The sequence below is a fragment of the Grampus griseus genome (assembly GCF_964374135.1).
Source record: "Grampus griseus genome assembly, chromosome: 15".
NCBI classification, from domain to species: domain Eukaryota; kingdom Metazoa; phylum Chordata; class Mammalia; order Artiodactyla; family Delphinidae; genus Grampus; species Grampus griseus.
Genome location: NC_139009.1, coordinates 12,858,636 through 12,930,724, shown reverse-complemented (window position 1 = coordinate 12,930,724; position 72,089 = coordinate 12,858,636). Strand labels below are relative to the sequence as shown.

Here is a 72,089-nt window from a genome sequence, read left to right as displayed (position 1 = left end):
GGGAGACGTAAGAGGGAGGGGATAAAGGGATATATCTATATGTATAGCTGATTCACTTTTTTATAAAGCAGAAAGTAAGACACCATTGTAAAGCAATTATACACCAATAAAGATGTTAAAAAAAAAAAAGAATGTGTGATTCTACGATTGTGCTTGGCCTCAGTGCGGGTTAAAATGAAAGCACTCTCGGCCACTAAAAGGACACATCGATACACCCCAATCCAAGCTTCCAATTCTCCCTTTCCTAGTAAAGCTGTGAGGCCCTTGCTGGTCTGCAAATGATTTATCTGTCTCGAATCCTGACAAACTTTGGCCCAGCTCTATCCAGACCTTAGACTCTAAATGGCTGAAGAAATAACAGGAAAGGAGCAGAACTGAAAGGCCGCTGGGCAACTGTTTTCCTTTAGTTCTGTCTGAACTGAATAATCAGTCAACTGGGGTTCCGCCCAGCCAAGTCCACCCCACATTTTATTACTCAGTGAGACAACTCATGTGACCTAAACTCAGAGCAGTCGCTGGGGCTGGCAAAGTTCTCAAGAGCCTACGGCCCCACTGTATATGTTTCCTAGACCTACCAATAGCGCTGTTTATGTCTTGCTAAGCCACAAAGAACATTCCATTGTGCAAAGTCCGCTTATCGCAAGTTTGGGGGGTTTTTGGTTTTTTTTTTAAGGAAGGAAAGAAAAAGAAAGATGAAAACCTCAGTGATCTCTCATTTGCCTGATTCTGACAGAGATCTTTGTGACTTACCAAAGCCTATGTGCTTTCCTAAATTTCCAAAGCCCCTGCAGTCAGAGAAGGCCAGGTAACTAGTTCTGACCAATCAGCGTTGAGCAGAAGTGATGTGTGTCATTTCCAAGCTAAAGCAATGAAGAGATAGTACACAGCCTTCCAGCTCACTCGTCCTCCACCAGCTGACCTGGATGCCATGTTTTCCACATGGTACAGCTGCCAGATACAAAAAACTGAAGTCCTTAAGTTATGGTTTAAAAAGGAATTGTCCCAGAGAGCTACCAGATTCATGAGTGAGAAATGAACCTTTATGTATTGAACCACTGAGATCTGGGGGCTTGTCTGTTACTACACTAAAGCCTAGATTCGTCTAAGAGATAATGAGCAAGAAATCAAGGCAGAGACTGAGACCTTGGGTTGTTACAAATAACTTCAATGACTGAATCAAGGTAGAGTAAGAACCCAGCAGTAATCCAAGCCAGGTCAGAGCTGGACTCAAGCCAGCTTGCCTGAGACAGAGCCTCCAGTCTCTTCACCTTCCTGCCACCTTGGGGCTTGGCTACTCCCAGATCCTCAGACAAGTATGAGCTGGGGATGGGGCTAAGTAGGCTATAGGACAGGTAGCCTGGTGGAATTAGAACACAACAGATGGGGAAACCCACAAGAGAATCTTTTCTGTGTTGCTAGGAAGTTAAAACAGAAGCACTTTGTTCTTTACCATAGTTACACAGCCAACACTCCGTGTGCCACGTACCTTTTGAGGTCCTATGGTGGATGTAACAACAACTAAGCTAGAGGCCTGTTTAGCACTGAGCTTACATCCCAGACTCAGTGTGGCAGAAATTGCGCTGCACCAAAGGCTAGGATGTCTGGTGCTTTAGTCACAGCTCTACTCTAACTGTGACCTTGGGCAAGACCCCTCCCCTATCTGTGTTCCATTTCTTTGACTTTAAAATGGAATATTCAGACTTAATAATCTCTAAAACACTTTATTACATAGACTATCTCTGAAGGACTACTTGAGGGCATAAGAAGAAATTGCAAGCCTTCTGGACAGAGAGTGTTTGCACCAGAAAGAGTATATAGAAAATTCTGAATAGCTAAATCAGAAAGCTTCTGAAAACCTTGGCATGCCTCTTTGCCCAGTTTTCTAAAGCCCGATGACACCATTGGTTCTTTAAATGTGTCATATTCAAAATATTCTTCTCCTTTTTCTCTTTGGATAGATATAGAAATTCCCCTTGGTATACTAGCTAACTTTAAAAGCAATCATTCCTAAAACAGACTCAAAGAAAGACACCTTGAGAAGGCATGAGCTATTCTTTTATATCAGATAATTGGCTTCAGATAATACCTACCTGCACTGAATGAGAATCATGCCCTCAAGGGTTTCTATACCGATCAACTACTAAGCTTGTCTTCAGAGATTTTTAACTGAAAAATGCATTGCGTCTGTAAACTATTATGCTAGTATTGATTTTTTTTCTGTCTATATAAAAGTTCCCCAATTTCCCTGTCACTTGCTGATCAACCTGGTCTTTTTTATATACCTAACATCAGCTTAATGCAAAGCCCTTGCAGTGAATTTCGTTTATGTTCCTCAAAAGGAACATTCTGCCTTTTATTAGAGAATATTGTCTGTGAAAATATAGCAAGGATGGCTCTAATACACGATCTACTACCAAATTCAATTCACATTCGGCCTGGTGCCTCATCTCTCCTCACAATCATCGTACAGTGCAGGATAGTGAAAAGAACACAGGTTTTGTTGTCAGACAAACATAATTCTTAATTCTCAGTTCGGAAATTCATTGAGCGTATGAACCTCAGCGTGATCCTTAAGCTCTCTGAGCCTCAGGAGAAGTGGCATGCCAGCATCTCGCACAATTTTATCAAAATTATGTGACTACCGTATATTTGGTGTTCAAAATGGTATCTATTATTAAGAAGGTTAGAACTGAAAGCATCTCACTTAGTCTGACTTCTCCTCTTTCAGAGGTGGAAACAGGACTTGAGAGGAAAAGGAACTTGCCTAGATCTCTTGATGGTTTTAGAATCCCTTATAATTCTGCTACTGTGTCTGCTACTGGTGGGCACTGCTGTAGCCCAGATTTCACCAAAGACATCCTGATTCAGTTCCAGTGGAGACATTTGCATCGATATTTTACTGGTCCTCCCTGCTGCTCTTGTTGGCTCAGAACATCGAAAAACACTCTGCCCTCTGGGCTCCCAGCACCTCTCACTCCTCTGGAAGGTCCAGTCTGTCTCAGGAGATCTTTGTCTCCTTAATTTGGGTGTTCCCCAGGGTTTCATCCTGGGCCACTGACTTTCTCACTCTGTAGAGTTACACTCCCATTTTCCATACCTCCTATGATAATGACTTCCAAATTTGAACCTTCACCCCAGAGCTCTTCCCCCAAGCTCTAGACAATCGTCTCCAACTGGTCTTTCAACATATCTACCTGGGCGTTTCCTATCCACTTCACTTTCCACAGCACTGGATGTTAATGGACCCCACTAAGTCCATGTATGGACTCTTCTTCAGCTGATGGCTCTACTATCCACCCAGACACTTGATCAAAAAACTTAGGACTTTTTATGGCTGAGTAATATTCCATTGTATATATGTGCCACATCTTCTTTATCCTCTGTCAATGGACATTAGGTTGCTTCCATGTCCTGGCCATTGTAAATAGTGCTGCAATGAAAATTGTGGTACATGACTCTTTTTGAATTATGGTTTTCTCAGGGTATATGCCCAGTGGTGGGATTGCTGGGTCATATGGTAGTTCTATTTTTAGTTTTTTATTTGTAGTAAGATGGATGGACCTAGAGTCGGTCATACGGTGTGAAGTAAGTGAGAAAGAGAAAAACAATTACCATATGCTAACACATGTATATGGAATCTAAAAAAAGAAATAAAAAGGTTCTGGTGAACCTAGGGGCAGGACAGGAATAAAGACGCAGACGTAGAGAATGGACTTGAGGACACGGGGAGGGGGAAGGGTAAGCTGGGACGAAGTGAGAGAGTGGCGTGGACATATATACACTACCAAATGTAAAATAGATAGCTAGTAGGAAGCAGCCGCATGGCACAGGGAGATCAGCTCGGTGCTTTGTGACCACCTAGAGGGGTGGGATAGGGAGGGTGGGAGGGAGACACAAGAGGGAGGAGATATGGGGATATATGTATACATATAGCTGATTCAGTTTGTTATACAGCAGAAACTAACACGCCATTGTAAAACAATTATACTCCAATAAAGATGTAAAAAAAAAAAAAACTTGACTCATTTTTTAAAAATTCTTTTACAGTCATACCACACCCTGATCTTGCACTAAATATTTCTAAAATCCATTCTCTTTTGTCCATCAATACCTCCACTCCTCTAATTTAGGTCTTTGTCAATTTCCTCTGGAATTATTCCCCCATTCCCCCTAAGTGGTCACCCTGCCATGAGTATACACCCTTCACATCAGTTGTCCACAGCAAACAGAATAATTTGCCTAATACGGGGCCACTCCAAGTGTGTTCCTCAGACACGGGAACAGTTTTCTGGACATGACGAAATAAGAAGCTTGTGCCAAAATGATTATCAGTCACATCACTGATCTTGCTACTTAGTTCAGCTGACTTATTTTTTTTTCATAGCGAGACATTTTCCATGAAAGAAGCAGAGTGCTGATACACATGCTGCCACGGGCTTCTTATAACATCGCAGATCAGCACGTTGAATAGTACTGATCTCAGAAAGTCCAGGTGACCAGTGTGACAGGTAAGACCCTCTAAGTTCTGACATCTGCTTCTCTCTCCAGCCCCGTGTGTCACTACGCTCAGGCTCATCTTTTCTGCTCCTGCAACACCGACCTGCCTCTCATTCTCCCCTTCTCTCAGCCTACAGCCACCCTCCCCAACCATGCCTACACTTGCAAGAAATACACAATGATGGGTTTCCTTCAGAAAGTCTTTCTATCACCATCATCATCCCCATCTTTCTCCTCGTGCTACTTCCATTGTATGTTATGCATCTCATTTGCTACACTGATCACATTGTTTTAGAATAATTTATATGCTTCTCCCAACCAAAATGTTAACTCCTTGAAGACAAGATCTGTATCTTACTCATCTCTATTAGTCAGAGAGTATAATATATTATTGTATTATACTACTATATAATTATATTGTATTACTCCATTAACTGAACTCTGAAATCTCAGTAGCTTAACAACATTAATGTTCATTTCTTGATCACGCAAAGTCCGATGCAGGATATTTCTAGGCAGACAGTTATCCCAGGTTGCTGTCCTCCACGTGGTGATTCAGGTACCCAGACTTTGTGGTCTAGCAATGGAGCTGACTCCGTGGGCCTTGGGGTCCTTTCCTGGATCTTCTGCATTCAGCTAGAGATGATATAAGAGGGAGAGAGAATAATATCATGCAAGATAGTTTAGGAGCCAGGCCTGGAAGTTGCTTCCATTACTTTTGCTGAAATCCATTGAACAGAATCTAGTCACGTGGTCTCACATGACTGCAAGTGAACTGAAAAATACCTGTGGGCCCAGGAAGAAAAGGAAACTGGTCTATGGGCACCCAAGCCACATCATCCTTGAACTTCCAGCATTTATCACAGTGCTAGGCATAACATTGTGGTTCTCAAAAAAAAAAAAAAAAAGTTTCTTAGTAAGTAAATGATTGTGTTCTCTCTTTTAGGTGAGTTTTTTTTTTTTTTTTTGAGCAGAGAATGGTTTATTACAGGGCCAAGCAAGGAGAATGTGACTCACGCTCAAAGCCCCCAAACTCCCAGAAGGTTTTTGAGGAAGAGTTTTTAAAGGCAAAATTTGGGGTGAGGGCTGCGGGATGTGTGACTTTCTTCTATTTCTAGGCAAGTCTGTATTCCGTAATATACCAGCAAGAGGATGGAAGATGGAGATTGACAGATTGAACTAGTAGAGGCGTGCTGCCGACAGCTTGGAAGCATGGAAGCTACTAGAGGCAGTGGCAGGCACAAAAGCAGAGACGGCAAATGAACTATCTTAGGGATGGGTTCTGGAAGTCATGCTCGGGGTTCTCGGGCAGATGGGCCCGGTTGAGGCTTCTTCAAGAGGCATTGCTCTACTTCCCTTGCCATTTCAGGCAACAACTTGACTGCTTGATGAAGAACTTTCAAAATCCTTCCCTCATTTATATTTCTATTTACATTTTTCATTTCCAGAGGCTTAAAGAAGAAAAGTAGAGTCTTACATTCCATTTATAATGGCTCCACATTTTTTCCTATGTGTTTCAGTTCCCTGGGAAAATCTTAAAAGGTTACGTTTAGACTCAAGTAACTTTCTCATTTTTTAACTTAAACCATTCCCCCGAAATCTCTTAATCTTAACCTTAAATGGCACTCTTTAAACAAAACATAAATTCAGACCTCAAACAGCCTAACAAGTGTCCCTTTACAGGAATAGTATTTAATAGTAAGAGCTATTAAATAATCAATCCAAAGTTCAGAAAGTTATTAATAGAAGATGCTGTGAGATGGATCAAAAACACATCACATTCTTGGGCTAAGAAACAACCCATTTTAAACACTTCCATGGAAATACTGATGTCCTGTTCTTAGAATCTGGTTGCAAGTGTTCCACTCAGTCTGGTTCCTAGTTGAAGAAAATTATGACTTTATTTCTAACCTGACAATGTAACATAATGGAACATCCAATCAAAACACCTCCATTAGATAGTTTGAAGAAACACAGAAAGTTTGATTATAAGATCCAATTTTGTGGAAATGCAGACTTTTAAAACTATGGCGTAGAGAAGCTTTCTGTCAGATTTACAAAGGATATTTGATTTAAGTTAGTCCATCTACAAATCTCTAATCTACCCCATGCCTCTTCCATACACTGGTTTCGGGTTCAGAAGATAGACCCTCATCTTTAACTACATCCTGACTACCTTTTAAATTCAACAGAAGTTTATGAAACAAAAAAACCAAGTGGACCAAACTGTTTGCTTTCAGTTCTCTAGCTGATCCCACATGACAAGCTGGGAGTCAGTGTCCTATGACACCACTGGTCTGCCTGCTAGCTAGAAGCCAATATCTAAATAGTCATTTGTACACACTCTTCATTAATTCACTGGTTTCTTCAGTAGATTTTGAGTGCTGATTATGTGTAGGGTACTGGACTAGCATCCCTGAAGATTGCGATAAAGCAGAAAAGACACTTTAAGGAGCTTATAATCTGATAAGGAGAAGAAGACATAAATGCCAATAAGTACTGTAAAATTCAAACCTATTTCCTGGACACCTGTTAATGCCAAGTACTGTGTTAAACGCTGAGGAGTAAGGATAGATGAGATTAAGGCAGACTGACATCAACAATAATAAGCATGTGAATAAAATTGGTGTGAATAAAAGCACAAAGGAGGTATATACATGATGATAATGGTAGTAATAAATTACAATAAAGATAATTAAGAGGTTAAGTTATTATGTGATTCTAGGAAACTTCCTAAGAGCTTCATCCTCATTTTAATTTTATAAGGCATAGTATTATTATTGTTATTATCCCCATGATACAGTTGAGGAATTTGACGCACAGAGAGATTAAGTAACTTGTCCAAGGTCACACAGCATTAAGTGATGGAGGCATGAGCCAAACTTGGCATTCCCATGCCAGAACAACATCACAGATGAGGAAACAATTACTTCTGCTTGGGATGTGACTGGGAATGGAATCAGAGAGCTGTCCAGGGGAGATAATTTGCTAATTCTTGAAGATGAATATAGGAAGATGGAGAAAGAAGAAAACTGGGCTTTCCAGGGAGGAGAAACAGTACCTATAAAGGCACAGAGGCATGAAAGAGTATGTCACAGTCAGGGACTAGCTGCTTTGGGTGCCTGGAGCACAGAGATAGAATACATGCAACGGACAACGTAGAAAGATGGCGTGGAGGAGTTAGGCAGGGTTCCAAGCCTGTATCTGCCACATTTAGGAGCACGGGCTTATCTTGCAGGTGGTGGGAAACTATGCCCGTTATGTGGCCCAGGAAGGATCTCTATCAAAAGCTCCGGCCTCCCCTCCAAGCCAGGCCCTCCCTTTCTCATTTCTGTCCGACTGCTGATAACATTAGTTTTAGTATTTGACCCGTTCCCTCCTCTCTGTGCCATAAGATTCAGCGCTTATTCTTTAAGGCTTTGCTGGCAACAAGTCACAATAGCAAATATCTGCCCCTTTTAAGCAAGCTGAGAGTTTTTAATTTAAATCAAAATTCGTCCGGGTTTAGAGTAACTAAAACAGCGACACTTGAAAAAAACCCAATTTATAAAGCACCTTTAAAGTATAACAAATTCAGGAGCAAAACAATTCAACACAGTCCCCTTGAAAGGAATAGTATTTACTGGCTGTAAGTACTTAGAAAACAGTCTCCAGCTCAGAAAGTGAATGCAGATACGCCAGCCAAAGCTAATGTCCAAACTGCACCTGTGCAAACAGCCTCAGTGCTTCTTTCTCTGCCGTGATGTCTCGTCTTTCTGGGGCCACCACCCCATCTCCAAAGTCCAAGAGATGGAATTGCTCCACTGGTCTTACTCTGCATGAACCTATAGTGTCTGACCTTCAAATTGTGATTTCTGCAGTCCTGAGAGGCTGCCATTCCAATGGTCACCAGGCACTTCCGCATCAGTCAACTCAAGCCTGTGATGCACTCGCTCTTCGATCTATAGAAAAAGAAAAGGGGGGGGGGTGGTGCTGTCCTGTGGTGGAGAGGAAGTGGGGAGGGGGGCGGTTTGCCTTGGGGGAGCAGTCTGCAAAGGCAATCGGTGGGTGCTCTGTTGTAGAGAATTTCAAAACAATAATAAAACCAAGTACTATCCTATCCTGGAAATTTCAAACAATGGCAGTGATGAAACAGGGCTCTGGATCAGGGCAGACACTCCCACCGCACCCCTGCTCTGCGCTAGATCACTGGTGCTTCCAGTTGATGGCTGGATTTCATAAGGAACGTGGCTGCTGCCTTTGCTGTTTTGGCTGGCATCACTTGTGGGCTTGGGCGGAGATTATCAGGTCATCCAAGAGGGCATCCCTGCTCTCATCTCCTGCTGAGAAATCTCCCTCTTAACCCCTTGAGGGAGAATCTGTGTTGTTTACTGGGTTACAGAAGACCACCTACATGAGGAAGTTGGAAACACCATCCAGAGCAGTCACGTGGGCAAAAACCTCATGGATGGATGGATGTGCCTTGACTAACAGAGGACATCTTGTCCATCTCGTTAGGGAGGGTTTGAAACAAAGGATTGATATAATCACATTTGTGTTTCACAGAAATTATTCTGGTGGATGGTAGTGGAGGATAAACTAGGCGAGAGTCGATTGGGAGGTGATAAAAAAAGATGAGACTATTTGGTTGGATGGAGAAAAATCTTCACATGAAATATCTCACGGTGCTTTTCATCTGTAACCCTATTAAAGCTGTGAGCCACAGGGACAAGTCTGTAAAGAATGCCATGTGGAGGTCAACCTGCAAAAAGGATTCTTAAAGTAATTCCACTCTTTACTTGTCTTATAACTAGCATATTTCTTTCTCTTCTCCACAACATTTCTATAGTCACCTGTCTCAAGAACTTCTCATGTGTAAATACCCCTTGAAAAATCTTCCTCTCCATCCCCTTTTGCTCTCTTTCTCCTCTTCCTGCCTTCCCTCTCTGTTTTCTACAATAAATGTTTAGTGTGAAGAATAACTTTTCGGGAATGGACTAGGAGATACATGGTGCATGTGGCTGCCAATTACAAATTCTCTTTGGCAGGGGAAAAGTGTGAACTCTCTCACTGCCTTCAATCACATGTCCTGACTTGACTAAGTGCTCACTGAATAGCAGAAAAAGCAAGTACTGTAGGAATTCTGAAGAGAAGATATCGAAGATATCAATGTAACTTAAACTGCTTAAGACTTGTAGCCATGCTACTGTATGTAAGTAAAATAGATGACTAATAAGGACCTACTGAGAACTCTACCCAGTACTTTGTAACGACCTATATGGAAAAAGAATCTAAAAAAGGGTGGAGATATGTATATGTATAACTGATTCACTTCGCTGTACAGCAGAAAATAACACAACATTGTAAATCAACTATACTCCAATCCCACTACTGGGCATATACCCTGAGAAAACCATAACTCAAAAAGAGTCATGTACCACAATGTTCATTGCAGCTCTATTTACAATAGCACAGAGATGGAAACAACCTAAGTGTCCATCATTGGATGAATGGATAAAGAAGATGTGGCACATATATACAATGGAATATTACTCAGCCATAAAAAGAAACGAAATTGAGCTATTTGTAATGAGGTGGATAGACCTAGAGTCTGTCATACAGAGTGAAGTAAGTCAGAAAGAGAAAGACAAATACCGCATGCTAACACATATATATATGGAATTTAAGAAAAAAAAATGTCATGAAGAACCTAGCAGTAAGACAGGAATAAAGACACAGACCTACTAGAGAATGGACTTGAGGATATGGGGAGGGGGAAGGGCAAGCTGTGACAAAGTGAGAGAGGGGCATGGACATATATACACTACCAAACGAAAAATAGATAGCTAGGGGGAAGCACCGCATAGCACAGGGAGATCAGCTCGGCACTTTGTGACCACCTAGGGGGTGGGATAGGGAGGGTGGGAGGGAGACGCAAGAGGGAGGGGATATGGGGATATATGTATATGTATAGCTGATTCACTTTGTTATAAAGCAGAAACTAACACACCATTGTAAAGCAATTATACTCCAATAAAGATGTGAAAAAAAAAACTATACTCCAATACAAAATTTTTAAATAATAAAAAAATGTTTTAAAGACTTGTACTTATTTATCTTTTAATCAAAGCTCTTGCCCTCATTCCCACCCTCGCTGGCTAGAAACACTGTGTGTTCATGTTACATACCCAGAATATAGTCACTTTATTTCTGTTAGTGTTCCTCAAATATCAAATAATTCCTTATCTCTTAAACATAAAAATATAAACATAAAACATAAACATAAAAATATCAGATTGTCTTAATAACAGAGCAAAAAATTCTCTTCATTTATCACTTACATTATTAAGACTAAATGAAAATATATTTATATCAATTTTTGTCATGCATCATTTTACTTACTACTCACAAATGGTAACTAGAATCATTGCCATTTGCAGATAAAGGAATTGAGGTCCTGAGTTAAGGTCATTGGATTAGAAAAGTGACAGCATTGGGATAGAAACCTAGGTCTTCTTATGGCAGACTGTAAGCTCTGTGGACTCAGAGAACTTTATAATGTAGTTTCCTAGGTGCCATTCACCTAGCCTTGATCACACACTAGAAAAGCATTCATTAAGTTCCAACCATATGACATCAGCAACAGCAGAGGACTTTCAGTGGACGCTCTTCCCGTAAAGAGAGTAGGACCACCAATCAGGAAACTGGGCTTCTGACATTTATCCACTGTCATCCTTTTAAGCAAACTTTTGGCCTCTGTCACAATGGCACCAAGCACCTTTGCAAATGTAAGTTTTCCTATGAATAACAGGAAGAGGAGACTTTGCAGCCTTGTTCAAACTTTATAAAAGAATTCCTGGGAGAAATGGAAAAATGAGCAATGTTCCTACTGGCTACTCCTCAGAGGATTAACAGGTAACTAAGCCTACTTGTTCCAACAGCCAGATACAGCCCAGACCTACTACTGTCTATTCTTTTATTCAACACTTTAAAAAGCTTGGGTAGTTTTAACAGGGAACAAAATATGCTGCATTCAGAAGCTCACTTCAGGGCATGCTGAATAGAGAATAGACTGCTTTAAATATTTAGAGCTGAGCTGAGACACACAACTCGCAAGAAGTTTGTCAAATGCATCGTCATTTGTCTGTGGTTAGCAGCAGCCAGCTGAGAACAGGAAGTCATTTTTCAATTACCTGGTCACACAATACATGCCTGAAACTTCCCAGCATTAATCACTCAAATATAAATCTTTTTTGCCTAAAGGATCAGAGATACTTAGAGCCTACTTGGAACCAAAGTCACTGTATCTCAATGCAACCACATCTCCATGGGCGAAAGTGTCCCTGCAATCAATGGCCTCACCCACCTGGCCACTTACCTGGTGAGACCCGAGACCCATAAAATCTGGGCTCAGAAGAGCAAGGACTCCAGTAGCTCACTGACAGAAAAAGATGCTGGGGTGGAGAAAGGAGAAGTTAAGGGGCAGGGAGAGTTGGGGAAAGAGAATAAATACTTTGATTCTAAGGAAGTCTCATTCTTCAGGCAACAGTCAATAATGGATTAACAGAGGCAAAGGAGTGACACAGAGGTAGAGAGTTTATTTTGTAGCCAGAGGCTGAAAAAGAAGCAGATGTCTCTGCTGTTCAGAAAGACCCTGTAATGGATTTCCACTTCTTATGCACAGAAGGTTTCCTGTACATGAACCTGAAAGCAAGAGGATGGGCAGAAAAAGGGAGAGAGCTGCCTGCATTGTGGGTAAGGGAAAGGATTACAAATTATATCGCCTTCAGGAAAACTGTTCTCATCCTAAACCTGGAGTTAGTTTGAACTGCCTGCAAGCATTTACATGTGTCCTTGGGGGAGGTGTGAGTGCGCACCCAAATATGGATTTGTGTCCATGAGCTGTCCTCAGCTGGTTGGGAGGCCACGGGAAGAGCAAACCCACATCTTCATCTCACACTAATAGTGACCTCAAAGCAGACCTGGTTTGCCAAGACCTTTCCTTTCTCACACGGCCAAATCCAGGAAATGAACAGCTACAAATCATTTTGCCCCACGGGTGTCCTGCATAAGAGAAAGTTATGGACTGCATTTTGCAGCCTTCAAAAAATTATATGTTGAAGCCCTAAACCCCAGTGGTATTAGGAGGTGAGGGCTTGGGATCTAATTAAGTTTAGATGAGGTCATGAGGGTGGAACCCCCATGTTGGGATTAGTGTCCTTGCAAAAAGACCAGAGTTTGCATTCTTTGCCTTAGGAAGACACAACAAAAAGATGGCTGCCAGCAAACCAGGAAGAGGGCTCTAACCGGACACTGGATCTGCCGGCACCTTGATCTTGGACTTCTCAGCCTCCAGAACGATGAGAAATAAATGTTTGACGTTTAAGCCACCTAGTATAGTATTTTATTGTAGCAGCCTGAACTAAGCCAGAAGAGATCTATAAGATAGAGTCTTGGAGGAAGCCAACTTCTGTGAGCAGGGGACGGTGATTTACTTCAAACAGGAAGATAATTTTACTCTAAAGGGTTGAAGAAGTGCTTTCTCTCTGACAAGGAAAAAAACAACAGAAAAAGTGAGGCAAAACCTGTGGTATGTCATAAGGGGATCTCTACAAAGGAATCTACCTTTTTCTTTTCCTCTTAGGTGATGGAAACAGTGATATTTAACATCCAGCTTTATTTAATATTTCTTGTCTTGTTCTCATTATCTCAAATGTTTAGTAAAATCTACTACATTGAAGCTTTATATTGATGGTGTTGGGAGATATAAAAGGATGGGGTAATAAAGAGAAGAACATCTTACACGTTGGGACCAACATGCTGGTGATGGCAAGGTATGGAGGGAGAAAAGAGATCCAAGAGGTCCAAAGGGTGAAGCAGAAAGTGGCTGTAGAAGACAGTGACCACAAAGAAGCAGCTGAATGTGAACAAACTTGGAAATAGACATTATTCCCAAGTGTGCTGGAGAGAAGTGATTCAAGACTTTAGGTCACATGAGGAATCCTTACTCATTGGATAGACAGATCAGGGCCATAGCAGAGGTCTCATGGAGTGAAATGGGGACACAGTGGAGGGATACCTAATACATTCTGCGCAGTCAAAGGATGTTTAGGAAAATTTCCCTGCAGTTGTTGACAGCGAGCTGGGTTTTGAAGGATGAATAGGAGTTAACCAGAAGAAGGTGGAGCAGATCATTCTGTCATTATAGGCAGCAGAAACAGTATTTTTAGGTTGATCATTTCACCTCCATCATCAATCATACTTTATCTGGGTAACTCTAGAACATATATGCCCTGGAGGTCATAGGATGCAATTACCGCCTGGCACCATATAATAATTAAATTCTCCCACCATTTTTCTCTGTTTGAATAAGTGCCAAAACATTTACTAGATCTTTGTTTGCATATGCTGATAAACTCTAGCTCTCATGAACTTATCCCACTGTAGCCTCTGGATCGTCTTTTCTTCTTATGTCTCAATTTATACCCCATGCGATAGCCTTCCTCAGTACCGCTGGCAGGCTGGCCAGGACGGGGCTGCTGTTGCTGACTCCACGATCTAGCTCAGCTGCACATCTCCGTGGACTGAGATAACTCAGGGAGCAGCTGAAGCATTTTCAAATGCATATGCAGATGCATCCGTCTCCAAGTCCAATCTGAACTGGCCACCTAATTCTTTTGTTATCTTTCAGTTTGGAACATGCTGGAATGGCAATTATGAAATTTTTGAAAGATTCATTGGCACCATTAGAATGAAATTCATCTTCAGAACAAAGAATTTGACTTGCTTGCTTGTGCGTACAAATAAAACCTGCCCAAAAGCCTGGAATAACTCCCATTTTCCTCCTTGGCAGAGTTTCCGTCCTCTAGAAATAAAGTAATTCTGAGAGGCAGCATGCTTTGCAACTTTATTCCTCTTCGTTGGAAATAGACCAGGCACTGGGGAGGGAATATATGGGAGAAATGCTACATTGTGAATTTGTAGTGCTTGTCAAAATAATGAACATTTACTCAACGCCTGCAACGTAGTAGCTGCTTTCTCTCGTGTGTCCTTAAATTCGGACAGTAATTCTGTGAAAAGTATTGCTGTCCCTGCTTTATAGAAAAGAAGACAAATCTGGAGAGGTGAACTCATTTATCCAAGGAAACACAGTGGTGAGACAGTAGTCACACTCTGGTGTGACTGCAAGCCTATGCTCTTTTCGAAACACAGATGGAACCTTCCCTTGAAAAGAAAGGAAAGGGTCCTTGGCATCACCCACGCAGGTATGCCAGGGTCCTCAGGCTCTAGTGTCAGAAGGTGGTAAGGCTGGGTGTGCTCTGAGACCTCCTATGTAGGCCAATCTTAACTGGCAAATGAGGCTTCTTTCAAAATGACTTTGATGCTGGGAAAATATTATGAACCTTGAGTGGGTACAATGGACCGATGCTCCAACGTCTAGATGAGGTGCCTGGGCTGACAGAGGGCACCCCATTATTTTTCCCCATAAACATGGGCAGAGCCAGGCCTCGGGTAGGTGGTCGAATCAGCCACGTTGGTCTCCCTCTACTGGGTAGTGTGCTTACTAAAAAGAGCTCTTGGGGTCAGACAGATTCAAACCCCAGTTCCACTATGTGTTAGCCTTGTGACCTTTGGGAAAGCACTTAACCTCTCTGAGCCTTAACAGGGTTACTGGGGTGATTAAATGCTGTATAAGCCTCAGCATGGTACCTGGTTTAGGCAGGTGCTTAAGGTAGGGTGTCCCGTGGACGTGTACCCCACCCTGAAATTAAGGACTCACGACTGGGCTGGGCTTGCCCTGCCTCGGTATTGACCCCGGGAAGCTGGCAGCAGAGTAAACACGGATTTAGGGAAGCTGCATAGTTAAAACATTCCCCATACACCTATTAATTCACCTTATCTCCACAGGATTAAGGGTTTAATATTTTGGTGAAGTATCGCTGAAGTCCAAAGCCCAACTCTGGCAAAATAACTTAGAAGAGCAAATAAAAAGCAGCTAATCTCTATTTTACTATGAAGCATAAATTAGAAATAATAAAAAAATGTTAGGAGACACCCAAGTCATCTTAAGGACACTGATTCATATGTCAACTTTACCATCTTTTAAAAATAAGAGCACTGCATTTTTTTAAAAAAACTTTTTTTTTAATTTATTCATTTATTTTTGGCTGCGTGGGGTCTTTGTTGCTGCATGCAGGCTTTCTCTAGTTGTGGCGAGCAGGGCTACTCTTCGTTGTGGTGCGCGGGCTTCTCATTGCAGTGGCTTCTCTTGTTGCGGAGCATGTGCTCTAGGCGCACAGGGTTCAGTAGTTATGGCATGAGGGCTCAGTAGTTATGGCTTGTGGGCTCTAGAGCGCAGGCTCAGTAGCTGTGGCGCACGGGCTTAGTTGTTCTGCGGCATGTGGCCTGAACCTGTCTCCCCTGCATTGGCAGGTGGATTCTTAACCACTGCGCCACCAGGGAAGCCCGAGCACTGCATTTCTGAGCAAGTCATTCAGGAGAGAGAACTGATTCCCCATCTTAAGCAATTCATAGCTTTTCTCTTTGTAGGACTGAAAATGCCACATAAAGAGAGGGCTATGAATCATCTTAATAGTTCAAGGTATTTGAATATAGGGTACAAACAACCAGTGACTGGGAAAGGACAGTAAATCTCTCACACAGGTGAGATGAGACTTTAAAATAATGGAACTGTTTCCAAGGACATCCTTCAGAGACTTAATCTGAACATTAGATAGCAGCGGTCCGGGCAGGTATGCTGTCCTCTATTTTTCTCCCACCAGAGTGTGCTGACCCTCAGACTCTCAGCAAGGATATGGTTGATGGCCATCTGCACCCCTCCACTCTCTTCCTCATGACCTCCTGCCTGCAAGGTCAGCCCGACCCGCTTCTCCAGGATGTAATGGACCTGAGGATGAGGCAGTTGGGCAGCTCTGACCCTTCACCTCTGGTCCAGTCCTGACCTCATGCCCCACATAAAGTGATGAGAAATCTGCTTCCTTGTTGTAGTTTTAACCTTTTATTTTGCTGTAATTTTAGACTTGTAAAAGTACTACAGAAAAGTACCCTTCACCCAGCTTGCCCTAATGTTAACATCTTACATAACCAGAGCAAAATTATAGAATTATAAACCCAGGAAATTAACACTGGCGCAATGTTATTAACTAAACTACAGACCGATATTTAACAGTTGCAGACAAGGCTGCCATGAAGAAACTGGTGCATATGTATTTTCATATTGTTGAGATATGTCTTCAGGGCAGATTCGTAGAAACTGGAATGCTGTGTCAAAAGGTAAGCGCATTTATAGTTCTGTCAAGTCTTACCAAATTCCCCTCCAGATGATTTGTACCAGTCTGCATTCCCCCCAGCAACGTCTAATCGTAACTGTTGCCCCACAGATTTGCCAACCAGTTGATTAACCTTTTTAATCTCTGCAAACCTGATAGGTAAGAAATGGTGTCTTGAGATGTTTTATTTCTCTAATTATGAGTACGTTGGAACATTTCTCATATGTCTCAGGTCCATCTGCTTCGCTTCTGCTGCTATATCAAGGAAAGGTATGGAACTATGCACCCATTCAAGCTGGGTGTGGCCAGAGAGTAAAGGTCTCAGATTCTCTGGTCAAAAGTTGGACGTTAGCAGTCATTGCGCCTCTGCTGGCTCTGGTCTCAATGCCAGCAGAGGGACGGTGACATCCCCAGCCCTGGGGATGTCCTACTCTGCTAAAAGATACCAGGAGTTGCTCTTTTCCCAAGAAACTGAACCTACAGAAAGAGCATGGGCTTGGGGTCAGCTGAACCTTGTACTACTTTCAAGCTATGAGTTTTGGGGCAAATTACTTCACCTGCCTGAGTCTCAGTTTCCTTATTTTTAAAATGGGGATAGAGAGAATCTCTCTATTTCACGTGGCTGTCACAAAGATTAAATGAGTCAAGGGGTACAAAGCTTTTCCCCAAAGTTTAACAAGTAAGAGAACCTTGGTAAATGTTAGTTCTCCTGACTTAACTCTCCCCTCCCAACACGGGCCATGGAAGAGTTCTTCATTAACAGTAACACCCCTTGTGGCTGCCAAGGGGGAGGGGATATGGGAGAGGGATAGATTGGGAGGTTGGGATTAGCAGATGCAAACTATTATATGTAGAATTGATAAACAACAAGTTCCTACTGTATAGCACAGGGAACTATATTCAATATCCTGTGATAAAACACAATGGAAAAGAATATGAAAAAGAATGTGTATATATGTATAACTGAACCACTTTGCTGTACAGCAGAAATTAATACAAAATTGTAAACCAACTATATTTCCATAAAATTAATTTAAAAAAATAAATAGTAACAACCCTTGCCTTCAGATACCTGAGAGAGATGGGTGCCCATTGAAGAGGTTTGAACCCAAACATTGCTTCTTTGACTGTGGAGTAGAAAACCAAGATGGCTCTTGGATACTAGAATTTAGGTGCTGTATCATCAAATCAGGAAGATAACTGAAGTAGGGAACATATTCAGCAAATAAAAATACAGGATGCCCAGTTAAGTTTAAATTCTACGTTGTAGGTATGAATGATATTCATGTAGGATGCTCTCTTAAATTTAGAAACCTCGTAATATTATTTTAAGCACGTCCTTAAAGTATGGTTACTTGGTGAGACTAGTATTGCCAGGTAAAATACAGGATACTCAAATTTGAATTTCAGATAAGCAATGAAATTTTTGGCATAAGTGTGTCCCACGCATTGTATGCAACCTACTTATACTAAAATTATTTGGGTTTGGTCTGAAATTCAAGTGCCACGTGGGACATAATTACACTAGAAGAAGGATTAGTTATCTGAAATTCACATTTAACAGGGCATCCTCTATTTTATCTGGCAACCTTAGTAGGAGACCTTCCATCTCGCTGAAAACCACCTGCCTTCTGCCCTTCATGAAAAGTGGGTGTCCATCCATCGTCCACTCTGTGCAGATCACTGGACCAGCTGGTGCCCGAGGATGCCAGAGAAGTAAAAGAAATAAGCAATGAAACTTAATAAATAGGATGAAATGGCTGGCAGTTGCCTCACTTAGGATACTTTGTTTGCAAATGACAAAAACCCAGCTTAAGCTGGTGTACACACAAGATGGGCTGTAGCCCCAGGTAGGTGGAAGGGAGAGAGCTGACTGAGGTGTGTCAAAAGGAAGAGGATCGAGAATGTCGTCAAGAGCATCTCTGTCTTTCCATCCCTCAGCTTTGTGTTTCTGTTCTGACTTCTCATGCAATTTCCCCTTGTGGTAGCAATGATGGGAACCAACAGTTTCAGCTCACATCATCCTTATAAATAACGATCCTACGAAGGAGAGGAGCTCGCCCCCCTCCCATTTGTACCTGAAAGGCCTGGGGCATTGCCCACTCCTGTGGCTGCCAAGTGGAAACATTAGCCTCTTCAGAGAGCACGGGAATGGGTTCCCCCAGAAGAAAGACAATCTTTGCCACCAAAGGAATTGGAGAAAGAAATGTGCAAAAACTGTGCCGCTCAATATAAGTTTGTTAATCAGGAAAATCTCTAATACCAAGAGATTCTTGCATTTGCAGGAGGAAGGAATCAAAGCAGAGGTATGACAGGTGACTGACGAGTTGCCTACAATAGTCTAGAGAAACCAGTAGTACTAGTATGAGGCCAGGGAGAATAATGAAGTGATGAAAGTTTACCACCCTTTATCACTCTACCTGATATAGGGATGAAATCCACATGGGAAAAACCTCCATCAATTATTAGGCACTAATAGATCTCAGGGTTCCACCAAAGATACTAACTGGAACTGAAAATGTATTACTGTCCTACGAAAGGAGGGGATGACGTCAGATTTACACCACCAGGTGAGAAAGCATTCACATCCCTGCCTAAAATCCTCCACAGCACGGCCTCACGCCTGCAAACACGTAGCTTTATAGTCAACTTTTCTAAAGTTGCCTTCTCCTAATCTCATATTCGTGACCTAGAGAGATTTCTCTGAATGGAAGAATTCGATCATTCTTAAATGTCGTAAGCTTGAAATTACTTGCTTTAGTGGAAACAACATTTCTGGTGATCAGTCAGCCCTGAAATTAAACAAACAACTTAAAATGATGGTTAGAAATGGGGGCCAGGAAGCTAGTAAAGGGATTGTCTTAGATCTCAGAGGAAATATTAATTGGAATTCATGGTAGGATCCAGATAAGTGAATACTAAAGTGTGACCCACAGATACCTCTTTCAAGAGGGTAAGAAAAATGACTGTGACTCTTCTGATGGGAGCATCGCACAGAGAGAGGAAGCATGGTGCAGCGGGCAGCAGGCAAGGATGCAGCAAAAGGCAAGAACTCTCAGGTTCGTCCCTGGTCTGCATCCTAAATCCTTCCAAATCTTCCAAGGCATCTCTGCCAATTAAAACAGTTTTTCTCTAATGACATTTGATGCATGTGATCTCAAATACCAGGCCAAGAGTAAGGAAATATTCCTCAAGCCAACTGCTTATAAAAATATAACATAGGAAATACTATTTCCTATGATAAAATACTAATGATAAAATGATAAATGATAAAATAAATACTAATTTTATCATTTAAAAATATTAGTGTGCTTATTAAGTGTAATATAGGAAAAATTGGGTGAAATCGTATTTCCAGTGACCTCAGGAAAGCATTATTCAAGGAAACTTTTTCCCTTTCAAAGCTTGAATTCCTGTATAAAGAACACAATTGCCTTCCTCTTTTTTGTGTTTTTCGAAAGAACCTGTTTTACTTTTCCTGGGTCCTAGAGCAAGATGACAATTTAGGTATGAAATCATAAACTACCTTCTGTCTAAATCTAAGAGTAAAATGGGGGGGAAAAAGCACAGCAAAACACAAACTAAGGAAGTATTGACCGAAGACCAACATTTAAACTTGACTAAATCCTGGGGAGCCTCATGCAACCCAGTCTCTGCATGGAGTCACATGCAAAGGAAACATAAATCAGATCTTAAGAGCATTTTTTGAAAATGTAGTTCTTTAAAAGGGGGCACCAAGTCAGGGTTTTTTACACATCTCACCACCCAATTAGCTTCCCAGAAATCCCTGAAGGCATTGATTCCTCTCCCCCGTCTCATGCATGTGGGTCCCACACCACATGCTCCCCTCTCCTGTCCCTTCTTCCTTCACATCCAAGTGACATGTCATCCTGGCAGAACCCATGCTCGTTCCTGGGTCTGCAGGGCACAACAGTTTGTCAAGTTCTCCCCACGTGGTGGCAACAATGGGCACCAGGACTTCCAGCTCACGTCATCCTTGTACCTAATGATCCCGCCAAGGGAAGGATCTGCCTCTCCCCCATCTGTAGTGCACTCTCCTCTTGCTTAGACTGTTTTCCTTGGGAGACACCCTTAGGGAGTATCTTCCCCTCCCACACGGACACTCCTGTCCTGTCCCCTCAGAAGCAAACAACGGAAAAGAGATTGGGAGGCGAAACTTCCAAAAAAAAAATTTACAAAGATACTCCTTAAAAAATGTGGTGGTTGAGGGACAAGGGTTAAATAGCCCAACTGAAACAATATGGAATGTCCTTGGAGAACAGAAACTCCTTTGGGCCACCTGGATGGATAATGGCTCGGCAGAGAGCAGAAAAACCTGCCATGTCATTGCTCTCTAGACGGAAGAAACGCAAGGGGGGGCTCAGGAGATGGGACTTTACACAAAGAAGGATAAGCTTTGTACACCCATGTATTTAGCAGCAGTATTCTCAGAGCCAAAAGCAACCCAAGTGTCCACCAGCAGATGAAGGAATAAACAAAATGTGGTCTATACAAATAATGAAATATTATTCAGCCTTAAAAAGGAAGGAAATCCTGTTACACGCTACGACGTGAATGGACCTTGAAGATATGTTACATGAAATAAGCCAATCACAAAAGCAAAAATGCTGTAGGAATCCAGTTATATGAAGTCCGTAGAGTGGTCAGATTCATGGAAACCGAAAGTAGAATGATGGCAGCCGAGGGCTGGGGGAGGCGACAATGGAGAGGTATTGTTTAGGGGGTTTTGCAAGATGAAAAGAGTTCTGGAGATCGGTGCACCACTATGTGAAAGATACTGAATACTCCTGATGCTCATTTAGAAATGGGTAAGATGGTAAGTTTTACTTATGTGGTAAAACGCGTGTTTTACCACAATTAAACAACTTTTAATGTAATTAAAAATAAAATGACATGGTTGGAAAGACCGGGAGAATATGATGGTATAAAGAACATGCATTGGCTGAGCAGAAAGTGGAGGTAGACAGGCAAAGAATGAGGCTTATGTGAAAGTGCAGGGGCACAGCAGCCAAGGCACAGGCCCCAGGGGGCAGAGGAAGGGTGGCAGCCCTGTGCCGCCTCCCCGCACACCTGCCCAGCCGTGGAGAAGTCTCTGCTCTTCTAGGGGGCTGATATGGCCGCACACTGGGTCACATGCTGGCCCTGCTGACCCCAGAACCACAGCAGAAAATCAGCACAGCCCCTACCTGTGAACCATGGCCCTGCCTAGAGAGCCACGCAGCACGTGACTGTGACACAGTCACAGACAAGGGCCCACGTGCCGCAGCTCCTCAATTCTCTTGGGATTGAGCTCTAACCAGTCACGTGACCGGAGAGTAGTCCTTCCACATGGCCAATTCCCAAAGAAAAAGACTCGAATAAAAATATAAAAGAAAACCACTCTGAACAATAAGCTATGCCAGATCCCATGTCACCTCCACGGTTAACTGAGGGCCGCTTACCCGAGGGCAGGTGTATGCAGGGCCTCGCTCTAAGGCCACTGCAAGTCTGGGCTGTGAGTCAATCTAATAGATGAGACTTTGTCATAATGAGACCCCGCTGTACAGCTGAAAACTGTCAGCGTATTCTTTGTGTTCCTAATATCACTAGCCTATTGCAGAAATGTTGAGTAAGACTGTTGCATATCCCATTTCTAAGTCCTCACTTCCTGTTTTTCATGTCTTCTTACTGCCCTCGCTATCACTCAGCCCATCCTCCACAGGGCTGCCAAAGAAATCTTTCTAGAATACACACTTCCCAAGATTATTCCCTCCTTAATGCCACCTCAGAGAGGCCTCACGAGACACAGGATCAACTCTGAGCTCTTCAGCCCAGGTCATTTGTGACCTGGTTCTGCCCCCTTGCACTTGCCTCGGTGTCCACAATTCTTGTCTCCACCCAACACACTCCCTTTGCTCCAGGGTCACCTTTGACCCAAGTTTTCTCAGCCTAGAGCACTCTCCCATCTTTACCAATGCCCATCCAGCCAGCCTAGTTACCACACATCCATCCGTGCATTTAGCGTAAGTGCAGCCTCTACTGCCAAGCTGGGTTAGGTTCCTCCAGCTGCCCCCACACTTGCTAACACCTATCTTGCCCAAGCATTTATCCAAAGACTTGAACAGAAAGTGACAAAAATTATCTTCGTCATCAACAAAAGTTCTGATTATTTTGAACAAACAAGAATCAGTTGAGCAAGTTTGATCCTTTCAAGTGATTTCAGTTGAGATGGTTAAAGAAGAGGGGAAAAAAAACATTTGTAAAGAACCACATGATTATTCTGAGTCCAAAAACCCAGCAGCTGGAGTCAGTCGGTGAGGCCTCCAGGGAGGCGTCCTTGGTGACCCTGCAACCGCCCTGGTCCTGTCCTCCCATGGCTTGATGTTCTGTTCTTCCTACGGATCAATGAGTCTCCCTCGAGTTTTCTAATGAATCCCCCCTTATGCTTAAGTTATCTAGAGACTTTTTTTGTTGTTTGCAACCAAAAGAGTCTTCATGGACACAGGGAGTTTCTAATTCAAGTCCACTTTGACTACTAAGCCTGAGTATGTGAGAGAACTGGGGAAAAGAAGCAAGGAAGAAAGAAGCTCCTATCCCAGGAACGTTCCAGCTCTTGAGAAGTTACCTAATATCATGCAATATCCTTTTGTGAGCCTCTGTGCCCCCATCTGTACAATGCTAAACGATTTACAGTCTTCCAGTTGTAAATTCTGACAGCTTTGAGTTTTTGAGCTTTGAGCTTTGAAGTTTTGAGAGCCCAGGATGAGCCAATGTACATATTTGTTTAAAGTCCCCGTACTGACGGTTCCACCAATAGCCCGTGACACTGGTGAAGCTTAGTGCCAACACCAAGATCCTGCCAGAAACACAGCTGAGTGCAGTAGTCCAGACGTGCTCCTTTGTTTATTTGTAAACCAGAATGTCTGGGCTCCCTGGAGGTGTGCCTCTGCCTCTGGACCCATGAAATAAGACACAAATCTAACTGCAAAGACCTCGAAGAATAACATAGAACTTTAGTGAAGGCTTTTGAAGGAACTCAGAAGACTGTTGCTCCCATAAAACACACAGCAGAATTTCTTTAAAATCTTTCTTGAACATATTCCTCTTCCTGCAAATTTGATAATACAGGGCGGCTACCGCACCTCTTTCTGTCCACAGAGCGCCCTCATTACCAAGTGCATCCCCAGTGTCCCCCCTCCTGTGGGATGCCCCCCATCACCTATACACTCCAGTGGCCCCTCCAAATCCTGACTTGTTGTCCTGATGTCCTTGCAAAATGATGCTTCCTAAAACTTTGGCAGATAGATTGTAACTTCATTCAATAAACACCCATGTGACTGGGAGGAAGGTGTCCCTAAGGGAAAATTCAAGCTGCATTTCATACTCCGATGCCAGTTCCATCCCCTATTTCAGTTCTGAAGTTTCATGATAGGGCTTCCCTGGTGGCACAGTGGTTAAGAATCCACCTGCCAATGCAGGGGACGCGGGTTCGAGCCCTGGTCCGGGAAGATCCCACATGCCGCGGAGCAACTAAGCCCGTGCGCCACAACTACTGAGCCTGCGCTCTAGAGCCTGCAAGCCACAAGTACTGAAGCCCGTGCGCCTAGAGCCCATGCTCCTCAACAAGAGAAGCCACCGCAATGAGAAGTCCACGCACCACAAAGAGGAGTAGCCCCCGCTCGCCACAACTAGAGAAAGCCCGCGCACAGCAACGAAGGCCCAATGCAGCCAAAAATAAATAAAGTAAGTAATTTTTTAAAAAAATAAAGTTTAATGATAAAAAAATTAATTCATTGAAAAACCCTAGTCCAGCTGGCAGTTAAAAGCGGCCTCATTTAACCCAGGCTGCATGTGACGCCCCACTGGGCCACCGGTATCAAAGCCTCAGCACAAGGGGGCAGCTGCCTCACGCAGAGGCCACCCAAGGCCCAGGAGTGGGGAGGCCGCCGCCACTCCCCGAGGCACTGGTGCTGTCTGGGGGGCCTTCTGTGTCCACTGTGGGGTAGGCACTGCTGATCGCTCTGGACAGAGATCTGAGGACACTGCCGACAGGGTGACCTCAGCCTCCTGGCTCGCGTCCGACTGACGGGGCTTCAGCGCCCATGGAGGAATCGCTGGAAACTGGGCTCGTGTGGCAGCAAAGCAGCTTCTTCAGGAGGATTCAAGTTATTCAGAGAGGTGAACTGAGTTATTTCCAACCAAAAGTGACAGACTTTGTGTAAAGTGACCTACAGCTCTCTGTTTGGGGGGGGATACTAACAAGCTACCGTCATCTCACGCCTCTTAACCAGCACCTCCCTCCCATGCTCTCTCCTCTCTTCTCCATCCTCCACACTTGAAGACAAAATTTAAAAAGGATCACATCACCGCTCTGCTTTAACCCTTAAGCAACTTCTCACGTACTTGTAGGACGAAGACCGGAACCCCTCAGGTGACCCCACAGGCCCTGCATGGTCAGCCCTGCCCCCGCCCAGCCTCACTCATGCTCCCCTGTTCCCTGTGGCAGCCTCTCCGGACTTGTTTCTGTTCCTTCAGGGCCCTGGCTTCCTCTCACCAGGGCCTTTGCACATCCTATTCCCTCTGCTGAGAACCTGTCCTCCGCCCTTTAACTGGTTAGTATATATTCTCCCACCAATATCAACTGAAACCTCACTTCCTTTGGGGAAGCTTCTTGCTTTATGTTTCCAAACCAATATTTATCACAAACGCAGTGTTCCTTTTGTTTTTATAGTTCTTTGATTAAAATATAAGTTTTATTTTGATTAAAGTATAAGTTCATGAAAGTGGAGGCTGGGACTTTGTTTTATGCTTACTTTTGTTTTTCCGCTAACTAGCATTAAGACTTGAAGGAAGGAAGGAAGGAAAGGAGGAAGGGAGGAAGCGGGGGAGGGAGGAACTCACGTGGGCAGGTCCAGGGGGCGACCTCCAGGCCTCGGGCTGAGGTCACTGGGTGTATGGTGCTGCCATTCCCTGAAACAGACAGAAGGTCATCATCTCAGGAAGATGATGAGTTCAGCTGGGGACTTGGTGGGAGAACCCAGTGGTCATTTCTCTGTCAGTCTGAAGCTCAGGGGAATGAGTAAGTGCTAAAATGTAAAGGTCTGTCTTTGCCTTGTGAGTGGATGGGGTCACACGAGGAAGAACGCACATGAAAAGGAGAGCACTGGGCCAGAGGGAGCTTGCCCAGAACACATCTTTAAGTACTAGGCAGAGTGTGAGCAAGCCGTAAATGAGACAGAGAGAGACCATTCAGAAGATTACAAAAATCCAGAGAGTAGAGGGTCAAAGACGCAAGGACCGTTTCCAGGAGGGAGGGACCGAAGCTGTCCAGTGTGGCTGAGAGGCCCAGCACAGTGTGGACTCAGAGTATGCACTGGAATAACTTTGGCGGGGGCAGTGCCGGGAGCGTGATGGCGGAAGGACCCAGATTGTAGGAATTGTGGAGAAAGGAAGAGAAGGCTGGAACTGTAGGCAGTTTTTTAGAAGCTTGGCTCAGGAGAGGGAAACTAAAGTGACAAAAAGAAAGCGGCAGAAGAGGATAAAGATTTGGCCATTTTTATAGGCTGATGTAGAGGTCAGAATTTTGGTCAATATCCTAGTGAAAAATGGCAAGACCTTTGCTTTTCTACACCCACAATGGAGAGTAAAGAAAAATGAGTTGGATTTTCTTTGTATTGAGGAAAATTGGCGATATGGCCACAGGTTACTCAGATTCTTTGAATAATGGTTAATCCCTGTTGTCTTTACCAGCAACACACAGGCACAAGATCTCCCTTCTCCAGGAAGTTTTCTTTAATCACCCGAATCCACCCCCTGACTTGTCTCTCTCTGATCATGTCACTATTGTTCTCAATCCCTCAGTCGTACTCACTGTCCGAGGGTGAAGTTCTGACTCCATAGTTCTGGCCTTAACAAAAACAGCCATAACAAGATAAGGAACACACATTTCCAGCATTCACTCGGCCTTTTGAGATAGTCAAAATCTCATCAATCTGGGCTGCCCTGGTGGCGCAGTGGTTGAGAGTCCGCCTGCCGATGCAGGGGACACGGGTTCGTGCCTCGGTCCGGGAAGATCCCACATGCCGCGGAGCGGCTGGGCCCGTGAGCCATGGCCGCTGAGCCTGTGCGTCCGGAGCCTGTGCTCCGCAACGGGAGAGGCCATAGCAGTGAGAGGCCCACGTGCTGGGGGAAAAAAAAAACCAACACAGAAAACCTCAACAATCGAATTTCTAAATAACATGTAGTCATGTGACTTAAATTAGTATTGAGCCAGTATATTGTAGTGGTTGAGAGCATGAATTCTGAGGTCAAACCAGCTGCCTTGTTTCAAATTCTAGCTTCCGAATTACCAGCTGGGTGACTTTGGGCAGGTTTTATAACCCCATTTTTCTTAGTGGTAAAATGAGGGTAACAGCAGTACCTTAATTCATGGAGTCCTTGTAAGGATTAAATGAGTGAATTTATATCAAGCACTTAAACAAATGCCAAGTGTGCATGTCACATTATTACTGTACAGCTGCCATTTCAAATGCAGCAACACATTCTAATGGCACCAAAATCACTTTAAAAACACCAGCTTTATTAGATCTGCTGACTGCAGACGATTTCCTGACGTGGACTGAAACATTTAACCATCAGAAATGAAGGATGCCTGTCCCAGGACTGACCTATGCAGTTCCATTGCAGAAGTCTGGTACTCAGGGAAGGATGGAAACCTTTGCCAAAATTTTTGTGGACCATGGTGATGATTATCATCCCTCAAATACCACATTCATGAGGCAGTTATTTTGGGCCCGTGTTGCTTTTAGAATCCCTCATTGACCAGGCAATACTGGATCCACAAATGTCAGCAAGTCCGTAACCGCTCAAGGAAGCGCCCACAGTTCAGGAGTCTCCTGACTCAGGAGGCATACGACCATCAGGGGAAGAGGAAAAGGTCGGTACCAGCAATCAGACAGCGGTGGAAGAGGCTGCTCTTGACCTCAGAGCAACAGGGCATATAATATCATTCTAATGAACCAACGCAAGTCTATCAGGCAAAGGGTGAGCTGAAGAGCAAGGACACGCGGTAAGTCTGAATCATCTGCCCACTGTCCTCACTATTCAGATTCGCTAAACACATGTCAAGGCTTCAATTCCTCTTATATAATGAAAGCTTAGCCAAGAGTGCAATATTGGTTAATGGAAAGAAGAGGAAAGTAATGTTTATTGAGCACCTACTATGTGTCTTTAATGTGCATTATCTCAACTTTGTGAAATAGGCTGAATTAGCCCCCTTTGACTAGTTGAGAAAACAGAGGCTTCAGAGAGGTTAAATAACCTGACCACGATCACAGAGAAGTAAGTGATGAAGCCCGTCCCTGAACAAGGTCTGTACTCCCAAGTCTTGTGCTCTCTTCCTGCTCTGCCTCGGACACCTCAGCCCCAGATGCCCATTCCACCACACCATGAGCTTCCTGTAAGCAGGAGCTGTGTCCTTTGCACCAGTATATCAGAATATATATATACATATATATGTATATATATATATTAAATATAATATTAGATATAAATATATATATTTATTAGTAGAGCCCTTAATAAACTTTTATTGAAAAAATGAAATTGGACATCTGGCAAAATCATAATAAATAATCTGGGTTCTTGAAGGCAATCAGCCAGAATAAGGGCTCTAGGGTCCTCTTCTATCAACTTGGGAAGCTGCCGCAAATAACGACTCAACTCTGCAATGCCTCTTGGCCACCAGGAGCAGCTGGGGCAGGCTGGTTAGGAGAGGGGACAGTTATACTGGAGGTCCCAGGAATGTGCAAGGGAAGGATGGCCCATTTAAAATCCTATTATACATCATGCATTATCTTAGATTTGACCCTGATGTTAGTGGATAACTCTTGCTATGAAGCCCGGAGTGAAGTCTGATCAGGCCTACGTCAGTCAGCTGAGCTCATGGATTCCAACAGCCGGAAATGTCCAGGTTTCTCCCTGCAGGGCTTTCAGCAGGTTGGGCTGATCCCTGGCTGACCGGGGCTTGGGGTTTTCCTGAGAGGCCGGCTGGGGTAGGTTCACATTGAAAATGGTCTGAAATGAGGAGACAAATAGACTGAGGGGATGAGGGCAGACTGAAGTGAGGAACAGAGAAATCGTTTGCCATGATCCAAGGGCAGATGATGAACAAAAGCTGAGAGTCAGGAGCCAGATCACACCCAGAGCCATAGGAAGCTAGAAGGGACCAGTGAAGAGGGCTTGAATCTATTGCTGTGAACAAGAGCGCCTGGGTCGATGGCCGTGAACTGGCAGCTCACATCCATGGGCTAGGCAGTCAGGTTAGCCTGGCGGCAAAAGGTACAGCAAATGTGGACCACTCTTGCCCCCATCCTAACATAGCCAACCCCCTTGAGAACCTGGAAAGGATTCAAATGTCCTGGCCTTTGCAGGTCCCACCCCCCAGCATGGCAGTGAATTCTATCTGAGATGGCTCTGAAAAGCTTTCTCTTGCTGGGCAATGGGAAGGATGAAGATGAGGATTGTGAGTGTGCTGACCTCCCCCGATCCATCAGGGACTGTGACATCAAGGGCTGTACACCACGACTCTTCCCTTACATCTGGAATCTGTTGGGATTGACCCAGGGAAGAATGGGCCGAGTGTCTGACCCGGGGCCTTGCACTCAATTCAGTCCACAATCAGAACTGCACGTGCTGGAGTCATCACCATCCGTGGAGAGAATCCCTTGCAGGAATAGCTTTGTTGACAGAATTTATGAATCCATCAATAGCTCTTCAGAAACAATGAGCCTATTTCTTGCCAGCACTCAGGCTTGAATGTATGTGCTGTGCGTGCTGACAAACATCTTTTACCGTTTATAAATACCAGAGCACGTGCTCCCTACTCCAACGGGAATAGATCCGGTTCGCCTGCTGCAGACAAGGCGCAATTTCATCAGATAATTGCTACTGGAAAACGAGCTCGTCGTGTGTTTCATACATCTGGCCTTGCAGCACCATGGTACTTCTCAGTAGAATGTATACTCATGTTGGTAGCCGGCAGGATTCATTTGGAAAGAAAGCCTCGTTCCAGCTGCACAGAGCTTCAGGAACCATGTTCATTGATTTTTTTTTTTAGTGATGCAGTAAAGTCCATCACTGATACCCATGTAGTTGCTTCTCTATATTTCTTATAAAAGGGCCTCATGATAGCTTCTTACTGTGCAGTGTTTGTAGAACAGGCATGAAGCATTTTTACATCCTCACAACCATGATCTTGTTGTTCCCTTTTCATACGTTAAGACACTGAGGCTTAGAGAGGTGAAGCGGCTTCTCCAAGCCCATTCAGAAAGAAATAGGCAGATCTGGAGGCAAACAAAAGGTATTCTGGCTCCAGGTCCGATGCCGTCTTCCATCTTCAAAGCCGTTGCATCTCGGTGACATTTTCTGTTTTCCAAAACCCTTACGATCCGCTTAAAAGTTGACCCAACATTAAATGTGATTCTTCTATCTTAGATTTATATTTCTTAATTTTAAATTAGCTTTGGTGTCTTTTCACACCATAATACTTTTTAATTTTTCTACTGACACCTGTGAATGTCTTACAGTCAAATTGTGTTTGATTTCATTAATGTACTGCAATCAGACAGAAAATACCAGGTCCTGCCTGGGTACCACTTGAGATAAATCAAAAGAAGTCTTGCACTAAAATAACATGGAAGACCATTTACGGAGTGCATATTATATGCCAGGCACTGTACCAGATCGTTTATATTGACTAGCCAGTTTAATCCTTACACTATCTCTATGAGAAGGTTGGTGTCAACCCCATGCACAGATCAGAAGACCAAGACTCAGAGAGGTTGAAGAGCTTGTCTATGATTACAGACCAAGCTAGGATTAGAACTCAAGTTTGTCTGGCACCAAAACCCATGTTCTTATCCAACGTTCCTTTCTCCCAACTAATAAGATGCATTATATTCACATACCATTAAAATTAAGGTTTCTTAGTAACAGTGTAACTTTGGTGTAGTTGGCTGAATATTGGCCCCCAAAGATATCCAGGATATCCAGCTTCTCATTCCTGGAACCTGGAACTGTTACCTTACAGGGCAAGGGTACTTCACAGCTGTGATTAAATTGAAGATCTTGACATGGGGAGATTACCCTGAGTTATCTGAGTGCATCCTAAATGGAATCACAAGTGTCCTTATAAGAGGGAGGCAGGGAGAAATGCGACACAGAAAAGAAGGCGATGTGACCGCATTGGCAGAGACTGGAGTGATGCATCCACAAGCTAAGGCAGGCAGGCAGCCATCAGAAGCTGGGAGATGCACAGAACGGAACCATGCCGGGAACCTCCAGAAGGAACCAGCCCTGCCAACAGTTTTAGCCCCTCAGACCCAGTTCAGACTTGTGGCCTCCAGAACTGGGAGAATGAACTTCCGTTATTTTAAGCCACCAAGTTTGCGGCAAGTTATCACAACGGCCACAGGAAGCTGTTACTCTTGGGAAAGTTGTTTAAGCGCTACTAAAATATCTACGTTTATTTGGATGTTGGTTAAATTGAGTAACACCTAATAAATATTTTATCTTCTTCTCTTATCTTCCTGGAAAAAAAAACTGAGTAAAGTTTTCAAAACGGGGATTCTTTATAACAGGAGAAGAGAGCTCAGAACAGAGACTGAACAGCTCGAAGGACACAAACGTTCCTTATTCAAGGACAGTCGTAGTTGGGTCCACCCTCAGGGAGTGTGAAACAAGGACAAATGAATTTTAAACTGCTGTTGACAACATTTAGGTTAAATGTCAGCTGTAAGGTGTGTTCTCTGAGCCTCTAGAGATTTTTAAATCTGGAGCAAACAGTTATGTGTCTCAGGTAATTTGAAGGTCTAAGCAGAAATCATTTCAATTACTTCTTGAGGTTCCCTGCTTTCCTGCGACTCTTTAACTCATGATTTGTAGAAATTCTTACCTGAACCAGGTGTATAGAGATGCCAGGTAACTGGAAAGTCATGGCTCTGCCATACCTTCTAAGACTGGATCGTTGATAGAATTGAGAAATTACTGTTAACTTTTAGTTTTACTAATGGCTTTGCAATTGTGTTTAGAAAAAGTTTATTCTTTTAAAGATACTGAAATACTTATGGATTCAATGATATGACTGACAGTTGCTTCCAAATAACGTGGGGAGGAGAGGAAGTGAGTCGAGGAAGAGATAAAATAAGTTTCTTATGAAATGATAACTGTGGACCCTGAAGAGTAGGCACACGTCGGTCACAGAGTAGGAACAAGGAGTTTGAAAGAATTAAAAGACAAAACTCTGCGAAGTGGCCTGTTCCCACTGGAACGAATGCACCCCGGCGCCTGGGACTGATCAACTCACGTAGAGGCAGTGCCCAGTAGGTCAGGTTGCCTGGCTTCCTCTGCCCTCTGCGCCCACTCCACTGCCAGCATCCCTGTGCAGCAGGTGTTCAGCCACTGACTCAGCGCCCCTCACAAGAAGGACCCCGCCATCTCACCACGTGGGAATGACCAAGAGGTGACCTGCGTGCAGCGCGGGAAAGCTGAGAGGCATAGACACAGAAGGCACTGCAGCTCTATTGCTACAGAGGCCTAATGGTGTGGCATGAGTTTTGACTGAAGAGCATGACAGGGACTGAGGTGAGGCCCTGGGGGAAGGAGTTCCAGCTGGCCAAGCCCAGAGGGGAGCCACCAGCTCCACTCACTCTGCAGGCGCTCAGGCGGTCTGGCGAGCTACCTCCACGAATTAACACGCAGTACCGGTGGAAACACAAGTCCCGTACAGCTGCGACCTTGCAAGAGCTCAGAGTATACAAGCATCCAGGTTTGGAAGCTCTTCTTAAGGACCCACAAGCTGAGAGACATTCCTGGATTCTTGTAGAACCACAGGTTTCCCGCTGCTTCTACCACTCGGGGGCAGGGAAGGGCCCTCAGAGCCTGTTCCAGCTCTAGAAAACTCTGCCCTGTCAACAAATGTGTCTGCTTTGTGAGTCAGGAGAGGGACGGTACATAAGTCAGCATTTCCCCTTTCCACTCACTTCCTGGAAAAATCAACGTCGGACGGAGTTTATTGCTTTTTCTCTCTTCAGATGAACGTGGCCCTGACGCATCCTTAAATCCACTCCTGAACCCAGGAGAGCAGGAGGCAGTGCCGTGTTCAAGGCAAAGGCTCTAGAGTCCGGCTCCTGGGGCTCTAAGCCCAACTCTTACTCCCTGTGTGAACTTAAGCCATTTTCCTGTGACCTTGTGTCCTCATTTTTTTCTTTTAATTTATTTATTTAATTTATTTATTTTTGGCTGCGTTGGGTCTTCGTTGCTGCGCGCGGGCTTTCTCTAGTTGCAGCGAGCAGGGGCTACTCTTCGTTGCGGTGCACAGGCTTCTCATTGTGGTGGCCTCTCTCGTTGCGGAGCACAGGCTCTAAGCGCGCGGGCTTCAGTAGTTATGGCATGTGGGCTCAGTAGTTGTGGCTCACCGGCTCTAGAGCGCAGGCTCAGTAGTTGTGGCGCACACGGCAGGCTTAGTTGCTCCACGGCATGTGGAATCTTCCCGGACCAGGGCTCGAACCCGTGTCCCCTGCATTGGCAGGCAGATTCTTAACCACTGCGCTACCAGGGAAGTCCTGTGTCCTCATTTTTAAATGGAGACAGTAATAAAGCCTTGCGGCTAGGGATGTTGTAAGGAATAAATGAGATTATATAGGTAAAGCCCTTACATAGTAGCTTACTATTATTATTGCTGTTGCTGTTATTACCACTACTATTGTTATTACTATTGCTATTACTATTACTATATAAGCAGTCTTCAATTACTTTATGACTATTTGGGAAATCTTAAATAAAACTGGGTTCCAAGTTCTACTGCCATGCTTCAAAACTGTATTTATGCCAACATCAAGGCACTTGGGGAAAAAGAAACATTTTTTTCAATGGGCAGGGGATGATACACATGCACGTAATAAACCTCCAGATTGAAAAATAACTATAAACCGTGTTCAGTGGTATCCAACTCAGAAGTCAAGAAAACATTAGAAGGAGTGATGAGTCAAAAGGTTACCTTCATCAGATAACCTACAGAGAATGTCCTTCTTTCAACAAAACCCATCTGCAAACATAAAAAGTTGGATCGTAAATCCACGTGGCTCTTCCATTCAGAAGATCTCATGGAAAGAACCCAGTCTGACAGCATGAGTTAGAGTCGCCATACAACTCCAAAATTAAGATTTTAGCTAAATTCTCTCCACCTGGGATAGAATTGCTGTCACTGCTCTGGATATGAGTACGTGTGTCTTTCGTTATGAGGGGTAGAAACATAAGAGGCGGACATGACTGCCTCTCAGGCTATTTTTAAATGTTGGCTCATTTCACAGCTGCTGGCATAGCTTCGTTCAGTGATTTAAGTCTCGCTCCTCTGGCCATAGTGAATCACATCTGTGTTTGTACAGCATTTCTCCTTTCTTCCATTCACTGAATGTATCTCTGCCTGTGAGCGTGTAAGTTTACTCTGCTCTGCGTAATTTTCAGGTGATGAGGTTTGATCTGAGCAGTAGAAATTAGAAAATATATACTGGAAACATATCTGTAAGGGCACATGTTTCATGCACCTATGCCAATTTGAGTATGTCCTAAACATGTACACGCATAATCGGGTTACACTGGACAGTGTGGTTTAATCATGAACGTGATCCTCCCACTCGCCAACCACTACCAAGTCTACTGAACAAAAGAACTAGCCCACCGTTGATGTATATCCAAAATTCAGAAACACACAGAAAGGGCTCTTAATGTGTGCCAAAAAGAGCTTTTCCCTCCCAAGCCAATTGTGAATATACTGAAATAGACTGACTTGACATAAAAACATACGACCAAGACATTCTCCATACTGAAGTAGGCAGTTTATTAGGCTCCTAATGTCCATGTTTAGAACGTGAACATGGATGGACATGCATTGTCTCATTTTGCGGATCTTACATGCTTGTAATCTTCAGTCAGCTGGGCCTTTGATTCTACTTGTCAGTAATTGACAGTTAGCTCAATGTGAGTAAATGATAAACACAGAACGATACGTAAGCCGTAGCAAGAGATCCCACCCAATACCATCTACCTTTTGTTTTTCAAAAACCATATCACAACTCTCTCTTATAAAGAATAAATTTCAGAGCAAGGCATTTAATCCGCCTCTCTGAAAAAAATAAAGACGTTTCTATCATTTCAGAGCAGTGAAATGTCCAACTATGGCTGAAAAGTACACCCTGAGAATTAAATGATTTTAACAAACCCACTGAGGTTTATAAAGCTGTGCTAACCTAACGTCGGTAAAAGGGACACGAGGCACAGGCACGAACGCCCCTGCTCATTTCGCCGTGCAATTCTCCAAGGAGGCCGTGTTATAAACATCCTCGTTCTCGTCAATGCTCGAGGCGTCTGTGGCTTCGGGGTCACTCACCACGATGCCCACAGAAGAGAGACTGGTGAGGAAGGCATGCATCCGCTGCGCATAAATGTCCCTAATGTTAAAGTAAGGGAGCTCGTGACACTTCTCTGGTGGGTCCTCACTACACTGGTCCACTTCAATGTCCTTTTGCTTCTGGTAGTACTTGGAAAACTTGTTGAAGATAATGGTGATGGGAAGGGCCACCACCAAGATGCCACAGATGATGCACGTGCTGGCGATAAGCTTCCCAGCCAAGGTGACTGGGTGGGTGTCTCCGTAGCCCACGGTCGTCATGCTGATGGTGGCCCACCACCAGCAGACAGGGATGCTGGTGAGGCTGGACGTGTGGTCATCTTTCTCCACAGAGTAGATAAGCACGGAAAAGATGGAAATGCCCACCGATAGGAAGAGAAGTAGCAGCCCAACTTCGTGGTAGCTATGCCTCAGTGTGGCACCGAGAGACCGGAGTCCTACCGAGTGCCGGGCCAGCTTGAGGATGCGGAAAATCCTCATGAGCCTGAGGATCTGGACCACCTTGCCCATGTTTTCAATGTCCTCACTCTCTTCCTTCTTGGTGTCTACAGCCAACGTGGCATAAAAGGGAATAATGGAGATGAAGTCGATTATGTTCAGGGGGTTTTTCCAGAATTTCTTTTGACAGGGAGCAGCAACCAGCCGGACGGCCAGCTCGACGGTGAACCACGCGATGCACGCGATCTCGACGCCTTCCAGCACGGGGTCGTCCACCTCCCCGTCCTCGTTCTGGAACTCCGACATGCTGTGGACGCACATGGCCACGATGGAGGCCAGCACCACGCTCAGGGAGGAGATGGCGATGAGCTTGGCCGACAGGCAGTAGGCTGGGTTTTCCGTGCGAATCCAGATCTTCTTCCGGAGCTGACCGAATCGCAGCTTGTCAAACTTCTCCAGCTCCTTCTCGAACAGAGACGACTCTTCGAACGAGGAGTCAGTACTCACATCGTTGCTTTTCTGGTCCCAGTCCTTCTCGTGGTTTTCCTCCTTGAGCTCGTGGTAGCGATTACTGCAGCAGGAATCGAGGAAGAGCTCGTTGATGCCCCAGTACTCGATCTCCTGGCAGAACGAGAACACGCACAGCTCCTCCATGACGTGCAGCTTCCCCGTGTAATAAAAGTTCAAAACGTATCTGAACAGGGAGGGGTTCCGATCAAAATAGTACTCTTTATCGGCCACGCTGTAGTCATCACACAGTTCCAGGATGGCCTCTTCCGAGTGACAGCTGAGCAGCTTCCCGAGTCTGGTGTGAGGAAAGCGCAGGAGGGTGCTCTGGTCGATGGACTGTTTAAAGCCCCCCACGTTCAAGTTGACAAGTTCCTTGTCTTGTCCAGGGCGATGGAAAATCTCACCAAACACCATGGTGGATACAGGCGGCGGAGAGCTGACTGGGAAGGGAGATGGAGTTCACGCTGGACCTGGAAGGAACATAAGACGGCATTTAGCCCTGTCCCATGCAGCCAGCCGTGCCAAGCTTATTTTTAAACTGCCCTTTCCAGGATGATGGGCTACATTAAAAGCAAAACAGGAAACAGGAAAAAAAAAAAAGAATACGCTATCCCCTTTTTGATTAGAAGAGAATCGACACAAAACAGGTTTTTGGTTTTCGTTTTTTAAAAAAATGGGTTTATATATCCATTTTTTGGAAAAAGACTGCCATATAAATTTTATGAACCCCAATTCCTATTTCTCTACTTTTTAGTCATCCAACATTACCTCCCACTGCCCAAAAAGCAATGCATTTGGGATCACTTACACAATACAGCATCTCCAGTCTCAACCACGAGGCTTCCTCATTTGGAAATGCTCAATTCAGACGTGACAGGCTACTTGCTGCCCGGCTTGTAGCTCATCTCTCCTGGCCCCTAGGGCTTGGTCGTGCACCCTCGGGAACAGCTCTGTCCTCTGCTCTGCACCTCGTCCACAACCCACACATCCCTGGGGGCTCAGCTCAGCTCTTACAAAAGATGTAGGTTTCCTCTTACGCTCCAGGGTTTCACTCTGTTTAGAAAAAGCCCTATTCCCCACGTTTCGATGTGGACAATCAAAAGGATATAATTATCTCCCTGTCCCTAAGTATCTTAAAAGATATAGTTACACTTCATGGGATGGGATTTCAGGTACATCCACAAGGGAAGAAACTGACTTAGGGAACCTTTTCAAGTTAACTGCACTATCAGTTTCCTGACACGAACAGGCTCCTCTGCCACCTCCTCCCTCCCTTCACAGTTTCCCACACGCTCCCAATCTATGACACCCAAGTCTATACCGGCCCAGCACGCACAGGCTATTTTATTCTTGACGCTAACCAAGATGTACCAGAACCATTTCTCAGAGAGAAAAATAATAGATTTTGACCATCATCCAATAGAATGACGCTTCCTCAGAGCCAATGATGCAAATAAAAGAAAGGTAGGAAACTGTCATATACTAAGTTCCAACAGAGTACTAGTAGATGTTTTGTTTTTATTACGTCTTTTAATCCTTCCAGTACTATAAGGTAGGTGTATAGGAAAACAGATACTCAGAGAAGTTGAGTAGAGCCATGATTTAAACCCAAGTTGGATTAACCCCCAAGCCCATGCTATTTCCACTACACACATCCCCCCCATCCCTTCCTATTTTTTTCCTTATTATAATCTAATAACCCAATGTGGGAAGTGTTATAACAGAAATGAGTCAAGCATCTTTGGCTTTATTGAGAGAAGAACAATGACCTCTGTCTGGAGAAGCTTCATGGCAGAGGTTCTATTCAGGCCAAATGTTAAAGGTTTAAGCAGAGCTGAGCAAAGAGGGAAAAGGACATTCCCAACCGAGGGTATCAAAAGGTGGGCACAAGCCAGACTGTAAAAAGACTTGTGTATCAACCTAAAGAGTCTGGAGTTGATCCTGTAGGTAAGACCACTAAATCATCTTAATCAATAAGTGGGCGTGGCTATATTTGTGGCTGTAACTTGGAAAGACCCCACGGACAGCAGGAGGGAAGACTGCTGGTGGGAATGGCTGGAGTCAAGGAGGTAGGGCTTCAATAGAATAGGTGAGAGGACCCAAACTCATACAGCAGTGGTGTATATAAAGTGACAAATTCAAAAGTTTATGAAGTGGAATTGACAGGACTTGGTGGTTGACTGGAAGGAAAAGATAAGGAAGTGGAAAGTCAAAAGGAGGATGTGTTTTCTACTCTGCATTAGTGGGTGACATCATTAGAGGAAACACAAAGGTCAAGTAGGAATTTCTTGCCCTTATGTTTATGGAAAGCCCAATCTGTCGGCGAGACGAGAGATTCCTCCTCTGAAAAGGACACCCCAGAGGACACAGCCTGAAAACACAGCCCTCTGCCATCCACCCTAGGAGGAAGCCTAGTGTCATAAGGAATACATGGCCGTTTGCTCTGGACTCACCAGCACTGAATGTGTTCCCATGAACCCAGAGACCTCAGCCTGGCACGGCAAGAAGCTTCATAGATTCGCTGACCTCTTTAAAAGACTTGATTTTTTTCTGCCTCTGCTTTCTATTTTTAGTTAGAGATCTTCTCTGAAGGGCTTAAATCAGAGCTTACGGCTTGGTCCAAATATTTATGGAACCTCTGAAAGCAGGCTTATGCTCGTGGCAAGTAGGGTAGTAAAATGTTCCAAGGAACTAGTTTTAGCTAAGCTAGTGTTAAGGCTTGAATGGACATTATCTCCTGGTGGATTATTTTTTATCTCCTTGGCTCTCCTGGAAACCCACCACGGTAGAAAGCCACTGTCTGCCCTCATGATACTACCTGCTCAAGTCAGTCTCAATCAGAGACTGTGCCGTCCACTTCCTAACCGTTTCACAGTCACTTCTCCAAAGAACAATGTTATCAACCATAATATCCGTCTTCTTGCTCTGTCCTCCTTGCTTTGTATTGACTCCATGCCAGTAAAAGAGAGCCCGTTCTGAGGTCCACTCATTCCTCAAAGTCTACTCACAGAAGCAACACACATCATAAAACCAGGGATCTCTTGTTGTGGGTCTTTCAGAAGAAAGAAAAAGGAAAGCATCTCTGGATCAGATCAAATGCTTCAGCTCAGAGGGCAAGATGAGATTCTCTGCGTCACGGCGGCCAGAGTACAGTGTTGATTTCTTTGGCTGTGTCTGGCCCATAGCAGCCTATGGAGGGCAGGCAAAAAGAAGACGCCCACCTTTACAGACTGTAGCAAGGTTCCCTTACATACAGCTAGTCCCTGGCCAATTACAAATAATCCTTATATCCTTTGCTCCTCACTATTACTTTGGGATTTTGCAGATGAGGAAGCAGGATCAGAAGAGATGAATGGGCATCATGCAGCTATTAAGGGTTAGAGCAAAACCCAAGCCGGGGCTCCTTAGGCCAACCCCTCTGCTCTACAGCGTGCTGGCTCACACATCCAAAGTGGCATAAGAAAAGCAGATACTGAACATCACTATTTACAAGATTCCTATATTCAGGCCAGCATTTATTTAACAGCCATCATTTACTCCCATTCAGAAAATAGTTGCTGCATCAAAGGTATATCTATATATATTCAATATATATTTATATATAGTACATATTTTATATATGAAGTTATATGTAAATGTACATATAAAGGGATGTATATTATATACACATACACCCACACTTAGTGTGAACCATATATATATATATATATTTATATTTAACTGTGCACACACTAAATAAAAACATGGGTCAATTCCTCTATAAGTGAGACAAATGTCTCTAATTGTGACTAAAAATATAGAAAAAAAAACCAAAAAATTTTTGATTACATAAAAGTAAAATTTTTGGTATGGAAAAACATGCCATAAGTAATGTTAAAAAAGAGAATACGGAAAAAAAAAAAAAAGAGAATACGGGAAAATTATTTGCCACTTACATCACAGACAAGTGGTTAATATACCTAGCATGTAAAAAGCTGTAGACAGAGAAGAAAAAAGAGAACAACAATATAGAAAAACGGACCAGGTATGAACAGACAGTTCACAGAAAAAAATGCAATTGGGTCTTAAAACAGGAAAAAAAAAATGTTCTACCTTGCTCATAGTAAGATAAATGCACATTAAACTTACGGTGCAGTATCATATCCAATACCAAAATGGAAAAAAAAAATCCAAAAATTGGACTACATACTCTATTATCAAGTATATGGGGAAGCAAACACTTTCACAGACTGGGAATACAAATGAAAGGGAATCTTATGAAGGGGAATTTGGACATATCTAGCAAAACTGCCCACAAAATAGGAGAAAATATTTGCAAATCATATATCTGATAGGGGTCTAGTATCCAGAATAGGATTTAAAAAAAAAACCTCTTACAACTCAACAGTAAAAAGACAAATGGGCAAAGGATTTTCTAGACATTTCTCCAAAGATATATAAATGACCAAAAAGTACATGAAAAGATGGGCTTCCCTGGTGGCGCAGTGGTTGAGAGTCCGCCTGCCGATGCAGGGGACACGGGTTCGTGCCCTGGTCGGGGAAGATCCCACATGCCGCGGAGCGGCTGGGCCCGTGGGCCGTGGCTGCTGGGTCTGCGCGTCCAGAGCCTGTGCTCCGCAGCGGGTGAGGCCGCAACAGTGAGAGGCCCGCGTACCGCAAAAAAAAAAATGTACATGAAAAGATGCTCAATATCATTAGTCATTAGGAAAATACAAATCAAAATCACAATGAAATACCACTTCACACTACTAGGATGGTTATAATCAAAAAGTAGTAATAATACAATATTGTATTGTGTTATAATACAATAACTGTTCGTGAGGATGTGGAGAAATTGGAACCCTCAAGCATTCTGGGTAGCCGTTTTGGAAAACAGTGAAAGAATGATAGAATTAAAATCTCACCATTTTGCAACTCATAATGAAATAACAGATCTGGGCAATGATCATAAATGGCTGCTAAAACCCAGATAAAAAGCTGATGGGGAGCTTCATAGCTGGTAGATCAGAGGACCAATACCTGAACCCGTTGATCAAGGCCTGGTGTAACAATAAGAGACAACAAGATAGGATGTGCCTCCTGATGGAAATATATACACAATTCTGAACTATACCAGCCCCCAAAACGTCAGACCTGAATTTGATCTAACCTCTAGATCTAACAGTTGAAGTAAAATAGAGACTTCAGAGCAACATGTTCAAAGACACTATAGGGATGCAATCAGCAAAAACCAGACTGTGGGAAATTATACAGGACAAATGACATGGATCAAACACATGACATATCAAATAATCCAGCATGTGGCTCTGTATGGATACTGACTTGAGCTAGCCAAATGCTTTTAAAAATACATATGAAGGGCTTCCCTGGTGGCGCAGTGGTTGGGAGTCCGCCTGCCGATGCAGGGGACACGGGTTCGTGCCCCGGTCCGGGAAGATCCCACATGCCGCGGAGCGGCTGGGCCCGTGAGCCATGGCCGCGGAGCCTGCGCGTCTGGAGCCTGTGCTCCGCAACGGGAAAGGCCGCGGCAGTAAGAGGCCCGCGTACCGGAAAAAAAAAAAAAATACATATGAAAATCAGGGACATTTGAATGCTAAACTAGACACTTGGTGACATAAAATAATAACTGTCAGTTTTTCAATGCGCTAATTGTATTGTAATTATGCTCTCAAAAAGAATCTTTATCTTTTGGAAATATACACTAAGATCTATGGATAAAATTATACTACATTTAGGATTCATTTCAAAATAATCCATTGATGTGGGGTTGCGGGGGACAGGGTGGAGGCACTGTCATACAAGATGGCCGTGAATTAATAATTACGACAATCGTTGCAGCTGAGTGATGGGTACAGAGGAGGTTAATGCATTATTCTATTTTTGTACATATTAAAATTCACCATCAACAATGTTTTAAGAAAAATTTACTAAGCACCTTTTTGAGCCATGCGCTGTGGTAAATGCTTTCATATACACTATTGTGCACCTTTTAACTACCAGAATCTCAAGCAGTACCTCAGTGTAAGTATCCCTGAATGACTGAATCATTTCATTTAATTCTCCCACAGTCCTAAGGGGTAGATCCTATACCCCATGTTGCAAACAGGGAAATCTGAGGCTCATAGTTTAGCCAACATTATACAGCTTTTACAGGGCAAACTCTTTCCAGTATGCCTCAAATATGAGTATTTAATTTTTTTTAAGTGGGAGGAAGGAGGGACTGGTTGATCTTCAATTTTACATATTTTATCAGTCATCCTCATTAATGAATGCTAGATTCTTTGGTAGGAGATTTGGTACTAGCATGCCAAGTACACATGTGGTCTCAAATGAGGCACATCTGTGGGTCCCAAAGGCATCTGGCCACAAGGTAGAAAAATCAAATGCTATTTTCGGTTCATTGTATCAATCCTCCTGCCTACTATCAACCCAAATCACTCATGGTGAGAACACCATATACGGTATGTGGCCACCTTGTTCCTCTTGGTATTTGTAAGACTGAAAAGAAAGAACAGATGTCAAAAATCCAAGATATTCTCTGGCAGCTTAAAAGAAAACCCACATTGATCCACTTCTCTCCAAGTGGCACCCATAAAGCCTTTCCAAAGCCATTAACCTCTTACCGCTCTCTTTGCCCCATGCTTTCAAAATCACTTTAAAAATACTCTCAAAACTGTGTCTTTTCAAGGGTGAGACATATACATGCACACATGTGCGTGAGTGGCTTTGATAATGCACTTGATTTGCTCAGAAAAGTAACAAAAGCAAAACAAATACAAGCCACTTGTACTTGCTTTATTGGGCAGAACCACTTTTTAAAATCAATTCCATAAAAGTAAACAGAAAACCTTGATTCTTTTTTCCTTCCCACTTGTCCAAAATCTACATTAGTCCTATCATGAAATCCAAAAAAAAGGGCGGGGGGCATTTTTCTGCATTAATGCTGCCATCTTTTTGGAACATTCTTCTGAAAGAGCTGTATTTCATTCTATTAAATTTAAAAGAAAAATAATTTATGTTTTTAAAAAGGGTAGGTCATACTAAATTGTATTTCTGGCCATGCCATATGAGAATATTCCAAGTAAAACTAAACAAATGTAAACAGACTTGAAAATCTAAATTCAATCCACACCCAAGTATTGAGCATCCTCTCACCAGGAACCTTCCCTGGTGATGATTTTCTCCTACAGCAAGCTCCCCGTGCACTGGGGTGGGTAACGTGTAAGGAAAAGAAAATCAGAAGTCAATGTGGGGCCACAGAGGAGCAGAGAGTATAATGAAATGTCAGTGGCATTGCACGGTCCACCCTGACTGTGAATTTGGAAATGGAAATGCTAGTGGTCCTTGATTCAGGCCTTTGTGAATCAGAGCGTTTTTACAGCAGCTAAAATAGCACAATCCTGAGAAAGAAACAGCTGTTTATGAGACATTTAGGAGGACATGTCCAGAGCCAGAGTACAGGACACACAAAACTTCAAAGAGCTTGCTGGATTTAAGTCTTTGTTTCCAGGGATCAGCATTTCCTGGGCCTCCTGAGCCTTCTACATGGAGCCAATCCCCCCAGTAGCCTTCCAAACGGTTCTTCCCAGCCCAGTGAGGAAGCCTGGATATAAAGTGTGATTCCCACTGGCCGAATAAACGGCAAGGAAACGCCCTCCTGGTCTATTCCACATCTGACATGTTCCAACAGCATTAAGTGCAGCTGACAACACACCAGTGGCATAGGTCCCAGGTCGCCCTAATTCAGAACATTCATCACCTAAACCCAACTTTTAAATGTTGAATTGAAAGAAATGAACCCACCAGGTCCCCTTATCTGTGCTGAACTATAGAAGCAACGAAAGAATAGAGAAAAACGTCAAGACTCTGAAAACTTGTGCTTGAACTGCCACTCCCCAGCTACATGACCTTGGGTGGGAGATTCCTGATCGACAAAAGATGATGTACACACCTTGATGATACAATAACAAATGCAAACGTCTTTTGAAAACACAAAGCGTAAGATACATGTAAAACCTTATTCCAAAAATAAGACATTAAGGTAACAGTATCCCTACCTCCCCTTTCCTGCCCCTACTTACTCCCTTCCCTCTCTTGCCCCCTCCACCTGGACCAGTCATATTAGAGTGGTACTTATTCCCTCTGGACTCTATTTAGTGTGGCCAATCCCCTCTGGAAAATCCAGGGAGCCCTGTGATCCACGCAGCCCATCTCCAAGCAGGAAGGCTGCTCGGAGGGCTGATTCAGTGAGACAAAAAGCCAGAAATCTCTCCTATCTGTAAAAAGCAAAGAACCCCAGGTGAAAGATTTTCAACCAGAAACAGGAAAAATGTGGACTTTGCCCCAAGAGGGGAGCCTTAACTCTGCAGTAGCTCCATCTGAGTCACAGCTCCACCTGAGTCATGTGACATGGAGGGATGCACATACAAACGGCTGTCAGAGTGACATTCTGGTGTCCAGAAGAGGGAGTACTGGAGCATTTGAACGCACCTACGCCAAATTAATAGTTCACCCCTGCCCCTGCTTGCCGGCTCTGCTCACCTTTTCCCACAGCCCTGCAGGTGCATTTTTATTTGAGCCCCTACCACAAGGAATTATAGTGTTTTTACAGTTCTCTATCCTCCACAAGTCTGACCACGGTTGTCACTAGACTCCAAGCTCTTCTGCAGAGGGGACCAGGTCTCGTCATCTCCACAGCCCCTTATGCTAATTGCTGTCCACCGTCTAGCGAAAGACACTTTTATCTGGAAGAATTAGCAAAAACTATCACTGTTTTTGTGAAAGAGCCAGCAGAAGGGTCTAGATCAGGCATGGCGAAATGAAATGCTTCCAGTGGCCAAACAAGTTACACAAGTGAAGTGGTCAGGCTGGGGACTGTGGTGAACCACCCATGCTTGTCTAAGTGGCAAAGGCTACTCAGCACCAGAGTCCCTTGTGGGAACAGAGGGCCAGTCTAGGTGTATCTTACAGTGTTCCCGGAAAACCCAGAAACCCTGCTTTTTACGTGGTATATCTCAACTGTAATTAGAATTGATCCAAAAAGTTTTTAACATTATGTGGCTCAAACAAAAATGTACCCCCGGGCCAGGCACTGCCAATAAGTCCTCAATCTGTGACCTGAGTGAGATTCTTACCAACCCCAGGTCTACGCACCGATTTCAAGCCAGACTGACTCAAATGGACACAAATAGAACCTTGTCACAATAACAGTAGTGTCATTCCCTCAAGTCTGAACTACAAACAACAAAAGGGGGTGAGCCACAAAGACGACAGAATCTTCCATAGTTGACCTGCCATGTCCCCCAGGACAACTGCAGCCCCATCCTTCCAGGCTGGCACTCTCCCTTCCTCCCTCAGTCATCTGCCCCAACTGCCCAGTGGATTTTACAGTCGGAAGAGTCTCCCTGATGTCTGACTTTCATTTCTGTCACTGCACTGTAAGGTTTGTTCTCCCCTTCCTCTGATAAGTAATGGTGTCAGAGAAAACGTCAGAGAGGCAGCGCTTACCCTTGTGGTGTTGATGTCACACACTCTGCCCTCATCCTGCCCGGTGGAATGTCCATCGTCATCCAAGAAGCTCCGCCCTTCCTCCTTCACTGGAAAGTGTGGTGCACAGAGGCATTTAGTGGCCAAAAAGAAGAGAAGAATCCTGTTCTCTGGTTCTACTGGCCAAGGCAGTCGCTGGGAAATCACTCTCACCTGCAGAAGAAAGCATGCATCAAGTTGTAACTCCAAGGGGAAAACACATACAAGAAGTTTTATCTCAGACTCATTGTTCTGGGTGTTTTACTGATTAGACCCATATCTTAGAGCCCCATCTAACTCTCAGGGACCCGTCACTCCCACTGGACACGTGGCTACAGAGACATCAGGAAAGGATTCACAACCACTTTCAGGCCCCAGGACTCTCAGATCTTGACTGGAGTGGACACGTGGGACATCTCCACTGACCCCAAGGCCGAGAAAATATCCAAGGATAAAACGAGGCACTAGAATTAGGACTGCAGTCACCTCCCACGCAGCTTCTTCTAGGAGCATTATTTTAGCTAATTCATAATATTAGCTAATTCATCAAGGATATACTTATAAACCTCTAAATGAGTACCTTTAATCCACATTAGAGACCAAGTTCTGAGTGTAACTGTGCTGACAGAATGAATACTGCCGCTCTAATTTGAAATCAATAGGTTTCGAAGGCTGGCCAAATTCCATTTTGCTTCATTTGGCCATTGTCATATTTCACAGACCAGAAATGACTACAGGTGTTAGATCAAAGTTTTCTAGTTGTGTGTGTGTGTGTGTGTGTGTGTGTGTGTGATGTATGGGGGAGAATTAAGTTTGTATCAAAACAAATATAAGGACAAATTTCAATTTTTCGCTCTGAAAAAAGTTAAAGAAAGTAAAAAAAAACCCTTCAATTCCCAACAAGGTAAGCCTTGCCTCATGGTGGCGCATTCCCATAGATTTATACTAGTATCCAAGCATCTATCCATTGATTTTCACGTTTTCCAATCAATGCTAGGTTCAAAGGGGAGGAGGAGAAGATAAAGAAGAAAAGATTGATTCTGAGCTGCAGAAAGAACTGAAGGCAGTGCCTCCAGCTATGTCAGTTATTACAAACTTTCATTATACTTGAAGCTCTGCCCAGTCTTATCCAGGGCACTGGGATCACAAGACGCAGTGCCTGCCCTCAACCCTACCCCGGGAGCCCACAGACCCCAAACCAAACAACAAACAAGTGGAGGTGGCCTACCGACACCCAGGGGGCCTTGAGAGGGAGCAAAGCAGGAACGGTTTCCAAGCCGGTCCCAACAGTGGCCAGAGCAACCCTTCAGTGAATTTCCAGCTCTAATAGAGATGATAATGAGGAAGGATCCGGAGAAAACTGCAGCATTACCCAAACTGAACTTCTGAGATGGGACACGTGGCAAAAGAGGGAGAGAAATCTCAACAGGGATAAATAAGATCAATTCAGGAGCTAACACCCTCCTCCCCCTTCCTCTTCTTTCTCCTCCACAGACTCCCAGCAGCACCTCAAAGGGTTAGCCCCAGACGTTTGTGTTTCACTTGAAATGCAGAAATGTTGTGCCTTTTTTAAAGGATACAGCACATATATATAGGCTTCCTTTCCCTAGCAGACGTCTTTCCAAATGTAGCACATTTTAAAGAAAGGTAAGATTAATCTGGCTAGGAGATAATTAATTAACTGCAAGCAGCTTTGATATGACTATATTAATTACTGAAGACAAAAATTAACAAAGTCCTTAGGCTATTCAGCACTTCTAAGAAACCCCAGCACTGCTGGGCACTGGCTCATTACCCAGAAGGACGGGGCTGGCCCAGGGACAGACTGTGAGGTTAGCCAAATATATCTTTTTTAAAAAAACTGATGCCCAGTGGGCATGAATGTCTGATGCACGAATAACATCCCAGGCTGTCTTTTTCTCTCTCCTTCCCCCAAAACTCAGACTTCTTGTGCCTTCCCTCATTTCCCGTCACCATGATTTCTGTCCAAAAAACTGGATTTTTGGAAAACATGTAAAATTAGTCAGTACCTCTCTACGTGAATTTATGTCAGTTTACTCCCTGCTTAGGGCATTCACATACTAGGTGTGACCTCGCCACGTAAAATGGTAACTAGCATTTTCCGAGTCCCTACAACACACCAGGAACCTTCCCGAGTGTTTCACACACATCACCTCCCTCCTCAACCACCGTAAGGGGTAAGTGCTGACATTCCCATTTTATAGATGGGACATTGAGGCTCAGAGAAGCTGTCTGCCCAAAGTTCCACACCTCATGAGTGCCAGAGACAGGAGTCAAGTTCAGGTAGGTCTGCCTGATTTCAATTACTGTAGAAAATCAAGGTCCTCTTTTAGTTGTTGGGGAAAGTTAAGAAAGGATTGGTAGAGGTGGCAGAACGTGGCCCAAACCAGCAGGTCTGGGGGGAAGAAAAATGTGTACATCCAACACGTTCTCTCCTTCCTGCTTGACAATCCCACCAAATGGTTCTGTTTCTCTGTGCTCCTATCGTCCGTATCAGTGTGCAACTGTCTGTGATTTAGCACTTAAGCAGGTTTCTGACTGTGCTCAATGATTCAGCAGGATCCTGGCCAAACACATCATGCTCACTCGAGTACTGCTAGCCTCTGCATAATTCCTCCCGTCATAGGACAAAGGGAGACCCTCTGCGGCATCCTTGGACTCCCCTCTAGCCTGGCTGTATTTCTTGGTGGGTTGACTACAGCCTTCAAAAATGAACAAGATGACTGCCTCCAATACTGAGAGGGGAAAGGTGAAGATTAAGTGGCATATCGGACCCTTTCATCATCCTGAGGCCTGACATCCAATCTTGGAACAGAACGAGGAAAAGCAAACCAACAAGCAGACAGTACACAGGAGTGATAATAATGTCCTCAGTCCCTCTCCCAGAGCTCACAATCACAGGGATAAGGTCGCTCTCCCAAAATTAAACTCTAAAATCAGTGCCGGAGAGCTCAAAGCAGACACTCCAAGGGACACTGCAGCCTAGGTCTGTGTCCTCTGTACTTGCAGAGAATCCTGAGAGCACCTGTCATGGCCCTGCTCACATTCTTCTGAAATGTCGTCACCCCAGTGCCACCCAGTAGACTGAGAAGCCTCCATTTAGGGATAGAGTCCTAATATCAGTCTTCAAATGATGTTACCCAATGATGCTTGACACGTTTTTATTGAACCAATTCCTCTCCCCCAAGCCAACAAGACTAAAAAGTAAATTAATTAAAAGAATCAATATGGATAATGAAAGGCAGTGGGTCAGCAATGGAAACAGAGGAGGAAAAGTGTCAAAGATCAAGATGGGTTGCCAAGACCCATTCCAGCACTTCCTAAAGGAGAAGAGTCTTATCCTGAAGACTCAGCATCTCCAACACTGATGTGATACATCTTGAGTGGAGGTTTAAGACCTCAGAGTTTCAGGTATCACTAGATACCCCCAAATCTCCCCTTGTTCTGATTCCAGGCTCCCTGAGGCACCTGCTAGCAATTTCCTTTCCCAGGCTCCTTGCCAACGGACAGCATATAAGCTATGCAGCCAACACAAGCGTCCACTCTGTCCACCAGTTCTATTTATTAGTGGAATTTAATAAGGCAAAAAGAAGGTTATTTACTCACCTTCCTGGGGGTTTCTATTCAAGTCAGCCTCCTAGAGTTTAATCAGCTCTGAGACATCTGAAAGTGAGTTTCTGAAGTTGCAAGTCTGAGAGAGAGCTGACCCCAATCCGTGATAAGGTTACCAGGTAAATGACACCATGACGCACCCTCCTGGCAACCAGCTGGCTCCTCTGGAGACATCCTGACCTTGCAAACTTCTACAGCAGGGATCCCCGGCCTCAGCGCTATAGATATTTTGAGGCCAGATAATTATTTTTCCTGGGGGCCGTCCTATGCACTGTTGAGCAGCATCTCTGGCCTCTACTCTACCCACTAGATGACAGCAGTACACCTCCTCTCACCCCCCCATGGTGTGACAACCAAAATGTCTCTAGATATTGCCAAATGTCCCCTCGAGAACAAAATCATCCCCAGTGGTGAACCACTGCTAGGTTCACCGGCGGTTCACCACCACTGCTAGAACCACTGCTAGGTTCTCACTCAACGGGCAGAGTGAAAAAACCTCAGACACCTATCTGGGATCTGGAAGTTCAGAAAGGTCAGAATGACAGATAGTACTAATACTTCAGCGGCTGAGAAGGGCTGGGGAAATTTCTCCCAAACACTTATTCTTTTAGAATTCAGTCCTGGCATGTCTGGTGTCAGACAAGCAAAACTTTGCAAATGAGGAAAGATAAAAGCGAGGTTAACCTTTTGTTGAAACTCAAAGCATGCTTCACACAACGTGAGTCGGGAGTAAAGGTTAGTGATTTTCTCTGAGAGCCTGTCTCATGTTTGCTAATGTTTTTGGTACCAGAAAAACACACAGGGCCCGTGCACTAATATAGTTTCAAAGATGTGTGGGGCACATGTACAGAGATGTGTAGGGCACATGCTCTACTTCCTGTGGGGCATGGTGCTCCGGCTGGCCACACCCACTCCTAACCAAATCTGTCAATCTTGCGGAAACTCATTGACATTCCAGGAAAAGATACAAATATCTATCAGTTTTGTAGTCTCGCCCCTATTCATCATCCACAGACCAATTTTCAACACAATCAAAGAGTAATGAGATAATACAAATAATAAGAAAAGGTGAAATTTGACCTCACCTCTACCTTGCTGCACTAGTGAGAAGTGTGGTCCAGGGTTTTGCTTAAATAAAATTAAAATATTGCCATCGGGCCACCATAATGGAATTTAATGTGCCAGTAAATTATGTATATATTTAAATCCTATAATCCAAAGCAATCAGAATAACACAACACTGTCTAGTTGATTCAGAAAGTAGATTACTAAGAATATCTCCAAACGACTTAGTTTTTCCAAACTATCAAATTTCAAGAAGTCCCTTAAGTTAATATGAAAAATCCTTGAATTAACAAAGATGTTTTTTCCCTTTATTTTGCTCTGTCCCAAGAAGAAAATGATAACTTCCCAGGGTCTAACATATTCAGGAATTAAAAATAAATTGATAGGGGTTCTGGTCTTCGGAGAGCAAACAAGTAAGTGCTTTCTAAAGCAAGGCCTCTAAATGACATTTGAAAGGTTAATCTAAATTCTATTTCTCTTGGCCATCCAGAATGAGTGAATGCAACACGATCCCCAGAAATCCCAAGGGCTGGAAGCACAGGTAACTAAACACCACTGGCCTCTTCTCGGGTTCTATTCCTAGACAACCTCCCCTGGGGAACAGAGGCAGGGAGTAGCTGCTGCTGAGTCACCTCCAAAGACAATGCACAGAAAGAAAGCCCCGTGGAAGGGTGAGCACCTCAGAAGAAAAAGCAGAACCACACAGCCACCGACGTTTGCGTGGTCCTCCGGGACTGCCGCCATTCCACTGGTCCCGGGAAGGAATACCCTGGTTCCCTCCACCTTGCAGGAGTCCCCCTGCTTTGTGGCTGACCAAAAACAGAGGCTCAGCCTGCAGCCAGGAAGCAGGCAAATCGGCTCCCCCGGGGGCTTTAGACTCTGTGCTTGAGCTTGTCTGTCCCCCACGTTTTCAATGGCTGATGCATCAGACATCTCCACTAACACAGTGATAAAATAAGCAACTGAAAGCAAACAGTTCTGGGAGGTGCAGGGAAAGAAAACCTATCATGCAATGACAGTAGCAGTAGCAGTCGGTTAAAGGAAACCTTCTGGAGGACACTAGTAATGTGTGTCACAAAATCCCACAGTTTCACATTTTGGAATGTATCCTGAGGAAAGAAATCAGACATGTGTCCAAAGATGTAGATATAAGGATGTTCACTGCATCATTAATTATTCATAAGAGTAAAAAGTCAAAGGCAACCTAAAAGTCCATCAGTAAGGGAATGGTTAAATAGATTAGGAGGTAGCCATGCAATGGAATACTCTGTGGCCATTAAAAACACTCACATGATAATAACAGCTCCGCATACCAAGTCAGGCCCCGCTCTAAGTGTTTGCATGCCTGAACCCACTTAATCTCACAACACTGGTACAAGTAATATTTTTATTGGATTCATTTTACAGACAGAGAAACTGGTAAATAGAGAAGTTAACTAACTCTCCAGGGTCAACAGCTCTTCAGTGATAGTTTCATGGTTTGAACTCAAACAATAATGCTCTAAAGCTCTTCCCTTATCCACTGTGCTCCACTGCCCATAGATTCATGAATAGATAGTCACAATATGCTAAGGAAAAGAAGAAAATAATTATAATACAATAGTGTCATGATTCTGATCTTTATAAACTATGTCTGACTTTATAAAATGAAAAAAAAAGGGGCTTCCCTGGTGGCGCAGTGGTTGAGAGTCCGCCTGCCAATGCAGGGGACACGGGTTCAAGCCCTGGTCTGAGAGGATCCCACATGCCGTGGAGCGACTAGGCCCGTGAGCCATGGCCGCTGAGCCTGCGCGTCCGGAGCCTGTGCTCCGCAACAAGAGAGGCCGCGACAGTGAGAGGCCCGCGCACCGCGATGAAGAGTAGCCCCCGCTTGCCGCAACTAGAGAAAGCCCTCGCACAGAAACAAAGACCCAACACAGCCATAAATACATAAATAAATAAATTTAAAATGAAAAAAGAAAATCTATAAGAATATACACCAAAATGTGAAATGTATTCTCTCTGGATGACGGAATTTGGGTGATTTTTTTCCTTCTACTCTATACCTCCAACATTGTGCAAATTTCTTTACAAGTATTACAAAACACTTAGGAAAAGAGTTGTTTCTACTTGAGAACATAAAAGGTCATAAGCAGCCTTGGTCAGTATTTGGGAAGGGAGGAGAGGGAGTGGGGTAGACGTTGAGTGAACTTCCAGATCTGAGTGAAAGAGAACCCTCTGCTGACGTGCTGTGGAGTCATTTGTAGGAATCATAAGCTTCTGCTGTTCATTCCCGTCTGCTTTAAGGCAGGCCCTGTCCTGGGAACTATGGAGAACAAAACAGAACATGGCTCTTGCCCTCAGAGCTTACAGCAGCTTAGAAGAGCTTGGAGGACGGTAAACAGGTAAATCAACAACTGCAACCCAAGGCAGAACATGAACACTAGGGGAGGTACCAAAAAGGTGCTGCAGTTCAGAGGAAGTAAAGGGTCCTCCTCAGATAGGGAAGGAAGGACAACTACATAACCAGGTGTATCAGAGCTGAGCCTCGAGAGTCAGGTCAGATGTGAACAGGTAAAGGAGACAGGTAAGCGTAAGGCTGTTCTCCAAGCAGAGGAAAGAACACGTGCAAAGACATGGAGGCTAAAAAGCTTGTGGTAGGTACGGAGAGCGGAAAATGGGTGCGTTTGGCCAAGATACAGCCCTATGACATGGGCTATTTATTTATTTATTTATTTAACTTTTTTTTTCTTGGCCATGCCATGTGGCTTGTGGGATCTTAGTTCTCCAACCAGGGATCAAACCCAGGCCCCCTGCAGTGGAAGCTCAGAGTCCTAACCACTGGGCTGCCAGGGAATTCCCTGGGCATATTTAAATAGATTCTTTCTTCTTACAATACGAAGAATTCTGCCTGTACCGTCCACACCTTTGTGAGCCAGGAGTTACCCAAGTGAGAGATGTCTCTGTGGAAGGGAAATGGATTGCATGTGGCCATACAGAGAATCTGCTGAAACTGAGGGACCACACCCCAGGTGTCCTGAACTATTCAGCCACAAGGAACCAGTCAGAAAAATTAAAAAAAAAAAAAAAAAAAAAACCCTCTTGGAGTTATCACTGTTCTAGAACATCTGAAAAATTAGAGGCTGCCACCAGGTAGAGCAGTGCACCAGGAACTGCAGTGATCTGAAATGGCTAGATCATCTTTAATGAGTTAATAAAGAAGAACATATACCTGTATTGCTAAGTCATAAACTGGTTTTAGTATTTTGATAACTGTATTTGCATACAATTGGATTCTTTTTTATCTTGTGACTTTTTTTTTTGCATTTAAAAATGCTATTCTGAAAAGTGGTCCATAGGCTTCCCAGACTACCAAAGGGGTCTGTGGCACAAAAAGAGTTGACAATGCCTTAGCTGGAGATCCTGTCAAAATGTAAGTCACTTCACTTTGCTCCTGTGTTCAAGCCAGCAGTGGCTTCCATGTTACTCAGAGTAAAATCTCCCCTCCCCCGCCTGACATCTGATTTCATCTTCTACTCCTCTCACTCTCTTTCATTCCCATACTGGTCCCTGTAACAGTCCTTAATCATGCCAAGTGAGGCACATTCCTGCCTCAGGGCCTTTGCACTGGCTGATCTCTGTGCCTAGAACGTTCTGTCTCCAGGTGATTGCATGGCTCCTTCCTCACTTCTCTCAGGTCTTTAGTCAAATGATAGCTTCTCAGTGATGCCTTCCTTGGTTACCCTATCTAAAATATCCCTCGATGAAACTCCAAGCCCCCTTCCTTACTTTATTTTTTCCCCTTAGCATTTGTTAATCCCTAAAATACACGTAGAGACATATGCTTTGTTTCTTTATTTTATTTATAGTTTGTTTCCCCACTTGGATATGAGCTCCATGAAAGCAGAAACTTTTGCCTTATGCGTCACTGTATCCCCCAGTGCCTTGAACTTTACATGACACATATGAGAGTCTTAAAAATTACATGTTGAGTTGACTGATAATCAATTAGTTGGTTTACATTTATCACATAGCTTGGCTACTGGCTGCTTCCATCCCATGTCGAATTTTAAAGTCTTTCTTGCCCACTGCACTACTGGGAGAAAAGAAAAATCATAGCAGATGTGAGTTTGAAATTGTGGCCACCACAGAGGAAAAGTAGCTTATTTATCAGCCACTGCAGAAGGGAGATACATTTTTTTCCTTAATAAAAAGAGTTTTACATCAAAGACAAGATAGTTCCAACACACACACTCACACACACACACACACACACACACACACACACACACACAATAAGTTAGATCAAGCTATAGCATAACAAATACAAAAAAAGTAAATGGAAAAATTGGCATATGGCATAAAACCAATAAAAGCACACAAACCCAGACTGAAATAGAAGGGATGCTGGTTGATACGATCATCACACAGATTCCACCTGGCAAATGATAAAAAAGGAAATGGACAGCTTACAAAGGCATAAGTAAATGCAGGTTATAAATCACCACATGGCCACGGCTTGACTTAACTTGCTGTTGCTAAAATGTAGAATTACCCCTCTAAAGGCACTGCTGCTTACATATCAGAATAGCAAAACTGCATTGAATGCTGGTAAAATCAGAAGTTCACAGGGCCGTCTTCATAGGCATATAAAGCACCTCACGCCATCCTATACCCTGGGAGCAGGTAGTTTTAATAAGAACAACCTTTTTCTTGTAGGATAATCTGCTAAACAACCAAAGCCAAGACTGGATTCCTTGTAGTTATAAAATGTAAGTCAAGGGTAAATGAAGAAAGTACTATTTTATATCACATACGTCCTTATATAGATGTGCTGAAGGCATTCACATATCAAAAAATAACACAAAATAAAATCTCCCAACCCCAAATTCCTCTTTGCAACACAGCTGCTTGAAAACATTTTTTACACTCATCCTTCCTTCTTCTGCTACAATACCTACCCTAACGCCGCACTAGAACGCCGCACTAGATGCTAAAGGCATCTTCTGGTGACCAAACCCGGCTGTGCGTGACTCACTTGTCCGAGGCATCTGTCACTGCTGACCTCGCCACCCCTGCCGTTCACGGACGTCGCTTGTCTGGCCACTTATTCTTGGTTTCCTATGAAACTCTGCTTCCTCTTCCCAAATCTTAAATCTGAGGTCACAAAATAAAATACCTGCAGGGGCTCAGCAGGTGCCCAAAATGAGAAAGGAGGTCACCTGGCCATCGTGACAAGCTGGAGAGCACCAGCCCTGCCAAAAAAGGACCGCTATCCCTTAGCTGTGAGCATCAGGTGGCCAGACTGCCCCACACTGTCAAGAATGCCCACAAATCTTATTTTTATGGGAACTTTCCCAACTTTTTCACTGTTATCAACTTTGTTGTTAATGTTTTAATACTGTAAAGCCAAATCAAACAGATCTGTAGCCTGGATACAATCTGTAGGTCTCAAGTCTGTGTCACCTCCCCACCCCGTGGGTACTTCCTCATCCCGCAGTTCTTCTCCCTGAAAATTTCACCCAACTCCAGAGGTCAGGTGTGGATCTCCAGCCCTAAGCTTCCTCCTACATTGTGGACTCATGGAACTGGCTACTGGATGTATCCATTCAACTGTCCTAATGGGACCTTGAAATAAACACGTCCACACTTTCCTTTCATCCTCTGCTCCCAAATATCTCTCAAGTCCCTTTCCTTCCCCTCTCTCTCTCCTGCCTCTGCTTTCATTCAGACGCTTGGTATTTTTCCATGGTTTATTCCACAGACTTCTGACCGTCCTCCCTGCCTTAGGCCTGTCCCCATTCCCTACTCTCAAATTCATTCTTCAATCCAAGCTAAAGTTACCTTCTAAAATGCACAACCTTAATGTGCTTGATGGCTCCCTTGGCCTTCAGGATAAACTCTGGATCCAGACGGCTTGAGTCTCAATCCCAGCTCCGCCACTCACTAACCATGTGACTTGGGCAAGTCATTTAAGTTCTCTGAGCCTCAACTTCCTCATTTGTGAAACATGGCTACAAAATAGCACATAGCACATCGGGCAGTGACAAGGCCTAAAAATGAGATAATACAAATAAAGCTCTCTGTGCTTGGTACATAGTTAATGCTCAATTAAATGTTAGCTGTCAGTATTATTATCATTCCTCATCTATTATCCTCACCTGTCACAACCCAACTCAAACTCTAGAACTGTAAAGAATTACTTGAAATTCTCCACAAGTGCCCCTAACTTCTCACTTGTTTGCTCAGAATGCCCTTCAAGACTCATATTCTCTGTCATATTCTTCAAAACCAAGCCCTGACCCCTGACCTCTCCCTACCCCAGAACCAGGTCCCCCCATCCCCCATCCGCCAGTATCTGTCTCCATCTGAGTATATAACTTGCTGAGCTGCAGTAGAACAATTCCTCGAAGGCTCCACCATGACCCTGTGAGCTCTTCAAAGGCAGGGCCTATTTTTTCTTAATTTTTGCATCGTTGATGCCCAGCAAGAAACAATGGATGAATGAATGATCTTCTTTCATCCCCAGATCCACCCAGAGAGGCAGGCATTATTATAATCCATCATTTACGGATGAGGAAAGTGAGGTTCAGAATGGCTAAGTCCACATGGGAGATGGCAAGCCCTGGGCCCAAGCCCGGCTCCCCGAGCGAGGCCCGTGTGGGTGAGCTGGTCATACTCTGCTCCTGTTGGCTGTCTGTCCTCACACACCAGGCTCATGTACTTACAGCAAACTTCACTTTTATCCTATATCCCTAGATAAGTGTGGGAAGAATACACGTAACCTTTATCATCTCATGTTCTTTCTATGAAAAGCTACAAAACATCTTCAAAGGTCATTGTATAGAGCACAGGTGTTCAATACAAGGGTCACAATTTTTTTGTGCACTTTTCTCAACAAAGTATGTACAGTCAGTCTTCCTGACTGTAGATAGTATCTAAAGTTAAGGTTCACATTCATAGGCAAGAGCACAGACTCTGTACTTAGCCTGACCTGACTTGAATTCCAATTCTGCCACTTTCTAGTTCTATGACTTAGGTAAATTATTAAAATCTCTCATTGATGCTTCTTCATCTGTTGATAGATACATAGATTAGATAGATAGATAGATAAATAGATAGATGAACAAGTAATATAAGATAAAATGATAATACCTACCTCGAGGTATTATGATAAGAAACAAATGAGTTATTATGTATATCACATTTCGAGCAGTACCCAATACTTTATTTATATAAGTACTACATAAATATTGCCAGAGCCCTGAGTGTCGTCTGAGTAAGAACTGAAATTCTAAATACACAGCGATTGCCCCATCTCTTTGATGCTATTTTCACACACACACGCACACACACACACCCAGGTAGACACACCTGCAGTCAGGATCACCTACGGCAACAGTCGGAGGCCCGCAACGTTCACTGGCAGGGCCTTCGTCTCCTATGTCCCTTTCACTACTTCCCTCATTCCCTTTCAGCAAACACTATCCTGTGTTTGCCCTGTTCCCCTTTCAAAACCAGTAGAAAAGGCCATGAGATTAGTCTTCATGCTCTGGTGTGAAGTAAGGCCTTCGGACACTTCCCACGTCACCGGAGGCCCTTTGGATACAAACAAGAACCAGGGGGCTCACTAGCAAATCCAGTGTGCGTCAGTCAGAGGCTATCTGAAGCTCTCAGGACCAAAGAGAAGTCTGAAAAACCACACCTGGCAACAGACGGGAGCCAGGGCACTTCTGAAGGACATGGAAACAGAAATAACTAACTGATAGAAGAAGATGTCTGGTTAGGCAGAACAAGGAACACGCCAGTGGACTCTTCCATCCTCCAGTCCCTCCACTGACAGAGCGCCTGATAGGCTGGGCAACGTCACCTGCCCACCCAATGGCTGGACTGGGGCAGAAGGAACCTCGGGGAAATCCTTAACACTTACCATCCCACCAAGACAACGTTCAAACGGGGAGGAATAATTACCCAAAGGAAATTATGGGGCTGCAGGAAGTGGAAGCAGATGTGTGGCCAAAAATTCCATTCAACCTTCCCAGAGAAGTCTCTATTCTTGACCTTAAAATATAAAGATAAAGAATGTAGAAGTCTAAGGAACAGGTCAAACTAACTACCTGGGTGATAGAGGCCCCGCTCTAATGCAGCCAAATCCCACTAGTAGACGAGTCAGTGACAGCATCTTGCCCCCCCTTCTCACTGACACCCCTTCCGCCTCCGCAGGCAGCCAGAGAGACTTTTCTAAACTACAAGTCAGAACGTGTCGTTTAGGTAAAGCTTCAGTGGCTCCCCAGTGTGTTTGGGATAGAGTTCAAACTCCTCCACTGATGTCAAAGCAAGAACATCCCTGCCTGCCTCTCTGACGGCTGCGTCCCCCAATCTACTTCCAACCCCTCTGCCTAAGCCCCATCAGATTCTTTCCCATCCCCAACCTTACGGCTCACTCTCCTTCTCATTGAAGGTGTTCCCTGTTCCCTTCTTTTCCAGTTAGTTCCAGTTCTGTCTTCAAGAAATCAGCTCCAATGTCACCTCTTCCAGGACACTCCCCTTTGATGTACTACACGTGTGCGCACGTACACACGCGCCCACGTACACATCTCACGCTACATAGGCACCACCCTCCATGCTTGCAGAACCGAACCATATTTGTAAGCAATATCACCAATACACAGTGGTATCAGCATCTGATATACAGCAGAGAAGTGGGAGAGATGTTTGGTGGAAGCATAACTAAATTAATGCTCTGCATGAGAGTAAAGACAAGGATTTTCCTGCTCAAAAGAGTGGACAAGGCTGTTTGGAAGGGGTCTTCACATCATACAGTCCTTCCTGGAGACTCCAGGACAACAGGATGAGAACGCCTGACCGAGCTATTGTTTCTGCCTAGTCTGCACACCTGACACATTATGATATTTCCAAAGGATTGTAGGAAAGTATTTATTGCTGCTAGGAGTCACAGATTTTGCCAAATCATAAATCCTCAGCACACTTACAACAAAACTCTGAAGCAGCCAAATGTCTGTTGCTGTAGTAAGTTGCCACAGTGACGATTTATTTCATGGGGCGCAAAAAGAAGTTTCCCTTAAATTTTAAATATGATGGCTCATATAGCACCTAATAAATATGATGGTTTATAGAACACCTAATCCATTATTTGGAAGGGAGGAAAAATGTTTGTATGCTTCACCAACATCCACATCCAGCTCCTGAAAACCATCCTGAGAGGATTTTTTTAATGCTTTGCCCAGAACTATCCGCTATGACTAATTTCATACTTTATCAATATGAAAAACTTATAAAATAATGAGATCCCCAGTGATGCAAGTCAGAAAGTTTTCAATTTGAAATAAATTTTATTAAATAAATAAATTTAATAAATATTTAAAATATAAAAATTTAATAAATAAATTTAATAAATAAATTTATTAAAATAAATTTTCACACCTCTCCTTTCTCCAATCTACGTCCTATGTGTGCTCACCTCTCTCTGAGTTTCCAAGTTCTCCATACAATGAAGAATGAGGTGGGATAGAACAGGAAGGAAGAAAAGGAGAGCCCCCAAGCCCTCCAGTGAGCGCAGCAGTAACATGTGACAGTAGGACAGAGCCCCAGGGACAGCTTTCAGTACAGCCTCTGGAGGGGTGCAGACTTTCCTTCTGAGATGTTGAAAGGAAGTCCTCATTCCATAGTAAATAAAAATGCATGCTTGAGAAAAACAAGTGATACGATAGTTCTTTTTTTTAAGGAGCCACCTAGTTCTTTCATTTGAAATCATAGATAAGCAATATATGGAATTGCTAAAGTTCAAATTCAGATAATATTAGAGGAAAAGAGACTAAAACATATAACACAACCAAAAATTAACTTGGCTGGAGATTTATTCTATAGCAGTAGTTCTCAAAGTGTGGTCAGGAAACTCTGAGGTTCCTAAGATCCTTTAAAGTATTCATGAGGTCAAAACTATTTTCATAATAAACTAAGATGTTATCTTCCCGTTTCCCTCTCATTCTCTCACAAGTGTCCTATGGAGTTTTCCAGAGGATGTATGATGTTTGAAAACATAACAGACTTAATAGAGAAGAAACTCTAAGAATTCCATTGTGTTCTATTAAACCGGACAGTAAATAAATTTGTAAAAGTGTAAAACAATGTCACTCATAATTTTGTTGTTTAAAAAAGCTAGTTACTGGGCTTCCCTGTCGGCGCAGTGGTTGAGAGTCCGCCTGCCGATGCAGGGGACGTGGGTTCGTGCCCCGGTCCGGGAAGATCCCACATGCCGCAAAGCGGCTGCGCCCGTGAGCCATGGCCGTGAGCCTGTGCTCCGCAACGGGAGAGGCCACAACAGTGAGAGGCCCGCGTACCGCAAAAAAAAAAAAAAAGCTAGTTACTTTTCATTAAAATATGCCATTTATGTTAACATGTTATGAGACGATTACTGTTATTTTTAATGAATTAATAATTAAATACTTTGAAATGCATCTATTTTCATTTCTAATATAAATATTGACAGATATAACCCACATTAACAAAAGCTCTTGGGGGGTTCTCGATAATTTTTAAGCATGTAAAGTCCTGAGAGAAAAACACTTGAAAACGTTATTTCATAGCACTGGAATCTCAATTTCTCCTTCTTCCAAATTTTTTATTGTGGTAAAATACCTAAAATTTACCATCTCAACCATTTTGAAGTGTACAGTTCAATGGTATTAAATGCATTCACGATGTTGTGCAACCATTCACCTTGCAAAACTGAAACTCTCTACCCGATACGGTACTTTTTTGTGGATTTGTCTATTCTGCCCAATCAGCTAAGCAGCCCACACCAACGGGCGCCCTTCCTCCTCGAGGCTTGCGTCTGAGAAGATGGGTGTGTGCGGCAGGACCCTGTCCCCAGGAGAGAGAGCTCCATCCCCTCCCGTCTACACCACACAGTCTTGCACGTCCACTACTCAAAGCCATCTACCGCCCCACTCCTTAGGACTTAATTCTGCATTCGTGGGGCACCCTGAAACCTAACCCTGATGCCTAATAACGCTTAAGTGGGAATTATTTCCGAAGTGCTGACACTAACTTACAAATGAAGGACTGTAAAACAGGGCTTGCTGGCGTGCAACTGTTGATATGGGTGATAGGAGCACCTGGTAAAAAAGCAAAGCCAGGGGAGTTTAGGGCCACATTATATAACTGTACATCCTACTGGGTACTCTCTGCTTCAAAGCGCTATACAGAAGACACAAGATGAGAAGGCAAAGCGTGCTGCACCTTCCACATTTTAAGTCTGGAGGAGCTGGGAAAAGAGAACTCAGTGCTCATCGCCAAAAAGAGGCACCATTCTGACATTTGATTTCTATTTAGATCCAGAAGCCTGTGGAAACTGCTTAAAGGTGAAGCTCTCAGGCCCCATATGAACTTTCATAAGGTTCCTATTTTTACCTATTTGGAGAGCCTACACTGTAGGATTTGTGATTTAAGGAGATGATAATGTATGGGGATATTGATATCGTTTTGCACCTCAGCATAGATGATAGATAGATAGATAGATAAACATTGTCACATAATGACACTTTTTATTTACACATTTAGCACAGAGGAGACAAGCTTCACCAAGAAGGCTCAACCTTGAAAAAGCCTAGGGGCTAAATCTTGGCCAGGCAACAGCTCATGACCAAGAGGTGGAGGCCGGGCAGAGGTCTTATGTCAGTGGCCTCAGGACGGTACCACGCTTAGAAAACTGGGATCTTAAAAACCTACAAGAAAACACTACCCAGAAGGTATGAGTTACTGACCTCAGTGACAAAAGTGCTGAAATGCTTTTGCCAGGCGTATCCAAATCTACAAACCACGATCTTTAACCACGGAGATCGCCCATCCCTTTAACCAAATAAACTCTTTACCTTAAGTAAATCACAGGAGATGATTTTAGGTTCACTTTGGCAGGCCACTCAGGGCTCAGGAAAAGCCAAACCACTTCATAGAAGAATGTAAGTAAAAAAATGTAAACATGTTCAAGCCCAAAATGCTAGTCTGCTGATATCCTTTTATCTCAACACACTAATTATTTGTCAGGATATAAGTCACCATTACTGAAAGAAGTCTTCAAAAGGCCTCTGAACCAATGTTTGGAGTAGTTTTCAATTATATGGTCCTTTTTATGCTCTCCTTACAACTATAAATTGGTCACTGGGAACTCACCCACCGCCTCTTCAAGACTCCATCAGGCTATCTGTGATGTTCCTTATTGATCTTTAGGCCAACATATTCCACTAAACATGGGTTCCCAGATGACGGACCATATGTTGCTCTCTTGAATCCTTTTACAAGATACCAGTGAGTAAAGAGGAAGAGTCTCATGTGACGAGGAAGACCTGGTAAAGGAGGATTCCACTGAAACACAGAAAACTGGCCTCTAGCCATGCCTCAGGCTCCCCATTGGGCCTCGCCCCCATACATCTTGGAGAGGCTTGGCATCTCCTCACCACCAAGCTGATCACTGATTTCTCTCCATTTAAGCCAATTCGAAAGCAGCTTACCGGTGATCATCAAGGACCAAGTGCTTAGAATCTCGCCACAAATGTTCCCACATACCCACTCCTAGTTCTCCTAATTCAATTTATATAAACAATCCAAATTAACACATATAAATGACATTATGGAAGAAGAATACTCATAGAAAGATTATCTAGTTTTTTAATCATAACATTTCCAGGCTGTGGGAAAAAAAACAGGGAAGGACAAGTGATACGCTTAAACTTACCCAGCGATTGGAGACAGAGTCAGACAAATGTCTAACATTCTAGAAGTGCTAGTATGTACCACGTAACCCCACACACAGAGATGGGTATGTGTTGGTTTATTGAGGAGCTGGACTCAGCTCCCTAACATCAGCCGCGGTCGCCTTCCACATAGACGGACATAAATGCAAACCCTGCCCTGCACTCACCCTGTCTCTGTTTTGTTTCATAATCAACCTGTACCTGTACCACTTCCTCACCGCCCATTCGTTCTCACTCAATCCAAGCTGGCTTGAGGTTCCACATCCCCAGCACGCCTCTAACTAGGCTCCCAACTGCCACGCTGGAACCTCTCTAATCTCTTCTTCTTTAATATCGTTTTCACAGCCTTCACAGGTGATCTTCGAGAAACATAAGCTGACACTCCCTTGCCACTATTCCATTATCTCTTTCTCAGAGCCCTCAGGATAAACTCTAAGATCCTGAACTTGGCTCAAAGCACACAGCGTGATCTGGCCCTTGCCCTCCTCTCCAACCTTCTCCCAGTGCCCTGGCCAGTTCTCCTGGAGCTCCTCCAACCATCAATGCTCACTCCTGCCTTAGAATCCTCACACCGTGCAGCCCAGAAATCTTTTTCTCTGCCTTTTCACATGATAAACTCTTCTCCATCCCTCAGAAGGAGAAGTCTCTTCCTCAGAAAGGTCTTCCCAGCTCCCCCATCTAAACTAGCACCCTCCCACCCTTGCTACTCTCCCAGATGAAGTTCTTTAGAACATTTGCCTCTGCTCAAATGTTTGCATTTATTTGTTTAACGTCTGTCTCCTACCCAGCCCCAGCCTTGTACATAATATGGGGTAAGTACTCAAATACTTGTTGAATAAATGCTTGTGCATAATTGTATATGTAAAGAGGATATATACAAGACCACAGAAGTTAATCATTAAGTCAACATTGGTGAGCATCTGCTGGGCGCTCAGTTGAGCTCAGCTGATCTGCTCAGGACCCCAGCAGGATGCTTCATTCGTTGGGAACTTCGGCAAGCACACTGTAGCCAGCTGCTGTCAACATTAACATCTGTAACGTTACCGCCTAAAAGGGGGTCTTGGGCCTTTATCATCCAACGCTTGTGCAGTTAAAGACAATTTTATAAGGTATCTACTCCAAGCAAACTATGGTGCAACAGGGAACTCTGCTCAATATTACGTAGCAACCTAAATGGGAAAAGAATTTGAAAAAGAATAGATACATGTAACTGTATAACTGAATCACTTTGCTGTACACCTGAAACCAACACAACATTGTTAATCAGCTATACTCCAGTATAAAATAAAAAGTTAAATATATATATATATGTATATATATATATATTTTAAAAGCTGCTTGCTTTCTCTGCCTCTTACACAATTCTGACCAATAGAAAGTAAGCAGAAATATGCTGGAAAAGCTTCTGAAAAAAAAAAAAAAAACCCCACCATGATGCAAGGCTCCTCAGCATTCCAGAAACAGCAAGACCCCGTTGCCCACAAAGAAAAACACTACAACCTAATCTAGGAACTACTTATAGCTTAGCAAGAATAGTTTACTTTTATAAGGGGTAGGTGTGTGTGTTGCAAAGTTGCAAAGGGTGATCTAAAGAAATGATAAAGGAAAACAAGGATGGGAGTTCTTCTAAATCAGCTTCTACATTTGGCTGCACATTCTAAACGTCATTGATGTGCTCATCGCAATTGGGATTTCTCTCCAAGTTTCACCTACCATGTCACTGAATGCAAAATAAAATAACAACAGTAAAAAGTACTTTCTCCTCCTCCCCTGCTCCAGCTAAGCACCCTGACTAGCCAAGAGCAATAACCAAAAGCCAGCTTCAGGATGAAATTCAAACTCCACCACCTCCAAGCACCCTCCACATCCACTGCCCTCCTTTGTGAGACACAAAGATGGTGGACTTGGCCCACAGTCTTTATGATCTGTCTCCTTTCTTCCCAACTAGCTGGGCAGAATTCCATTGGAAAGAGGATAACTTTGGCAAAAGAAAAAAGAACATTTTTCTTGCATCGTTTTCAAGTTTCTTTCCAAGGGGAGACAGGGGGCCAAAAAGTCGCCTGGTAACAGCAAGCCACCTCTCCCTGTCACCATTCAACAAGCCCAGTCTGAGTCCTATTAAGTGCAGGGCACAGCATCAGGGCTATAGGGACAAACAAAAAGGACAGAATCTCACAGTGGCTCCACAGCCAGATTGCCAGGGATAGAATCCTGGCTTTACAACATCCTCATTATGTGACTTTGCACACGATACTCATTTGTCTCTTTTTTCTCATCTACAATAGGTTAATTCACGGAGGCAGAGGTCAGAGTTATGTAGCCATAAGCCAAGGAATGCCTGGAGCTACCAAAAGCTAGAATAGGCAACGAACAGATTGCCCACAGAACCTCTGGAGGGAGGGTACCCCTGTGGGTAACCTTGATTTGGGACTTCCAGCCTCCAGAACTGTGAGAGAACATTTTTCTGTTGTTTTAAGCCAATAAAATTAAATTAAAATGGGATAATAAAAGAGCCTACCTCCTAGGGTTGTCATCAGGATGAAGTGAATTAATACGTGGAGAGCTTTCAGCATAGTGCCTAGTACGGGGTAACAACAATGTCAGATGTCTACATCCTTGCAGCTAAAGAGACTGAGGCTCAGAGAAGCCAAGTGACTTATGTTGAGTCAAGGAGCCATAAGCAGGTAGAAATCAGGCTAGAGCCCAGGTCCCCAGTCCTAGTAGGTTTTTCACACAAGTGGCACCCAGGCAGATCTACCTTCCTGACACCTGATCAGCAGAGACAATAAACACGCCCACCTGCCCCTCTGCCTCACCCCATCCTGGATAGCTGTCCTCGCCTGCCAGTGAGACCTCAGGCTCAGCCCCACCCTGCGGTCTCCCATCAGGCTCCGAATGCCCTGCAGGGGCTCCATCTACTGCTGGCTCCCCCTGAAACACTGTGACCAAGAAGGGAAACCTCACTTCCCAATGGGGGTGTCCTGCGGATTAAATGAGATAATGCCTGGAAAAGTGCCAAGCAGCATAGCTGGCATATGGTATCCAGACAATAAATATCATCTATAAAAAAAGAAAAAAAAAAAAAAAAAAGAAAGAAGGCTTCCCTGGCCATCCAGTGGTTAAGACTCCACGCTTCCACTGCAGGGGACCTGGGTCCAATCCCTGGTCTGGGGAACTGGGGAACTAAGATCCCTCATGCCTCTCATGGAGAGGCCAGAAAAAAAAAAAGAAGTGGAGGAAAACCCTTGTGATGCCTGCGGTCTCTCGGAGCTGACGCACATCCCAGCCCCAAATGCCAGACACAGGGCAGATGGAGGTCTCTGGTAGCACAGAGGGAGGCAGGGTCTGTGAAGGATTACAGCGAAGGGCAAAATCCACTGAAGACAGAGGCGGTGGCTGAAGTGCCCACTCTTCCCCTACTTTAAAAAAATAATAATAATAAGGAAGAAGAAAAACCTTAACTAGTGCTTTGCTGGCAAACTCAAGTGTCAGAGCATTGGCTTTTTAATATTTTAATATTTCTGAACAGAACAACGGTTGCTTCCAACCTCCCAATTTGCTCTCGCACACTTTAACCAGCAAAACCTTAGCTTTGCTGTACTCATTAATGGCTTTTTGGTTCAGGCTGATTTTCCAGGTAATGATGGCTCAGACACAAGCCTGAGTCCACACAGGTCCTGCAAGTCTCCTTAAAATATTCACAACATGCTCTGGCTTCAGGATTCTTGAGTACTTCAGTATCATCTCCTCCCTACCCTAATACTGACAATTCCTAGTTCTGAAATGGCTAATTTAAGATTAGAACAGGAGAAGGAACGAATCTGGCGAGGAAAAACGGAATAGACTGGGAGGCAGAAACTTCACCATGCTCTGGGTATGACCAAGGACTGGCCCAGCCACTGTGGGCTGGCTGTAGATATACTCTGAGTGAATCAGTGCCTTCAAGCAGTTTACAACAGAGGTAGAATGAGGCCTGCCCAGTACCCCAAGTTCAACCACAGAATCAATGCCACCCTCTCTCAGCCTGAGACATGTGGGGAGGGAGGCACCAGGGCATCTGACTTTAGCAAGCGGGCAGGTGCTCAGGAAAATGCTTGCTGCCTGTTTACCTGGGCAGGTATTTGCAAGTAGTCTAGGAAGGGGAGCAACTAGGGGTAACTTACACAGTTCTAAGCCAGCGCTTATGCAAATCACTTAAGCAAATACATGAAAAGGGAGGGGAAGGTTTCCCATCCGGTTTTTCTCACCTGCTCCTCTCTCGGAGGGTGACATGAAAGACAAAAATCAAGAGGCTACTCTCCAGGAGGGCGAGGAGAAACACCCCACCACCGCGCCCCAGCATCAGACTAGGGCCCCAGGGCCATTTCCGCGGGTGGAGGTAGGTCTTGGCTGCCGTCCACCCCAGTCGTGGGCTGCCTCAGTTAGACTACCGGCTCAGTGTCCCCCGCCGAGACGCTGGAGACACCAAGGGCACAAACGACAAGAGGCAGAGCCGGGGAAGCGGCGCGGGTGGCGGTTCGGAGTGATCCCTGCAATGCGAAAGGCGCCCAGCCCGCCTCGCCGCGGCCCCTGCCGGCAGGTCTGCTTCGCTCGCCAGCCCATCCACCTGCAGAAGTCGGGCAGCCACCCAGAGAGGCGCGGGAAAGGAAAGTTCCCGACCCCGAGGCTCCCACTCCCATCGCTACCACTGATCCGAACGCAGTCTGCGGGAGACTCAACACGGGCCCTGCAAGCCACAAGCCGCTCGCACCCGGAGCGCGCCGGCAGTCCCTGGGCGCAGCGCGGCACCAGAGCAAGGGCCCTGGCTGCGCTCTTCCCAGCAACTGTCGCGGGGCGCCTCGCACCGCTGCAGGGCAAAGGGGAGGGGAGAATGACAGGGAAGAAGGCGGAGCAGGCGGCCTGGGAAGCACTTACGTTCGTCAGGAAAGCGCCTCCTCTCGAGGAAGAGAAGGAACGGCTTCCCGGCTAAGGAAACGCCCCAGGGATGCCCCTCCGCGAAGTGCCGCCTTTCCCCGGCTCCTCGATTCTCCCGCCTCCATCCGTCCTCCACCCCGCGCTCAAGAGCGGATTCTAGACACCCTCCCTGCGGCTTTCCGAGGCACCCAGACACTGCCTCGGCTGCCGACAGCCCGCGCAACAGGCGGATCCTTAGGACTCCAGCAACGACGGGTCCGGGGACTGGAGGATGGACAGCGCCGGAGACAGGCGCCCAGCAGGATGCGAAGTCCCCCTGCGGGTGTAGATCTGCGGGGTCGTGCACCCGTGACCTAGGCCACGGCGGGGCTGGGCAAAAAAAGGCGGGGAAAGTTGCGGGGTCGCACGGAGAAGTCTCCCGAGCGCAGGGAGAGGAGGGGACACAAGAAGGTACCTGCAGGAGTCCCGGCGTCTCTGGCTGGCTCCGCTCTGCGACGCCGCCCGCCGGCGCTGCAGGGATCAGGCGTCTCCGCGCGGCCCTGCGCCCGCCGCGGCTGCGGCGAGGAGAGCCGGGCGGCCCGCGTCGGTCAGTCTGTCTGTCCCGCCCGGCAGGCGCGCGGCGCCCGGGAGCCGCCGGAGGGGCGGGGCGGGGCCGGCCGCTGGGCCGCCGCCCCATTGGTCCCAGCTCCGCACGCCGCCTCGCCTCGGGCTCCCAGTCGGCGCTCCCCCGGCCGAGGGCTCGGCGCTGTGCCGCGGGCGGTTGCTGGCTGCCGGGATCGGGCCGCGCGACAGGCGAACTGTTGGATGGACTGAGAGGCAGCCCCGCGGGGCGCGCGCCCCCGCCCAGACCCAAGTGCAGAGTCACCCGTGGAGCTGCGCGCCCAGGCCGGGGGGATGCCGGAGCGCGCCCCGCGCCTCCCACCTGCGAGCCCTCCGCGGCTGGGAGTACCTTGAACCTGTGGGAGACAGATGACCTCCTCTGCGGCCCCGGCGGCTCCGGCAACCGCCTCTCCTCCCAAGCAAAGCCCTGCGAATTTGCCGGGATTTTCTTAGTAAGTATCGCGGCCCCCAACTTGTTTTAAAACAAAGTGCGAAGGAGGAAACAGACTCAGGTCCTGCCTGTTTACCACCAGCTCGGCTGCCTGAAGACTCAAGCACAGTGCAGAACCAGATTGTTTCACACGCTCCATTCCTCGACTTACCAGATCAGAAGAGGTGGCGGACGTATGCACTGAGCAAGGAGGACGAGTCCGGTCCCCTTCCCGAAGGTCAGAGGAAGATGCCTTCTGCCGAGGTTGAGGAACGAACCAGGACTTCAGTAAGGCCGGCGTGTGGTCCAAAGGCATCGCCCGCCCCTCTGCAGTGAGCGAGAAGGCTCAGTGAACCGCCCGGAGGAGAAATGGGACGCTCGCTCGGGGACCCACCCCCGCGCTCCCCCGCCCGCCCCCAAACTGCAGATTTTTAAGTTGTGCAGACTTGCAATAATTCCTCAGAGCCAGCTGCGCCAAGCTGTAGGTGCCCACTGTTCCTTGGGTTCCCGCCCCACATCAGGCAGTCTGCCAGCTGCCCCCAACCCAGCACCCTCTGATCACTGGCCTCAGACCAGCACCTAGCAAGACCACACATAGTTAGGTTCCAGAGCCTGAGTCAGGCCCACGGGGGGAGGGGATGAGGGCCAAGAGATGCATGGAAAAGGTAAAAGACACTTTCTCTGACCTCATCGAAGTACCCGATGGTGTCTTTGGGTTTTTCTCATCATTTTTGTTCGATCAAAGCCCACAGTGGGAGTCAGAGGTAAGGGAGCAATATCTGGTAGGCTTCTAGAAGGTCAAACCTGCACCGTACAGGGAGGTTTGGCTAGAGGAGAGGGTAGCAGCAGGCAGGAATGGCAGAGGAGGAGAGAAAACCTGCCTTCCCTCAGCCTCCAACATTTTCATTTGGCTCATGGAAGGTGAGGTGGGGGGCTCAGGTGAATGGAGAACAGGTGTTTGGGGGCCCTCTGACCCTGATCCCATGGTTCTTTAGCTCCCCCAAGCCTGCACGCTCTTCTGTGGAAGAGGGGCCAAAGCATTTGTCTACACTGCTGTAAGCAAGCAGCTGGAAAGGTAAATTTTCATGTACCATTTCATCACCTTTAGCATCAAATCTAAGATTATTCTAAAAATATGTTTACATTGTGTCAGCACCTGAGAAGAATGCTTCCAGGTCTCTTCCAGCAGTTAGCTGTTAAATCATTTTTAAGTCGCCAAGCTTATCCCAAAAGTCCGGCGTTGTTTACTTGAGAATGAACTATGTTCCGGATCTCTATAAGCACTGCAGAAGGCATCTGCAGTGCAGAAGAGTCTGGAGTGAGGTCCTTCTCACAGGGTCTGGATGGCACATGTGAACTGGAGGAAAGGCGCACAAGGGGGCTCGGAAAGGGCCCCCACTTGGCATCTGTGAAAGCTGAGCACAGAAAGGTCAGGCCTCCACTCTGGGCATATTTGGGGGATGGGGTAGAAGGGGCACAGATTTGAGAGTCAGACAAACTGGGTTCTCATCCTGCTGTACGCTGTGGGGAGCCCTGCAAGCAAGTCACTTAGCTTTTCAGCCCTGGTTTCTTCATCTACAAGAAAAGTTTCTCCCTCAAAGGGTGATCATGTGAAGCCAATGAAATAAGAAACAGAAAAGCATTGCGTGGACCATAAAAAGCGTGTCTGTTCCTTGAAAGTTTACTAAGGTTGAGCCAGGCCAAGTGGTGAATGCACTCCTATACACACACACACACAGCCACACTCTCACCGCCTGTGTCTAGAGCCCCTTCCTCTGGCCTCAGTCTCCATCACCACGGTGCATGCACGGATCTGTCTGACTGACATGCTCTGATCTCCCTCCTTCCACACATCCACCTCCCACCCCATCAAAATGTCTTTTTGCCGCATGATACAACACCCCGTCTTCTTTTCACTAACCCTGCCCACAGGGAAGCGTCTGGGCAAGCCATGCACTGGGCTGTAAGGGGTTAATCACCAGCTGAGGGCAGTGCTCACCCCCACGGTTTCAGAGAAGATTCCCAGAGTCAGTGGAGGCGTCTCAAGCAGATGTGGGCTTTGTGCAGCCTGTCTTCCAGGGCTCCATATTCTCCTTGCTCTGGACACATCTCATTTTCAGGGTCTCCCTCTCTCACCCACTTACCCACAGGTCCCTGTACTCCCTTCCCTCTCCCCACCCAAAGCAGTCCTTGACCTCTCATTCTCACTCAAGTCCAAATGGCAGAAAAGAGCTGGGCGTCACCCCTGGAGGCAAGGGAAGTACTAATTTGCTTTTGAAATGGGGGACAGGTCTCCACGTGGATATGAAGAGGCTCTCATCTCTGGTGGGAAGTTGGAGAGTGAAGGGGTGTCAGTAATGATGGTCAACATTTATTCAGTTGCTGCCTTTTATTCGCTAGTCTTTACCCAGCCAATATGAGTACATTAAACACTTGCAATTCCCCCAGCCCGCCAGGCTTTTCCATGTTTCCCCGCCTTCTGCTTAGAACACCCTCCGCCAAACCCTTCTTTATTCAACAGACTCCCTTTGTATTGGGATGCCATTCAACCGATAATTACTACCCTCTGGAAAGACCCCCTTCCTGTCCTGAGTTCCGTGTCTCCTCTCCCTTTGCAACTGCCATAGCAACTGCCATATTGAATTGAATTGTTTATGTGCGACCAGGCAATGAGCGCTCTGAAGTCGGAACTTCCGGGCCCTTCTGCAGGGTCTGCACGTTTATGCAGTGAATGGCTGAAGGCTCGGTTACCGGGCCGCTCAGCCCCTGCTCCTGTGGGGACCATCCTCCTTTACTTCCCTGTTACCGTCTATCAGGTAAAAAGAAACATATAAACTATCACATTGATCTCTTTGCTTGGATACCAGGCAGCTCAAGACCAAATCTAGAATTCTTTCCTTCCAGATTATGGCTACAATGATCACTCTTCATTCACAAAATCATTTGTATGCTTACTTTAAATGCCCTGTTATATTATTTTTATTTTGAAA

The 72,089-nt window shown here is 44.8% G+C and overlaps 1 protein-coding gene across 2 annotated transcripts; it reads right to left on the bottom strand.

The window, feature by feature from the left end:
• Nucleotides 1-34,655: 34,655 nt before the first annotated feature.
• Nucleotides 34,656-68,693, bottom strand: KCNS3 (potassium voltage-gated channel modifier subfamily S member 3). Of its 2 annotated transcripts, XM_082672485.1 has the most exons (3): nucleotides 68,524-68,693; nucleotides 45,688-45,879; nucleotides 34,656-36,650 (listed from the first exon to the last, which is right to left on the bottom strand). In XM_082672485.1, the coding sequence occupies exon 3, from the start codon at nucleotides 36,592-36,594 to the stop codon at nucleotides 35,119-35,121; it is 1,476 nt and encodes a 491-aa protein (XP_082528611.1). In that variant the 5' UTR covers nucleotides 36,595-36,650; nucleotides 45,688-45,879; nucleotides 68,524-68,693; the 3' UTR covers nucleotides 34,656-35,118. The 2 variants fall into 2 exon arrangements, with proteins under 2 accessions (XP_082528611.1, XP_082528612.1); XM_082672486.1 differs by lacking the exons at nucleotides 45,688-45,879; nucleotides 68,524-68,693 and adding an exon at nucleotides 36,989-37,191.
• Between the last annotated feature and the right edge of the window lie 3,396 nt (nucleotides 68,694-72,089).

Coding starts and splice junctions, on each gene's coding strand:
- KCNS3 (XM_082672485.1), bottom strand. CDS start 36,594: ATGGTGTTTGGTGAGATTTTCCATCGCCCTGGACAAGACAAGGAACTT.